This window comes from Leuresthes tenuis, unplaced genomic scaffold (assembly GCF_036924035.1).
Source record: "Leuresthes tenuis unplaced genomic scaffold, fLeuTen1.0.hap1 SCAF_12, whole genome shotgun sequence".
NCBI lineage: Eukaryota > Metazoa > Chordata > Actinopteri > Atheriniformes > Atherinopsidae > Leuresthes > Leuresthes tenuis.
The window spans coordinates 3,037,535-3,109,623 of record NW_027325366.1 but is presented as its reverse complement, the minus strand read 5'-3'; the positions used below and the strand labels follow the sequence as shown (position 1 = coordinate 3,109,623).

At 40.8% G+C, this 72,089-nt stretch overlaps 2 protein-coding genes across 2 annotated transcripts; both read left to right on the top strand.

The window, feature by feature from the left end:
• Nucleotides 1-28,019: 28,019 nt before the first annotated feature.
• On the top strand, nt 28,020-36,920 carry LOC140320065 (arginine and glutamate-rich protein 1-A-like). Its single transcript, XM_072397838.1, has 4 exons — nt 28,020-28,567; nt 31,698-31,923; nt 34,753-34,836; nt 35,431-36,920. The coding sequence occupies exons 1-4, from the start codon at nt 28,236-28,238 to the stop codon at nt 35,593-35,595; spliced, it is 807 nt and encodes a 268-aa protein (XP_072253939.1). The 5' UTR covers nt 28,020-28,235; the 3' UTR covers nt 35,596-36,920.
• Nucleotides 36,921-39,513: 2,593 nt separating this feature from the next.
• efnb2a (ephrin-B2a) lies at nt 39,514-63,028 on the top strand. The gene is made up of 5 exons (XM_072397826.1): nt 39,514-40,389; nt 48,926-49,209; nt 55,727-55,819; nt 57,098-57,205; nt 59,094-63,028. Exons 1-5 carry the CDS (start codon nt 40,277-40,279, stop codon nt 59,498-59,500), a joined length of 1,005 nt encoding a protein of 334 aa, XP_072253927.1. The 5' UTR covers nt 39,514-40,276; the 3' UTR covers nt 59,501-63,028.
• Nucleotides 63,029-72,089: the final 9,061 nt, after the last annotated feature.

Below are 72,089 nucleotides of genomic sequence, written 5' to 3'. Positions count from 1 at the left end.
AAGTTGGCAGTTTTAGCTGATATCCCATCAGCAACTGCACTAGTGACTACCCACTTTTTCTAATGGTGTATTGTGTATTAGAATAAGAATAAGAATACCTTTATTGGTCCCACAGTGGAGACATTTTCACGTTACAGCAGCAGCAAGAGATAAAGAGATAAAAAAACAACCCAAAATAGTGAAAAAAAAAAAAACTAAATAAACAATATAGAACATACATTCATATGTATATATATACAGTGTTTTAGCTTACAGCATTGCACATAGATGTAGTTATTGCACATAGTTAAACTGTTTCAGTCCTGGTGAGTGTGTGGTCTACTGGGAACAATGCTGGTTGTGAAGTCTGACAGCTGCAGGAAGGAAGGACCTGCGATAGCGCTCTTTCACACACTTCGGGTGAAGCAGTCTGTCGCTGAAGGAGCTCTCCAGAGCTGTTACAGTCTCCTGCATGGGGTGGTAGTCATTCTCCATCATGGATGACAGCTTAGCCATCCTCCTCCCTCCTACCACCTCCACTGAGTTGAGGGGGCGTCCCAGGACAGAGCTGCCATCACCTAAAATGACAACATCAGGAATGCCACGTGTAGCAAACATAGATATCAAAGCAATAGTTACACAGCTACTTGTTGTGTCTGACCCTCTGCAGTGAAAGAGATCAGTTCCTACTTTTCCCCACAGTCTAGTTCTCACAGGCTGCAAGAGTAATTGGTGGTGATGCTTCTGCTCTCTTGAATTTCCATTCCTGTTCTCGTCAAGAGACAGAATAAACCCCGGAATGGGTCAACACAGATGTAAATCTAAATGTTCAGAGATTTAGATTTTGTAGCTTGGCAAGAACGTCAGTGATGAGTACACACACAGTATTAGCAGGTCACACGGCTGAACTTTCTCAGCAGACAACACAGGCAGGATATCACAGAGTCAGATCCAGCCTTCTGAGCAGCTTTCACAACTGCTGCAGAGGCTGCTGTGCAGGGGAGATGCTTTCTTTTTTCAATGTGTGGATATTTATCAGTGCCTTTCAGCAGGAACACCCCCCTCTGGTTCCACTTACCAGGCACCCAGGTAGTGATGATCTCGTTCCATATCACAAAAGCATTGTATGAAGACACATCAGTGATAACATAACAAATGACCAGCGACCAGCAGGCAGTCCAAACTGGCCACGCCTCCTTTCTTGTGGTTGTCGTACGGGATGATGACTGACTTCATGTCCTTATGATCACTAATGTCAGGCGTTGTGTGGAGTATACTCATGAGCACCACATTCTTGTTATTCTTAGGAATATAAGAAATGAGGGTAGTGGTTAGGATGGAGGCAAACTCTGATGAGAGGGCTTTTCTCCCCTTTGATCCAAACATGTAGGTGGGAGCTCATAATTGTTCTTTCGAACTGTGCCAACAATGGTGATCTTCCTGTTCAACAGCTGCAGTCTGAGCTCATGACAGGTAAAGACATTGTCACATGTGATATTGTCCCCAGTAAGTTCATCCAGTAACATTGTAAGCAGCAGGAGAGCAGCAAGTTAATAACAGGCTCATGGGAGGTAAATAGTATTTTAGATTGAAAAAGTGTTGTCACATGACTTCAGATAATTCAAACTGAGACTAACTGGAGGCAACAGAAATTTGTTACTTTTTGAAGCAGAACAGCAGTGGAAGAAGTTGAATCAGTGGCTTCAAACAAACATAATTTGTTGAGTAGAGTGTATCAAACCGGTGTTTCCCGGGAGAGACAGAAGGTAAGTAATGATAAGCTTAAAAAAATCTTCCCTGAGCATGAAACAGATAACTGACCTGCTGTGTACTATGCAGGTAAAATGAAGAATTGGCAAAGAGCAGAGAGTAAACCATGCTAGGAGGATGATGAACAATAGGTGAGTCAAGTGACTATTAAGCACGCCACGCAACCAGCCTTACCAGGAGGAAACACAGATAGGAGAAAATAAACAGGAAACAACAGAAAAAATGGGGTAAGACACCAAGAATGGGACACACTGCTGGATCCCAGTTTTTGAAGACATTTCAGTTAAGTCTGTGCTTTCTCTTTTTGTACATCTAATGTAAGATGAGCTCATTTTCAAAGTTGTGTTTCTCTCATGAGTCGGACCTTTAAGCAGAAACGGTCACAAGAAGGTAAGTTTCAAGGATTCGTTTTCAATCAAACACAGGTAAATAAGTTTTAGACTATTTGAAACTATTTATAAGAATCCACAGGCACAATGGTATCTGGGAAAGAGCATCTGAAGGGAGCAGAAGAACAAAGTTACAAGACAAAGGCAAGGTTCTTCACTGAGCACAATGCAAAGGTAAACCCACTGAGTATAAAGGCAAACTTACAGACTGGCAGAGATTGAGGAGCAAAGCAGGGCTGATAAACAGTTAGAAGGTAATGAGCCACAGGTGGTCAAGTGAGCAATCACTGCTCAGCAGCTGGCAGTTTTCCAGGAGACAACAGGAAAAGGGTAAGAGACTAAAGGAAAGGGAGGCTACAGCCGGACCTTTACATGGAGCTGAGAAACTAAGCAGGAGTTTCCAATGTCCTCATGCAAAGCCAACCTTGATTATATTTATTGCCCATAACCCTTCACGCCACATTGAGGGAGACTGACACAGACATATGTGTTATCATGAATCCCCAATCAGTCAAAAGAGCTTTTTAATGGCAGCTGTGCCAAATAAGCACAAAACCCCCTCCTTGTTAAGCCGTTTTTGTTCCCCTTAGGTGATTCAACCAGGCCAAACCAAATGACTCAGCATTGCATCAGTGTGAGCAAAACACAACAAGTTGCTTTTGCTAAATCAGTTTTGTAACAACATTGGTAATTGCTGCGTGTTCCGCTGTGCCAGCATGCCTCTACCCACATACTCCAATTTGGCTGTGTGAGGACAACTTTTACTGGCTCAGATGCTTATCAGTGGCAACTCAACTTTTATCCCTCATGCTGCCTCTACTTACACGTCATCAGTGCTTAACAAAGGTGCATTGGTCCCTCCTTGAACATGCAGTGTTAAAAGGGCTAAACAATTGGAAGTATTTTGCTTCTTGGGGCAAATACAGGATGTCAATGAGCCTACATTAGAAGTTGGCTACAGTGATCTAGGTGTGTAAAACTCCATAGCTTTTATTAATTTCCAGTCTTGTAGTTCTCAGACCTAATCAAGGCGGTCTTTAAATACATGACAAAATTTGCTTGGGTTTTCTCTAAATATCAAATATGACCCATGTGATGTGTTGTGTATGCAGTGAAAACCTGTCTGTGATTATGTTTGAGTGTGTGTGTGTGTGTGACCATGCTGGTGGGAACCTCAGTGTGTGATGGTCTCCAAGGTCTTTTCTCCTCCTCATGACCTCACTCCTCTCAGCCACCAACCCCCAGAATATCACTTCCTCCTATCCAACAAAGGAGCTATTTTTGACAACAATGATCTTCCTTTGACAGTGACACAGACAGTCCGAAAAACACAAAGTACACAAGACAAAGTTCAATTATGTCAGGTTCTTGCTCCTCAAACCAACAGCCATCTTAGGCACTCATGTTGACACTCATGCAAAATAATTTCTGTTGACGTAGACATGCACAAAGATCAGACAATACGAGGTGGAATAAAAGACAAGAATAAAGGTGACTTGGAAAAAAAACGTATTTATATAGCTGCAGGTAATGTGCAGTGTGAAAGGACACAGAGCTGTCTATTCAAATCACAGCATAGTGTTAAAATGGAACATTAAGATTGATTTAGGTCTGTGTCCATCTGCTAAGGGTTAGTCAAGTTTTCACTCATATTAGTTCTATTTTGGCCTCTACCAAGCTGTTCAATACTTTATTACTTTGACTAACTGGTTACTAAATTGCTGTTTGGCAAATGATAAACTTGTTTAGGGCTTTTCTAGTCTAGCTGACCACTTAAAGTGCTTCTATTGCCACATTCACCCATTCACACACACTCATACAACACGTCTTAGTCTGTGCATAACTACGTGCTTCCTATCCATTCACCCACATTCACACACTGATGGATGCATCAGTAGATTATTTATGTCTATTGTAGGTTTTGTGGTTGTAAAGATGTTTTAAAGAAAAACTGCATTCAGTTGAACTTTGGTTTTTAAAACAGAATCCAAGAGGAATTCATTAAAAACTTCAAGATAAAATAGCACTTTGTTTTTTCTGTAGGTTAAACTATATGTTTATGATCCAAACATTAACTAGTAATGGTTTTAAGACTGGAATAGGTACTTGGCTGAAGCATTAGTGAGCTGCACACATATGTTTGTGTGTTAGCATCTTAGCATTGGATTCACTTTAACTCCATTATTTACATAGTTATAATTAGTATCAGTGAATGGCGGCATTCTTTTACACTGTGGTCGGGTTCTGACTCAGCAGACTGAAATGATGAGCCAACACTTCAAAGGGTTGAGCAAAGTGAGAGGATCATAATCTGCAGCCAAGAGGAGGGGCTGTATGTGCAGCAGTGCTGATGAAGATGAAGTTATCTGTCAGCGGAGCGAGCATAGATGGCAAAATTAGATTTGATGCTGCCGCAAATTAATATCTGATTATAAATCACATATTAGTATTGATTAGTGTCTGACTATCAATGTTGTTTGAGAACCAAAATATATATGATATTTTCATGCAAATCTCTGAATTTGCTTTGCTCTGACTTTATTATTGAACTTTGAATGTGTCTATCTTGTGGCTGCTGATCCTGCAGCTCACATCTGTCGAGGCACAGTCTTTTAGCTCCACCTGCGCCTTGATACTGAGGCAGAGGTCAAAGCCCACTGGGCCTGCTTGCTACCCTCCCAAATAGGCATAGCCTGCTACCAATGTACAATCTAACCATACCCCCCACCCCCCGTGTCATGCCTTCTCTCACTACTTACTCTCACACAATACTTGCAGGTCTTCGCTGGAGCAACTTTTTCCTCAATTCCACAGAGAGGTTTAATTGAAGTTTTAGGTAATGAGTAGTGAGCACTGCATGTGGACAAAGGCAGTAAATGTCTTGGTAGACCTTAATATACATACATACATACATGCATGTGCATACATATAGAAAAATACTTTATTCATCCCCCAGTGGGGGAAATTCAAAATTAGTCAAGTAGCTCATTTTTAAGGGTACAACCATAACCATAATTTAGTCAACTACTTGAGGAGTTCTTAGCCATTTCAACTGTTACATTTCAACTATGAGATACATTGACAACTTTAAGCTATTTTTTGTACTTTTAGCAATTCAATTTATATGAATCATCTGTTACAATAATGTTAAGTTCTGTCTGCAGGCCTAAGAATACACACTGTTACTATCAAAGTCCAATATGTTTTTTTGTGGGGGGGTCATTAAGCTACCAAATTGCTTAATGAAAACTTAACGGCTTCAGTGAAAAGGGAAATGCACATCCAGGTTTAACTGAAGGCCTGAAATATATATAAAGTATATATGTGACTAAATGTGCTGCTTTTTCTGTGTTAGAGAATTCTAATCAAAAGACAGATATTTGTTTCATTGCATTTTTATTTTTGTTTCATTGGTAGCATTTCTCATTAGCAATGAAACAAAAAGAAAAAGGGACCAGCATACGACAATAAATGACTGATTTGTCTAAATGATAGTGGGAGGGGTGTTCGGTCCTTCACTACGCAATTCTCTGCATAAGGGTCAGAGAACAGGAAACACAAGACTGGGTGTTGCTCCTTAGTTCAGGGATGGATGCAGCATTTGTATTCTTTCCCAGGGGCTGCTATATTTATGTCTATTGTTTTGGACTTGGAGCTCCCCACTGTCTACACACTGTCTATATGTGTCTGAGTGCTGTCTGTTGGACACAGCAACTGGCCAGCTGGCCAAAGTCCAGTAATCAAAATAACATCTTGACCAAAGAATGACTGCAGCGCTTGAAGATGACAACAATAACTTTCTTTCAGTATTTTGCTTTTTGCAAATAAAGCTGTGAATTTCTCGCTGTATCCCACTTCAGACCGTCATAAGCCGTCCTCACACATGCACTGGAGTCCTGAAATGTTCCCCAGATGTTCCAGCATGGCAACATGTGCAGAGATAAATGTCTGCAGCATTTACTTTAGACTTCTTGTGCACATTTTTCTCCCAGCCCTCTAATAATATATCTGCACCATCAGAGGGTGTGACAACATGCACCAGAGATGTTCAGGAAAACATGCAGGAAATGAGTTCTGGTCTTTTTTCACAGTTGCTGTTCACATGTTTCACAGCAGGAGGCTTTATGTTGCATGCTGCATTCTAATTTTCTCTGTGGGACATCATAGTACATGAAAATATCGCTAAAATCACCGCACACATGGTCTTGGTGCATCCTACAGCCTATTTTTCAGATGCTGTAACAGTTTTATATATTTTATCAGAACCAAATAGGAGTCTACATCATTCTTTATAATTTGCATAGTGGTTGGCAAAGAGCAATGGGGTTCAATTTCTACCATCAGGTGTTATGAAATGCAGATCATAAAAAAAAACTAAAAATGTTGGGACACTGGGAAGATGTAAATAAAAACATTGGATTGAAAAGATTTTAAAATCTCATCAACATTTAATTCACAATTGAACATATAAAACGTATCAAAGTGACCTTTATTAAGTTTTTATGAAAAACATTTATGAGCACATCTTGAGGAGTGAGGTTGTGCGTGACGTCTGGGAGGACCCAGATGCATCTGGGAGGACCCAGATACAAATTTTAAAGGAAAACTTGATTAATTAACACAAAAGAACATAAAGCCTGATCTCAATAAATCTAAACTGTGGAATAAACAAAACTATGCTTTGGCTTTGGAAAAAACAAGAGGCAAAACCTGACCAGACAAACCTGAAACACATGAATCACGTGGCATGAATGAAGGTAAGGTGAGGTGAGGATTTTGCCATGAACCTGGGAACTAAATACTGTGGTGAGGTGATTGGAGATGGTGTGCAGCTGTGAACAAAAACAGGTGACTTGAGTGAAACTAATGACGTGGCAAGACTGGGGAAAACGTAGCAAAAACTAGTGACTAAACAGAAACCTAAAACCTGAAAACATAACATAACTATAATCATAACAGAAAAAAATGAAAGCCCAAGACATGACAAAGCAATCAAAAACAAAACATGACATGACAGAGTCAAATGAAACAAACATCCATGCATGCTCACAGCTTGAAGAACATGTTGCAACTAATTAGGCTCATTTGTGAAAGTCCATTAATGTGAATGGATGTATAAAGAGCACCTTAGAGAAGCAGTGTCTCTCAAAGGTAAAGAAGAGAATGGGAAGAGATTTGGCAATCTGCCAAAAAAAGTCTACAAATTTCTAAACAATGCTTCTCAATGCAACATTCCAAAGACTGGATTTTCCATCATATACTGTGCTTAATTTCATTGAAAGATTCTGACAATCCGAAGAAATCTCTGTGTGCAAGGCCCTCATGTGGTACTACACCTAAAACAGCCAAGATTCTGTCATGGAAATCATTGCACGAGATCAGGCACACTTCCAGAAATCACTGTCTGTGTCTGTCTGTCGGGTCATTCTTAAAGGATTCCAGCTGATGTGAATGAACTACTTTATCAGACACCTAAGCAGCAAGGAGTGGTTTAGAATTGGGGTGAAACTGTTCGAAAAATTTCGAAACATGAAGGTGATGTTTCTGCTCGTTGGTCCTATATATTATGATTTTACTGTAAACTCTGAAGTCGCCCATACAAGTTCTGCACTTTATCTTGTGGTGTTCAGGCTGCATGAATATCTTCTGGAACATTTAAAATGGGAATCAAGGAGTCTTTGGATAAGCTAGAATGAGTACATATATCAACCCGAGAAGCAGGACACAAACTGAGGCAACATTTTTTGGTGTACACTACTGTTTGGGATTGAGTTGAGGGATTCATGAATCCTCAGATCTGATGTCATGTAAGGCTGTTTTGTACAAAGTCAGTAAATGATTATCTTCGTTGGTAAATTTTCCATCTACATAACACAAGACGCAGATGTTTTAGTGGTGGTGTTCCCCAATTAGTATGACCAGTCACACAAGTAGCCTCCACTTTTATTGATTAATGGAATTCTGACTCAATAGGACAGCAAGGTTGTGCTGAATTTGAGTCCCCTCTACTAAACCACAAAGCAACACATTTGAAACTTAATTGAGTTTGAAAGGGTTAATGTAAAGTTAAATTACAGTGCATCCGGAAAGTATTCACAGTGCTCCACTTTTTCCACAACATCCTATGTTACAGCCTTATTTCCAAAGATGAAATTCATCTTTCACCTCAAAATTCTTCACACAATACCTGATAATGACAAAGTGAAACAAGTTTGTTTGAAATTTTGTTAAAAATATTAAAAATCTATTACAAATAAAAACATTTACATTAGTATTCACAGTGTTTAGCATTAGTATGCACAGTTAACTACTGTTAATTCAAGGTAACACAAGTTAAAACTTACAAGACATTCCATAATAAGGTGATCTGCATCTCTCACAGGAAGGTGAAGAGGCTGTTCAGTTAAATTCAATTCAGTTTATTTATATAGTGCCTAATCACAACTAATGTCATCTCAAGGCACTTCAATGACACTGTCCAATTCAAGCCAATTAGAGTCCAATTCATTGTAATCATAATCCAATAAAATCCATTTAATTAAATTCAAAATTAGTCCAATTCATACATACAGAGCCAATTCAAAAACAATTTCCAAGTTAAGGAAACCAACAGATTGCACCAAAACTTCTCTTTGGTCCAATCTCCTGTACTGAGTATGCATGAGGCGACAGTGGAGAGAAACGACTCCCTTTATACAGTAAGAAACCTCTTAGGACCAGGAAGGACGGCCATCTGCCTCGACCAGCAGGGGTTTGAGAGGACAGAAAAGAGGGGGAAAAATACCATAACACCATTCAAAGGATACCTGCTGAGACAGAGAAACCCAAGTTAATGACCACAATAATGCCAAATGTACATAATGTTTAACTATGTCTAACTATAAGCTTTATCAAAAAGGAAAGTTTTAAGCCTAATCTTAAAGGTGGAGAGGGTGTCTGCTTCCTGAAGCCAAACTGGCAGCTGGTTCCACAGCTATTCTACTTTTAGAATATTAGGTCCAAAGAGAACAACTTCAGTTTATCTGACCAACCTATTGGTTTCATCTGGTTTCATAGATAAGAACAGCTGAGTATCATCAGCATAACAATGGAAATTTATGCCATGCTGTCTAATAATGTTACCTAATGGAAGCATGTACAAAGTAAAAAGAATCGGTCCAAGCACAGAACCCTGAAGAACTCCATGACTTACTCTGGTGTGTGAGGAAGATTCTTCATTTACAAGAACAAACTGGAATCTATCAGATAAATATGACTTAAACCAGCCTCATGCAGTTCCTTTAATCCCAATAACATGTTCAAGTCTCTGTAACAGAATGCTGTGATCGATCGTATCAAATGCAGCACTGAGATCCAACAGGACAAGCACAGAAACAAGTCCGTTATCAGAGGCTAAGAGGAGATCATTGGTAACTTTCACCAGTGCTGTTTCTGTGTTATGATGCACTCTGAATCCTGACTGAAACTCTTCAAACAGATTATTTCTGTGTAAATAATCGTAAAGTTGAGCTGTAACAATTTTTTCAAGAACTTAATAGAAAAAAGGGAGATATAGGTCGATAATTAGCCAACACTTCTGAATCAAGAAAAGGTTTAATTACAGCAACCTTGAAAGTCTGAGGTACATATCCTGTCAACAAACACAGATTGATCAAATCCAATATGTGTGATTAAGGGGAAAACCTCCTTGAATAGTCTGGTTTGGATTGACGTTGCTGTTGTTAGCTCGGAGAGATCAACTGGACAGAAACAATCTAAAAACCATCCACCTGTCACTCTGTTGTCCATCATGTCTGACTAAAGTGACAGAGATCACCACCACTGCTTGCCTGTCCACTCTCAGTCCAGCACTAACAGTCAGCCAGTCAGCCTGCTCACTCTCTGGTTGTCCTCAGTCAGTCAGCCCAGATCTGTTGTCAATTCCCACATGACTATAATAGCCAGTAATCAAGTAATCTTTTGGAATTGTGAATAAATCCCTTGAAGCAGCACTGATATTTGTGATTTTTTTCTAATTTTGTTATCCATCCATAGCAATAGCACATCTTTGATCATTTATATCGCAGCAACATAATTTCCCTCTGGGATTTATAAAGTATCATTGAACTGTGACATTAATGGGACATTTGGATTGTGTGGAGATGATCAGAAGTGTTTGTCTGCACTTTAGAACGTAACAGCTGGGGAAAAATGGGGAAACAAAGTTGCTGTGAGTGCTTGCTAGAATGCTTGGAGAATAGTGTCTTTGCATGTCTTTAGAGTGTTGACCCAAAACAATTGTTCATCATACAACAGGATAAGGTGTGAGAGGAAATTGGACCCCAAAATGCTACAAGGAAAGCTACAGACTGGGCCTCAGACTCTGGGGATTTAGTTGTAAAAGACGTAAAGAGCATATGTAGCAGGAGCACACAAGTCATCTACTTTACCACTTATCACACAGAATTTTGGATATTGTGGCTGCTCATCCAATTGTAAAGTGTAAATTACTGCATGTAGGGAGCAATGGCACTGTGAAGGAACAGTCTGAAATATCACAAAGTACTTTACTAATCCTCTTAAAACCGGTTGCACTGTGAAGTCTGAGGTATTTCTCAGTGGCCTTCTTCACCAGTCTGAAGAGCAGTTTAAAGATTCAGCAAACTCATGGCACAGGACCGATGGTACTCACCTGCCTGTACTGCTTTTTCATTACATTTTATTGACAATTTCTACTTTTTCTGGGACTGCAGACACCTTTTCAAGGCAAATGGAATTTGCCTGAACAAGATGGGAATAAAACTTTTCACCTCAAGCTGTTTTACTACCTACACCAATCATCTGCTTACTCAGACAAGACCCAGATAAAAGCTGATTTACAGCATGAGGCAGAGAAAACACAACGCAACAGAAACCTTAGAGAAGAGCTGTCCCAGCCTCAGCCTAAAACCATCCCCACCAAATGCCACCTTCCAGGATTCACATTCTTGTCCCCCCCAACTGCAACACAGGTCACAATTTCCCTCAGCCTCCTTCTCTCATTCCTCCCCTTTCATGGAGTTCAATGAAGAGATGAAAGAGTTTGTCACTGCTGGGACAAAACTGACCCCACGCCACTTTCCCTTTCCCTGCTCCCAGCAACCCCCCTCACCATGAACGTCCACCAACTGCATTAAGTCTGCAAAACAAGCTTCAAAGAAACATTGGCCTGCCTCCACCCCACCTCCACAACAATAGAAGCATCCTGCATTGCCCCAACTGGACAAAGGTCTAGTTCTTTCAGGGTCCTGTGTGCAAATTGCATTAATAGTTATTATCTAAAAACAAAACATTTTGCTTTATTCTTCATTGGTTATTTTATTCTCAAACACAATCCTGATTTATGATTTTATGTTTTAACAGTGCAGCTGTTTTTTATCAAACCAAACTTCAGTTTGATCAGAGAAACGTGTGTTCATGAGAAAAGAGGCAGAGTTACTGTTTTGCTTAAAGATGCAGTAAAAATACATTTTATGGAAACTTCACATCCATTGAATATGTGGTTCTACTGTTAAAACAATCCATCTTTCTTCATGAGTTTGCTGAGATTCTGGCAGTCTGTGAGTGTATATTTATTGTTGATGATTTTAACATTTATGTTGACAAGTCGTAAAAAAAGAACAACCAAAAAATGATATCTTAGGTATCTAAGTCAGCCCACAAAAGAGGCCACACCCTAAACTTGGTTATCTCTGAGGGCATAGACATCTCTAGGGTTGTAGTGAGTGATGTCGCTCTATCCCATCATTTCTGTGTATTTTTTGAGAGTGATACCAGTGTACACATTAATCTCCAAACAGATATAATTTCAAAATGCTTTGCTTGCTGTGTCTTTCACACCATCCTCCTTAATGGTTTCAATTATTGGGCTTGTAGAACTTCTAAATTCTAATCTAAATTTCTGGTAAGAAAAGATCTCCATGATGACACACCATGTCAGTCAGAATGGGAAAAGGAAAATCTTCCCATTCGACAAGCTGGAACACTGCATGTTCCTTGTTCGCCACTGTTGACAGATTAAGAAACCAACCTTGGCCAGAAGCCTCTGAATTTCTATCTACTAAAGCCTGCAATGATTTGAACCTTAGACAAGCAACCAATGCCTCTATTCCAGCTACTGGAAATACAAATGCAAGAGTCAGATTAGAATATAATGACGATCAAGCAATTTGATCTTGAAAACATTCAAGACACATTGAAGACATTGAAGACACTCAATTTGCTGTCTGAGCATTTTACCCAACAATCTTTTTCAAAAATGTTTCCAGTAGCCTGATGTCAGACCTCCTGAATGTTGTTAACACATCTCTTCTTTTCTTTCAGGTGTTTTCCTGCAGGTGCTAAAAACAGCAGTCATCAAGCCACTATTGGTAAAGAACAATTTGGACAACTCGCAAATGAATAATTACAGGACAATATCAAACAGTCCCCTTTAATGTAAAATCAAAGTTTTGACAATCTCTTGTCCAGGTTCTGACCACACTTCAAAAGCCATCCAATTGAACAATGGCAACATAGTGTTACTGGATCTCAGAGCTGTATTTGATCAGTCGACCACAACATATTGCTCACAGATAACTGGACTAAATCTATTTCTCTATTTCAGCTCCATAGAAAAACTCATAGGGGTGTGAATCATTTTGCAAGCAACTGTATAAGTAAAGCTGAAGAGAACTGAGACCCAAAACACAGCAAGAAGATTCCTGGTTTGAATCCCAGCTGGGGCCGTTCTTTGAGGCGTTTGCATGTTCTCCCCATGCATGCATGGGCTCCCTCTGGGTACTCTGGTGTCTTGCCAGCACCAAAAACATGCATGTTAGGTTAATTGGAGATCCTAAACTGACCTTAGAAGTGAGTGTGAGCATGCATGGTTGTTTGTCTCTGTGTGACCCTGGGATGAACTGGTGACCTGTCCAGAGTTGATCCCACCTCTCCTAATGACAGCTGTGATAGGCTCCAGCCTCCCTGAGACCCTGAATTGGATAGAGCGGTTTTAAAAGATGGATGAAACGTGAACAGACTCTTGTTGTCCACAGACAGTGGCTATTGATAGGAGCTTTTTAGAATGAAGACGACAACAATGAAGAGCAAAGATAGCCACAATATTAAGTAAAACGACCTCCTGCTCCTGAACAAGATTATCCCCTTCTAATAGGAGCATAAGAACTGAAAAAAGGACTCGATATCAATATGAATCCAGTTAAGTGAGATTAGATAATGCAGGACGAAGAGTTATGCTGATATGAATATTAATACTTTTAAAGACAGCATTGACACTGATATGCCATTAATAGTGCCAGGAAGAATATATGTGCAACTCAACGCTTTGTCAGTCAGACAACAAGTATGTTTTGATCTGAAGACATTCATGACCCAAGCTTGCTCTGCTTTGTATCCCGGAGAATGTTTCATGAACACTTCTTGAACAAGAAGTTGCAATAAAGTTAGTCAACACTGTGAATGATAAGCATGTTTCTAGACCAAGAACATGGAGCTGCAGTGGCAGCACTGGTCACAAAAAGGGTTCAAAACACACAAAATACACTATTCATGTGTCTATGGCCAAGGTAAAGATGCTTGAATGCTGTGAAAAGGATCATTGTATGAATGTTGTAGTTATTTATCCTGAGGTGAGCATGGTGGGGAATCATCATCTAAGCACCACAAAGCATTTCTAAGTGCACTAAGGTGCTCACTAAAGTACTTACATTTTCTTCGTGTCTTTGTGTGACTTCACAAATTTCTTTAGTAAATGGAATTCTTTTGAACACATGTACCAATCCGAATTTCTCATATAGTTTTATTTTACAGTGTGACCAAGCTTCATTTACAACTACAACATCTGCAATCATTTGTGAACGTTGATTTACAGACTGAAAATATTTCTGGGTGTAATTTGAGCCTAGAAAACAGCTTACACTCTATGTCCCTATAATCGTAGACAACATGCTAATCCCAAAATATATGCAATTTTTGTCCCTGAAAAAAAGTTGCAGTAAAGAAAAAGAGCATCTTTAAGAGCACATAGGATGGATTTGTTATGTTGGGTAGAATTATTTAATGTTTTGAAAAAGCTTTGGTCCTTTACAGTTTGATCAAGTGTGAGGGCCAAGAATAGGTGTTAAACTGTCCAGGAGATAAATGGATTTGGGACTTAGTAGCTCAAGGCAGGTCCATGCAAGGGTCAGCCCAGTGACAGTGGGGTGTCCTCAACAAGTTAACCAGACTGTGAACAGTCTTTCTCCTGCAGACAAGGCAACCATACATAGGGAGCAGGGCCTCCTACTGTTAGCTGAGGCCCCTCTAGGAGCTCTTGGGGAGGCTACTGTTTCTGCTACTGTCAGTGAGATGGATGATGGGGAAAACACAGGAAAAGGGGGAGTTAGCTTAGGCTTAGGGACATCTTATACTGTGTTGACACCTGAGCACAATATCAAACACCCCCCTTAACTTCACTTTCTCTCTCACAGTCAGTATGTGGCAACCCCAAACACCTGAACACATCTGTAAAAGAAATTAGTCTGCTGCTGAAGATGATGCACACAAAGCAGGATATGAGTATCCTCAGAGACAGAACCACATGTGTGTGTACAAAGGTTGAAATTCTGCAGAGAACAAAAAGATGAAACCATACTGTGCTACAGACAGGCATGGTGATGGATATGATGGATCAATCACCCTGTCTATTCAATTGAGGCATCAGTCACTGGACTTGATTTGATGATGATAAAGAGCTTGGTAGGGTGAGAATGACAATGTGAGAAATAGCTAGAGGCTCAGTAACTTCAGATGCTGTGTAAAATGTATATACAGAATGTCATTCTTCTAAAAGCTCATAAATATATATATTACTCACAAGAGAACACAGAAAACATTTAAAATATCAACAGCGAGACATTTTCAATTTCTGAAAATTTTTAGCTCTTCTTGAATTTGAAGGAGAAAACGTCTTGAAAAAGTTGGGACGGGGTAAAAAAGGCTCTAAAATTATATGGTTCCTAAACTAAACAGCTTGAAGAACAGGTATGAAAAGAGCACCTTAAAGAGGCAGACTCTCGGAAGTAAAGATGGAGAGAGGTTTAACAATCTACGAGAAGCTAAATTTCTGGAGACGGGCTGTACGGTGGTGTGGTGCTCAGCACCGTCGCCTCACAGCAGAGGGTTCCAGGTTCAACTCCCGGCTGGTTCTTTCTGTGTGGAGAACTGTCAAACTGTCCTGCACAAGTATTTATTGTCAAATAGTTCAACTCCCAGCTGAGGCATTTCTGTGTAGAGTCTGCATGTTCTCCCCATGTATGCGTGGGTTCTCTCCGGGTTCTCTGGCTTCTTCCCACTGTCCAAAAACATGCATCTTAGGTTAACTGGTGACTCTAAAATTGTCCTTAGAAGTGAGTGTGAGCGTTTGTCTCGTGTGTCCCTGTGATGGATTGGTGACCTGTCCAGAGTGTACCCCGCCTCTTGCCCGATGACCGCTGGGATAGGCTCCTGCCCCTGACTGATGGATTAAGCGGGTATCGAAGATGGATGGATGGCGAGTCTGGAGACATCTAAAGGACAGGACCTTGGATCAATATTTGAAGCTCTTGATCATCTTTTGATTCTATCATCAAAATCTATGGTCAGACAAATAAAAATTTGAAATTGTTCCTGGACACCACATCCTCAAGTTCACAATTCTCATTTCTGATGGTATGACATTGGTGCACATGGAATTGGCAACCTTCAGATCTGAAAAGACAATATCAATACCTATACAGGTTTTAGAGTAACACATGCCCCCATCCAGTTGATGTGTTTTTTAGGACTACATATATGACAACATTATGGCTTCATAATAGAAGAATCTGGGTCATGGACTGGTTTGCCTGAAGTCCAAACCTTTCACCACTTGAAAACATTTGGCTCATCAGCATATGCAAACGTAGTACAGCATTTCTCTCCCAGAGGAATCCTCAGTTCCCAGACATTACAGACTGTTCTGAATAGTAGAGCGGATGATATGCAGTAGTAAACATGGCCCTTGTCAAGATGTAAGGTAGAAGAGGACACAATTACAGGAACTCAGGAAGAGGTCGCCAAAGGTCAAAAAGTACACTTTAATGATGACTGAACAGGGGAAGCGAAGGGATGCTGTAGGAAAAAACTCAACAAAGTCTGTACACAAAACTGAAACCCAGAAATAAACAAGTAGGCCATACAAGAAAAAACAGGAACTTGGATGACACAATGAACACAATGAACTGGCAGAAAACTAAAAAAGCGTGCAGTTTATATACTGAGCTACAATGACCAATGAACAGGTGAAAGGACCCGACAACAGAGACCGGCAGTGACAAGGGCAGGAGTAAAACTAACTGAAGTGAACAAAAGATCAGGTGCAACAAAATAAAATGGGAAGTTTCAGAACCTGACCACACAGTGACGTGAAATTAAATAACTGTAAAACAAAAACGCAATGGTAATGCCCGAATATAACCTATGTAATCAAGAAGGTACGAACAAAACATGACATTAGAAACTAAGAAACCAAAAAACAAAGCTGAACCTGAACCGAAAAACCCACAAACCAAGACAGACCGATCTTAACTTTTTTAGATGTGTTGCTGCCGTCTCTTCTGGTCGTCCTTTGTTTGTTCTTCTTCTTACAGGCTCATTTCAGGGAGATGGGTGGAGCTGATGAACAGGTTATTTAGCTGGCTCCTCTTTCCCATTTTCTCTCTCTCTCTGACCACTTGCTGCCTGTTTGGTTTGTGGTTCTTTGTTTTATCATAATCACACCTCACTTAGGTACATCCTTGCATACATTACTGACTTTACAGATTACAGACTTCTTTATTTTGTTGTTTTGGATTGTACTTTTTAAAGTTACTTTAAAAGTGTGGGTTCTCCACATGAGCCGGGTCGTGACAGCGGTCGAGTTCAAGATAAGCCAATATTGTTTAGGAAATAGTAAAATGTATCACTTTGCACATTTTGTATATCTTCTATTTCCTATTGTGAAACATAAATATGTTTGTGTCGTCTGAAAATTCACTTAAACATTAGCTTCATTAGTAATTAAGCTGAAGCTAAACAATGGAGAATTCTGTTAAACTATTTTGCAAACTGGCAATAGAACCTGCAGAACCTAAAAATTCTCCTCATACAGGATGCTGTGATGCTTGTTGGACAGTTTGTCTGAACAACTTGAATGGTTGAACCATTCTGAAACTTTCTTTATTCATCTGTTAAACAAAGTGTCAGGAACTGTGGAAGGTAGGACCCAGATGCAGTTCTTTGGATTCACAAAACAAGGTTTATTCCAAAAAACAGGGAGCAAAAGGCAACAGAAAGTGCGGCAGAGCCGGATTCAAAAATACTTAACCGTTGACAAAAAACCAAGAAATACAAAACAAGACCATGATTAACTGGGACACGACTATGAATAAATAACTATGAACAGGACTAAGATAACAAGACTATGAGGCAGGAAACCAGCCTTATCTTCAGTGACTGAGGCATGAAGGGTTGGTGAGGATTCTGCAGTGAATGAAAGGAAACCAGGAGACTAAATACTGTGGAGGGAGTGATTAGTGAACGAGGTGCAGCTGTGAACAATGAAGCAGGTGACATGACCAGAACATAACCTGAAAACAAGACTATTAAGACATAAACTGTGACATGAACATAAACTGTGGCAGAGAAAACCTAAACTGTGGCACAAAGGCGACCGCATCAACAAGCTGCACTGTGATCACAAAAGAGTTTTGCATACAGTCATTTAAAAAGGAAAGCATACCCTGCTTCAATCCTAAGGTTGTAACTATCAGAACATCCATCCATTTTCATCCGCATATCCAAGGTCAGGTTGTGGAGGCAACAGGTCCAGGAGGGGAACCCAGACATTCCTCTTCCCAGCAACACTCCAATCTTTGTGGAATTGAATGATTTAGCTCAATACAACAGTTACACTACACTGACTGGAGAGGTTTGAATATATGACTCAGTGCATTAAGTATAACACATGTATAAGATGTATGTGTGTGTATGATTGTGTGTGTGATTGAGGTAATAAAGCAGTGCATAGCCTGTAAGACTGTATATAACAAGAAGTGAATGCTTGTGAATGGGTGAATGTGGCTTGTAGTACAAAGGTTTTGACTGGTCAGCTGGAGCAGAAATGTACCATATAGTAGCTGTGCATTAGCTTGTCATTGTTAATGGTATAGAGGTACAGCATCACTCTGATAAAATCCTGATTATATAACTGCAATATCATCAGACAAAGTCACCTTACATATAAGTTATTGCTGTGCTTTTGGCTGTATTCGCATGCAAAATGACCTTTCAGACAGAAATTAGAGACAAGAGAATATTTTGGATGTTTTTATACAAAGTCCACAGCCTCGTGGCACAGCACAAGGACAACACTGTGTATGTGCACACAGCTCAAAGGTACTGCTGCCTGAGCGAATTAGAAGCAGAGAGTAACGTTCTTGCAGCAAAGACGTTTGTCCTAAAAATCCTGTTTTGTCACAAGTTGCTTTTTTGAAGAAAACAAACAGCTGATAAAGTCTGAAACTCTTGCAAAACAATTGCAAAGTAGGCCAGATGATCATATGAACAATAAACTGTTTACAGAACAAATATGGGAAATAATAACTGCCATGAAATTTGTCTAAAAAATAACAGCAAATGCACAGAGGGTGATCGACAGATATGCCTTGAGTTGCACACATGTTTTCCTATCCACAAATACAAATATCCTATTTGTAACTTGTGTGTTGGTTTTTACAAATATATGTGTATTTGTAAATATATCATTTTATAATTGTAAAACTGAAAATTTTGTTCGTGAATCGTGACTCAGCATTTGTGGAACAGCAATCACACGTTCGTATTTTTGAGACATTCTTTACGCAAATCCACACAGATCCACAAACAAATAGCTCGGGATTCACAAAGCACCATCCAGTAGATGGCGATGTTGTTCACTGGCGTATCTATGGCTCTGCTTAAGAACAACGAAGAAAGAAGATTGCTGATTAGCAGTAACGACATGGATGCGTCAGTTGGATGCATCATATTTCTAGATCACCCTCTGTGCATTTGCAGTTATTTTTGAGACAAATTTAAGCCCATCTAACTGAAAGACATTTCCCTTCTTCTCTTGTGTAAAAGCAACACACGTAAAAGCAGCTTCTCTCGTGCCAAAGCAACTCATTTTGAAATCAAATACATTTGAATGAAAAAAAGTTTAATTTAATCAACCCAAAACATTGTTGCAGTATTTTCTCTGTCTCTGTGTGAAGCCTCACACAGAGACAGTGTTTGGTCCTTCTAAAATCTACAGTCATCTCTTCTGTTTGGCTTGTGTTCCAGCTGAGGGGATTGTTTCCACATCATGCCACGAGTGATTGACCATGTTCCATCTTATGATGGCATTACTCAGCCTATATAAACAGCTTTAAAACAAACCAAAAAACATCTTCTCTCACTATAGCACATGGAAAACATTAAATGATACCAATAAGATACTGTACACATCTGGAAAATGAGGAAGCCAGTTGCTACACATTTTGGAGAATAATGTTGTATCTGTCCTATCTCATACAGGATTCTATAGCTATCTATTCTGGCTATAGCACCTGGACTCTTCTACCACAAAGCTATGCTGTTTTAATAGATGCATATGGTTTGGCATTGTTTTGCAAAAATACGCAAGACCTTCTCTGGAAAGACGTCATCTGGAAGGGAGCAAATGTTGCCCTAAAGCCTATATACCTTTCAGCATTGATGGAGCCTTTCCAGATGTGCAGTTGCTAATAACACTACTATCAGAGTTGAGCGTGGATGGTCGTTTGTCTCTGTGTAGCCTTGTGATGGACTGGCGACCTGTCCAGGGTGTACCCTGCCTCTCGCCTAATGAGTACAGACAGTTTTTTGGTTGATTGCTGAACTTCTGTCCATCTTTACTGCTAAGACACATCACCTCGCCTATTACTTACCCGTTACTTGTTAACCTAATTCATTACACCATATTCTTCCAGCTGTTTCTTTCTAGTACCACAGACTGTCTGTGGTAACATTATGAGTTCCATTGTGAATAAAATATATCATTGCATTCTGTTCTTATTCATGTTTTGCATAGAGTTGGGGTTGTATATTTTTCTTGTTTACAAAGAAAAAATGACAGACTATAAGACAATAAATATACTTTATTTGCCAAATAATATGGTGAGCCAGAGATGTCAATCACACTTCCCTGAACTACCACTAATGAATCAGAGGCAATGGCTGTCTCATCATTTATGCTCACATTGTACCAATACGCTGCTATACCCAGATTCATTAAAAGCACCGGGTAAGCAGATGATGACATAGAGTTGTTGGCTTTTCGTGGCAGTGTGTGAGGTGCCAAGTTATTATGTCAGTCAGATTTTCCATCCCAGCACACTCTTCACCAAACCTAACAAATATAACGTGACATTAAGCAATACTGTACCACACAAAAGCACAATGAAGGCTAAAAAACCCATAATTTGTCACTTTAAAACACATAGACACTAAACTTGTCCTGGGAGCTGCACAGCTCAGTTCTTCCCTTGAGTCTTGAGAAAGGATTTCATGATTCTGCTAAGTATCTTCATCTTTGTCATCACAGAGTACAGAGTGGATATCTGCTGGTCAAGTGATGTTATATCAGGAATGAGTGCTTTATATGGGGATATAAATTAATTAGAAAAAAACAGAGCCACATTCAACTTTTCATCAGAAACAGCATTTTCAGTTCAAGGCATACTATGACAATGCATGACCACAAGCACAAAACAATCTGTCATAGAGTCAGTCTTGGATTATACAGAAAGACATCAAATACAGAGGCTGCTTTACATCACAGAAGATATATTGCAAATTCTGCAAGTTACTGGGGGCAACCTAACCTCTGAGATCCACTGAAATCTCTGTAGAAGTGTGATAAGGAGAACTGGCACTGTTTTAAAGGATCCCAAAAAATTTTTTCTCATTTAGGATTTCTTTTTTTACTGTAGTTCAATTCAATTCAGCTCAGTTTTATTCGTTTTGTGCCAAATCAAAACAAATGACATTTCCAGTCCAGTTGGCTGTAATACAATCTAATCCACTCAAATAAAAGGAATTCAATTAGAATTTGGTCCAATTCAAACAGAGCCAATTCAAGAAAACACTTCTCTTATCTTGTCAGAGTTGTAGACTGTGTTTCAGGTGGGGCGGAGCAGACAATGGAAAGTATCAGGTGGAGTCTGTGGAGCTCCTGCAGCACACCTCTTGCTCATCTGCCTTCATCAGTCACTGGCTATATAAGGACCGGCTGGAGCCACAGACGATGCTGGATTGTCTTACTACCTTCGTGTTTATTCCCCAGTGAGATCTTTGTTCCTGGAATCCTGTTGTATTAATACTCCATCGCCGATTCACTATTCAACTCTGGACCTGCTTCACATGCCTGTTCGCCCTGCCTGCGCCTCAGAACAGCTTCACAGCCATCTGCATCTCCTGGTACCCCTCCTGTGGCGAACCCCTTCTGGAAATAAGTAAACGTCTCTGTTTGCTTCACATTGCGGATTCTCCTTGGACTCAACTAACAAACACAAACAAACTTATTTTAGTGAACCACCGGACCAGAATCTCCTGGAACCTCCTTACCATCTAAATAAACTATTTCTCCGTCTTACTCTGTGTCAGTCTGCTCTTGGGTTCTACTCCGCTTGTGTGCGTGGCTACCAGCAGCCATGACAGATCTAATCCCCCGTCCTGAGTGTGCACGAGGTGACTGTGGAAAAAAAAGACTCACTTTTGACAGGAAGAATCCTCTGGCACAACCAGACTCAGCTGGGTGTTGAGAGAAAGAGGGGACAACAAATGCCACAACACCAGACCAGGGATTCCTGCTGAGAAAGAGAAACACAAATTGATAAACAATTGATGATAACAATAATGTCATATACACATGGCAAAGGGAATAGAGGCGCATCATGAGAGGTCCTCCAGCAGTTTAAGCCTATAGCAGCATAACTATAGGGTGTTTCAGGGTCACCTGAGCCATCCCTAACTATAAGCCTTTTTAAAGGTACAGAGGGTGTCTGCTTCCTGAACCCAAACTGGCAGCTGGTTCCACAGAGAGGGGCCTGATAACTGAAGGCTCTGCCTCCCGTTCTACTTTTAGTAACTCTGGGAACCACAAGGAGACCTGCAGTTTGAGAGCAAAGTGCTCTCTGACTGCAGGTTTATTATATACATAATTTGTTTCCTTGATGGGGAGTGGGATTCTTTTTTAAACACCACTGTCTCCGTCATGTACGCCGGTTTGCTGGTTGTCCTGGTTATATGTAAACACAACAATGATCATGTTAATCCGAAAGATTTAAAAAATATTATTTTCGAGATTAAAATACATTCTTTTTACAACTTGACCCTTCCTTCATGGATGGCATTTTTACATTTCACTTGCATTTGCTCTGTATAGCAGAACATATTTTCACACAGGCAGGGATTTCTTCTCTGATAGCGTATTCCAAGATGAAAGTGCAACAATAGAATGGGTCTGGGAGCACGAGACATAATTTCTAAACATGTTTTGGTCACTACAGAGTCAAGAGCTTTGGGATGTGCTGGATAGGACTTTATGCAGCGATCCCACTCCCTGATTATCAGAACTTTTGCATCCTTTCCAGTTTAATTTCACATAAAAATACTGTTACAATACATTATCAAATTTATCATGAAGTCACAAAATTTAATTTTGCATTTGATAATTAACTGTTAAATTCTGTTGATACCCTTTTAAAATTAGATACAATAATTGAGACACTGAACTCATCACCCAGAGAGCAAACACTGACCACAACCACCAACAAAAACAAAATAGGATAAACCAGAATCCACCAATCAGGAACTAAACCACGCCCACTACCCACTGCAAAGTTTCATAGGTAACACAAAAAATTTCAGAACGGCGAGTAAGCACAAAAGGCACATCAACTGAATGTTGAAATAATGTTCAAATGTTGGAAACTTAAGGGGTAACTGTTATCCTGACATTTTCTGCCTATTTTACATTAGAATATAAATTACATCTGTAATTGACAGGACCTTCATCAAGGCTATAAGTGAATTAAATTGAATACAATTAAATAAACTAAATTAGCAACATGAAAATCTCTTTAATTTCAAGCCTAATTTTCTGAATGCCAGCGTCACTTGACCACAGTCAGAGGTAATGTAATTGTTATCACATGTGTTAACAGCCTTCATTTAACAGTAAAAACACAAGATCCCATGTTAAAGGAATGGTATAAACTATGATCTTATTTTGAAAAATTGTTGTATTTTCAAGCCTTGTTTTTTTCCCATTAGTTTATAGTATTTTTCTGGTGCTCCAGCTGCTGGAATATTAGTATTTTTAAAGTTGTTTTTGTTGTTTTTTTTACAGTGTGCTGAGCTCCTCAAGCTGGTCAGTAACAACAAAATAAAAAGTCATATCTGAGAGCGAAAGTTGTTCCATAGATAAACATCTATGCTGCATATTTGTAATCTGATGGTTAAACTGAATCATGCTTTATGAGGAAGCATCAAACCAATCACCTGCATTTTCACTTGTCTCAGTCATGATGAGATTAACTGGATTACAGCTATAGTTGAGTTATGCTACTTATCTGAGGGTAATTATCCTTGGATATATGGCGGTGAATGAATGGAATCACTGGCACAAAGCATGTCATACCCCGGTACGATAGGTGGCGCTGTCCCCATTTCAGCTATCGCTAATAGAGCCACTTCCTGTTGACGTCTTCACCACCAACAACAACAAACTCAGGCATTCAGAAAGATGGTGAACGAAGACCAAGATAAAGCTACGTCCCTCTACATTTAGTTTGTGATGAGCATGATTATGGCACAAATGCGATGCACAACGGCGCAACAACAGTAATATCGTCTCCTTCGACTTCAGTACCTGGGTGTATGAATATGAAAGCAGAACTCTTGTCGTCTGCACTTCTCCAGAGAAAATCTTTGAGTGATGGTTGTATGCTGAGTAAGACCTTGGCTTCTTCCTATTTACCAGATCTTGAGCTTTCACACACTATTGACTCACTGCTCACAACATCGCTATGACCTTTGTCTTCAGGAAACAGCCATTGTTACAGTGGGGAATGGTGGCAAGCAAGGAGTGTGAATTGTGAACTGTTTGTTTGGTAGCCGGAGGAGGCAAGGAGGTGGGGACGGTTGTGATGAATGTGTCTTTCTTCCTGTTTGTAGTTTCTCAGGAGTGCTCTTTTCCCATGCTGTGAATTGCATACACAATCACTCATATGCACTTGCGCCATACTTTCACTGTGCACAATGTGGGAAAAAAGTGGGCACAAGAATAAAGAGTGGATTGAGATGAAAGAATTATAGGAGTAAGTCTCATTCCCCTCTGACCAGAAGATTTATCTAGTACATACTCAGGATGGCCAGAGAGCCTTTCAAGTCAAATTCTCTGTTCCCCTCCGCTTTGACATAAAACTACAGCCTCCACAATGGATGCTGTTCTTCTACACTCAGTGCAGCTCGTGTTCCTAACAATCTTTTGCCTTTTCATTCATCATTTCTATTGAGCAAAGGGGTACCTAACCATTTGGGTTCACTCAAAATTTAATTTGAACTGATATTTGGCCCAATAACTAGCCCTTGCTCATTTTGGTGCTTGATGACAAGGATGGGAGGGGATCTCTGAGGTGCTTCACTAGGATTAGAAAATAGCCAATTGCCCATTTCAGATGAAGATAGTGATGATAACAAGCAGATCAGATTCCCCACAGGCTAATACTTTAGACCTGACCCTTGATCTCTCTGTCTCACCTGTCAGAGTTTCCTTCTCTGTCTCCTCTTGTTCAGCCCCCGTGAGGAAGATGATCTACCGCAGTGACAACAGCTTGTCAAGTGTGTTGTGGTGACAGCAGAGTCTTTTGTTCAGAAATCATATTTAAAGCTCCTCTAAAAATGACCTTTTTCAGAAAAAGGTGATATACCTGTCACATTCAAAATGCACATGAAGTCCTCACCAACGCTGACACAAGTTTACTGTCCTAAGGAAGACATCAGGCATATGGTGTAAATAATGGACAGTTCTTTTCAGGGTTAATGAGTTTGGGTTGAGTCGAGTTACATCAGAATTGGTAGAAAAGTAGAGCTTATACTAAGTGTGTTTCTTGGTATGACTGGGCAGTCCAGAAAGGACTCTTGTAACTCTTTACTTCAATTATACCCCCTCCTCTCCTAAAATCTCTATCTCCATGATCTTACCCTTGTGTCTCCCTTTGCTCCTCACCTCTCCCATATTTGGCCTGGGGTGAGAGAACTGTTCTTATTGAAGGCTTAGGAGGGTGGAGGGGGTAGCTTGCTTTCAGGTTTCCCTTGTCAATGGCTCTTTATACCAGGACCCCTGGGCCATCAACATGACAATGTGACGATGCGGCAGGGATTTTCAAAAGACATCCTGTGTTTGTTAAGTGTTTTCCCCCCTGAAGTGCAACTGCAAGGGGCAGGGACAAGGGACCTGAAAGGCGCTTGTCAAAGAAGGGGCCAACTTTCACCACACAATATGAGAGATGGACTTTTTGATTAACTTAAGCTGGAAGAGCTGGGGTTCTTTTTCAGGTTGCACACAGCATAGTTAGTATATACTTAATGTTCTGTCTGAATAGGTACATACTCTTTTGCTTGCCTTGACAACCATTTATCTGATGATAATATTGCGGGAGATTTTGAGTTTTTGCTGAACATGTTGAGTTTAAAATATTTTGGTTGAGAGGGGAACTCATTTTTGGGGCTTCTTTGTGTTCTGTCATGCTTTCATGACAGATTCCCTTGCAGGTCTTGCTTATGAACCCATGTCATCGTTGCTGGCAGGCAAATACTGTTGGTGTCAGTTCCTATCTTGATTTACAATGTCACAGTTGATGTTTAAATCTTTTTAATTGGCTACCTTCCCCTTCTTTCAAAGGAATATATTTTATTTGGTATCTTCACCACATACATGTCTAAGGTGGGGTGTAATCAGTTGGTTGCAGTCTGCATTTTAGCCACCTGGTGTCAGAAAATCCTTTTTGATTATAAAGCAAATATGCCATCTTTGGGTCCAATATATGATCTTATTTTATAATTCCATGCTTCCAAAACATCAAACATGCCCATTTGTTCAAAGCTAGCACGAGGCCGAGCAAACAATGTTTACTTTTATTGAGGTGAACACATATATCAGCACAATTTTATTATATATTGCTAAGTAAAGTATTTTCTTAATTCAATGATTTATTTTGCATTAAAGTGTTGCAGCCCGGGGGATCTGTGGACTGCAATTTTAGCACTTATTTCTGATTTTAACATCTCAGACTGCTAAGATTTTCCCAAATAAAGTAATGGGGACACTATGAATAAGAGAAGTATTCTGTCACCAAGTCAGTTAATGTTTTGGATAAATGTTTTACTCTGAAAGGATAAATGGCACTCCTACGGCACATACATGTTTAAAACTACATGACTTTTTAGGATTGTTGGTGATATATTCAAATAGTCTCTCCTGATCTTACCTGTGCATCCCTGCAAATAGGAATCAAAACTGACCAACTGGCAAATTCTTTCACTGTCACTTCTATTGCCGCTCTACTTTGACCTTTTTTTCCCCCATTGGAGTTGCACTGGAATTCTTTTCCTTTCCTTTCCCACCTACAAGAGTCAACCTCGTTGCAGCATGTTTGTTTAGCTTTTCCCTTTTTAACTTCATTGTCTGTTTTATTTTATCTAATTTTTGTCACTATATTTACAAGCTCAGATAAAAACATTTGTTTAGCCCCTGACAGAGCATGACAACTACATTTAAAAAATGGACAAAGGCAAAGTTCAATGCAGGTCAACCGGAAACACAATTTGAAATTACTGTGATATAGAAAAGAATTTAATAATAGAATAGCAGTCTCTGTTTTTCCGTCATCGTGTAGATAAAATACAGTAAACTAACATCACTTGTAAATCCCTTTGGATAAAAGCATCCATTAAACTAAATGACTAAATGTAAATGTAATGAGGTTGATGCTGGCATACAGTTATCCTCTAGTGTGTTACTTTGGTAAGCATAACACTGTGTGCCATGTACTCCTTTGGCACATTTTTAAATATAAGGAGCGAAGAAACAAGATCCATTTTACATACTTCAGAGGATGCATGGGACAATTATTTAAAAAATGAAAAGTTCTATCTGTCAGTATCAGTACAAAATAGTAAATCAAGTGGATTAAACTGAAGCAAACTAATTTAAATCAAAGGTGTGCCTTCTAACAGACTAAGCTCAACATTACTGCTACCATAAGTTTAGCGTAGTGTAGCAACCCATGACTTTGCAAACAGGGAATTATGCTGCACAGTTTTATTATAAGTAGTTATGAAGTGTAGTTGAAATGTTTAGAAACACCTCAGTTAAAATCATTGTGAAAACTCAGGCTTACTCCCACAGTAACTGCAACTTTTGACTCCACACAGACACAAGTTTCTACAGTTTAAAAACCGAATGCAATTTTGGCTATATACATGACTTCATGACAGATTTCACGATCAATTTATGCCCATTAAAAAATAAATAAAAACAAACAAAAATTACTACAGTTAAATTGTGCTGTTGATGTACAAAACATGGAACTTTTAGCCGTGGCCGTAATTTGCGATCTGCAGACTTGAAATCTGCAAGATTTTAGCTAGAAAAGTATGAGGTCATTGACTCGTTATGTGAATCCGTTTAACCGACTGGACAATCTCCGAAGAATCCTGACGGAAAATGCCGAAAGCCGTGATGCATGTCGGGAAACAACAAACCCGACAGGTCGCCATCTTTCTTTGTAACGAGTTGGTAGGGCAAAAATAACAACCAATTTCGAATGTTTATTTTCTCTTAAAGGTGAGCTGTTCAAGTAAATCCTCTTGATTTATTGTGTAAATAGCAAGTTTAAAAAGGAGCAGTTGGGGCAGAGTCCCTGATATTGTACACATTACAGCCATAAGGTAGAGGAGTAGTAAGAAGTCAACATGGGCCGATCACGGAGTCGAAGCTCGTCCAGATCCAAACACTCAAAAAGCAGCAAGCATAGTAAGAAACGTAGCCGATCTCGGTCCCGATCTCGAGACAGGGAGAGGTCCAAGAAGCGGTCCAAGTCCCGGGAATCAAAAAGGAATCGGCGGAGAGAGTCACGCTCGCGTTCCCGGTCAACTACAGCATCGTCCCGCAGAGAGCGAGCAGCCTCACCGCCGGAGCGCATCGACATTTTTGGCAGAACACTGAGCAAGCGAAATGCTTTAGACGAGAAACAGAGAAAAGAAGAGGAGGAAAGAAAGGTGGAAATGGAGAGACAAAGGAAAATGTGAGTATAATTACTGAGAAACTGTGCGAATAAAGTTACATAATGTGGCTGTTTAAACTGCATGCATGCTAAACTTAGCGCAAGGCCAATCCATTCAGTTGAACGTGCTAAAAGCTCATGCTAACAAGATAGCCGCTAATGTGTGCTAATGTCTGCCCACAGGCTGCTCAGGGCCCTGACTGTAAGAGGAAGACTATACCTGTCAGTGCAAGTAGCTCCATCGCTGTGGGAAGGCCACTTTTTAGGCTTTTTTTTGTCACGATAAACATCGTGGCTTTTTATATAAGTGAAATATTTAATATATAATCTAATACTACATATCTAGTAATACGGTTATAGAGTTACAAGGTCGTGATATCATGAAATTGTTGTGCAGTATACGTACGGTTTGGTAGTGTCTTCGTATAATATTTTAATCTCAGTAAAGTCTGAATTATATTGTCTGCAAAAGGGAAAGATATGTGTGTGTGTATCTGTACAAATTGTGAAATTAACATCACATTGCTGTTCGTTTGGACACCATAGTGTATTCCTGCTTGCTCAGAAGCTGACTTTTGTCTGCACAGACCCTAAATTCTAGCTTCAAGACAGTCTTTCCATGCCCAAACTGTAGCATAAGCCTCTAATATCATATATCGCACATTTCTTATCCTCATCAACAAATGTTAAACATATTTGTCCACAGCAAGCAAGAAAAATCCCATTTTAGTTCAAAGATTAGATATTAAATATTCTCTATTATCAGTATAGTTACTCATAAATCTAATACACACAACTTCGTGTAATAGATTTATTTCTAAATCTATTTGGTTGTATTATAATTAGTTTAATTGAATAAATAAGCCAAAAATGGGGGTCAGGTTTAGCAAGGAATCAGATTACAGCACAATACTGGATGATCTAGCATTCAGTGGTGTGATTAATTAATCATTCCCAGTAAGGGCCATCTTCTTTCTCTCTTCTTCTTTATTTTTGTGTGCATCGGTAGAAAACAGTTGCTACTTAAAGGCCCTGGAAAACAAATGCGGCCCCTCGTTAGGGGTCAGGTTCATTCATTTTATCCACCAGTGATCTCACACTTTCCATCATGACCAGTGGAAGAAATATATTAAGCTTCCTCGTCCTTTTTGTCTGTTTTGCTCCTTCTCTGTGTCCACAGCATCTCCTCTTTGTCTAAAAATGGGCTCCTATACCAGGCATTACTTGGGCTGTGGAAAGCTAATTTTGCTACTCTTCAGTCAAATGTGTAGGGGCAGAGGCAGCATGGGGGGTGGAATTGATCTGCTGAGGCTATGCATCTGAACCAGTAGGGATGGTCTCAGCTGAACCAGCGGTGCTGTTGCTCCTCACAGATGGTTTAGTAAGTCTGATCTTGCTCACATTTGGTGTAGCCAGCCGCTGGGTGGTTTTACGCGTGATATTTGGCAGTGACTCGGTCATGTGTGAACTGCACTGCTCGTTCAGAGCCAGTGTTCAACTCAGAAGCAGCAGTGTAATCCCATCTTTGATGATTTAATATGTAATAATGATAATAATATTTCTGTGTGAATGGTCTCCAATGTGCTGCACAAACAGCCATTTAAAACTGTCCATTACATTTCTGAACATCTCATATCTAATAAGCCACGTTTGGACAAGAAGATCTTGGCTGTCGTCAGTTTGTTGCATCATTCAGACTTCAGTGTGTTTGTCTGGTGTTCAGGAGTTTTGAAGTCTTCATTTTTTCATGTCCCATGACAGATGTGTGACGGGGGTTCACATGCTACAAGCTTTTTCTTCTTTTTTTCTGTCAGACTTGGCCTCTGACTGGTCTGACTTGTCATTATTAATGAGACCCAGTTGTTATGCAGACACATTTCTCTCTCTGCGTAACACAGATAGCTTCTGGTGAGTCCCTCTGTTTTGCTCAGCTGGTTGCAGAATAGAACTGGCAGATCTTTGTGAGACATGGGAGATTTTGCCGATGTTTAACCAAATTTTGCTCGGCCTCCTGAGTGGGCTGCAGCTTCTCCGTCATGTTTGTTAATTTTCTTTTTCAGGATTCACTCTGCTGCGTTGTCCTGTCTTATTGGATGATATGGCTCATCAACGCTCCCTCCTCTTTAACTCCTTGAAAATATACAGTATTCTAGATATTTATTCAGGGACTCGGACATCTCTGTGAGCCAATAAATGATGGTTTTGTACTCCTCGCACCTCACAAGTGTCGACTTCTGATCGAACCACTGATTTACTGCTAATCTGATGCATTTGCCTCGGTGATGTGAAAATTGGGCTTAGTGTGGACGAGGCTTTTGACTCTGCTCAACACAGCATAAATAAACTCAGCTTTTAGAAAAGCTCAGTTCCTCGTCACGATCAGCTGAGGCTGTCTGACAGGTGTCACCATGAAACTTTCACAGTTTATTACTTACATTAAGGGCATTTTTTACAGCAAGACAGACATTTGATGTGAAAAATTGTCGTTATATAGCCTTAAATGTGCTAAATTGCACACGTTTCTTGTAAACTCTTCTCACTAAAAACAGGTTAAAACTCCTTTTTTCTTGACATATTAGAGTGAGTCTTGATGTCTATTTATCATTTCACAAATGAAAAACTAAGTTTCTCCATGTTTTCCTGATGTTGTTTTATAAATCAGATGAAGTCCTATAGACTATAGATGGGAATAAAACTGGAAAGTTTAGTTTGTCTGTGTGTACAAGAGTGGAGAAGTCAGCATATCACCACCACCCTTTATTAGATTCTGATATTATCCATGAGAAAAGAGCTGTCGACCTGTCACTCATGTTGTGTCTGTTGAGTTTTGACATGAAGCACAAAGTTCTCCTTTTGTGTGCCACCATCATTGCTTAACAAAATGTACATGTTCAGACAGTATTATCCTGTTTCCACACTGAAGAAAACACTCAGAATTCCCATGATTGGTAAATCAGAACAGATTTGTTTTAATCTTCCTATATGCACCAGGTTCTTTTATAGCACAAATAAACATCTGGAGTTCTTAGAGTTCCTCTTTTTGTTCATCACACGTTGGTGTGAATGGTTGAAGGTTCCATCGTCCTTATGGTGAATGAAGTAGCATTTCTTAAAGCCCCTCCCCTCTAACGTCTCCTCTCTGCCTCTGCAGTCGGCAGCAGGAGATTGAGGAGAAGCTGATCGAGGAGGAGACAGCTCGGCGAGTGGAGGAGCTGGTGGCCAAGCGGGTGGAGGAGGAGCTAGAGAAGCGCAAGGATGAAATTGAGCGTGAGGTTCTGCGGCGTGTTGAGGAAGCAAAGCGCATCATGGAGCGACAGCTGCTGGAGGAGCTTGAAAGACAACGGCAGGCCGAGCTTGCGGCGCAGAAAGCCAGAGAGGTAACGCTCGGTCGTTTGGAACGCAGTCCCTCTCTTTCCTGTACACCTCACCAACCCCTGGTACTAAGATATAAATAGCACATTTTCTATCAGCCGATTCCAGTTTTGCCACTGAGGAGCTAGACGCACAGACATGGGTCTGCAGAGGCCAAGTGGAAGTTTTTTTTCTGATGATGGCAGTTGAATAAACCTCCTAAATGTCTTTTTCCATCATTTCTTCTTGATCCATAGAAGTTTTGTAGGTTTATAACTGTAAGCATCTGTATTATATTCCAAAAAAGCACCACAGGTTTCTTTAGAAAACTGACATTTTTCAAATGTTCAGCGTGTTGCGTTAGACAGCTTTTGTTTCAGGTTCTGATCAGATATCCGGTCCCAATCATGACACGTTCAGATGGACCTAGGCTCCTAGGCTGTTCTTCCTGTGCTTTGTAAGAAATAAAGTTGAAAGCTGCAAACCTTTCGCCCACCTCCCCACACATCATTCAGGAAAGGTACCGTGATAATGTGAATGAGAAACTGCTAAAGTCAGGTGACTCTGAGGTGCACAGGGACCAGCCATTGGCTCCATGATAAAGAACAACACTGTACACCTTCTTCTGCTCTGTCGCTACCATGCCGCTCTTCCAAATCTCCTTTCTCAATCTTAGACATAGTTTGCAGTCTTATGACTGCTATAATTAGCAAATAATTACCAAAAAAAAAGATGGACAGTGGTCAAGGCTAATCAGGAGTCCAGCTTTTCTTTGGCAGGAGGTGCCCTGACGCTGCTGTTTGGAATTGTTAATCACATTTGTTTTATTCACAGTTTGTCCTGCTCAGGATTTATGCCCCTCTGTTAACAGTCCTTGCTGTGAGAATCTCCAGTTAGACGGTATCTGTTCTGGGATACATAAGAGCCCCATTTTGACCCGAGCGGTTCCAGCGCTGGTTCAGGGCTGGTGCTATAGCCAGTTCAAAGTTGGTTCTGGTTTGCTTTCCCACAGCCAGGGAGTCGGCACAGAGCTGTGTCATTACATTACATTTTGAGCATCCTACCCTGTAATTAATTATCTTGACATTCTGTAGAGAGTCGAGAAGGACGTTTTGTCCTCACTGGGCAGTGTTTGTCTCTTTTTCACTGCACACCAAAGTTTCTGTGTCACCTGACCAGTTTAGAACAAGTTAGTTTATGAACGGCTCCTCGATGCTAACTGCTGTTTCTAAACACTGAGCTGTACTTACGAAAGGATGCAAATGGGATTTCCACACTTTGTTCCTAGCAGGATTTGTAAACGCCAGCTGGCGTTTGTAAGTGTAGCTGCAGAGTCGGCGTCTAGCTTCAGCTGCAAACGGCAGGTGTGAATGCCGCTCTTTGTGGGTACGTTAAACAGCAGGAAAACACAGAGCTCATGTTCTTCCACGGCTGCTTCGACTTCACATCCATGCTGCAGCTCAGGTTTCCATTGTTTCTTTTGAATTGGGTTTCCTGTGCCGAGCGCCGCCCTGACAGAAGCTGTACTTTGCTCTGCCCCAGCGGTGCTACTGTAGCACCTGCAGGAAGCAGAAGTTAGAACCGAACCACGCTGGAACCGCTTTTGTGGAAAATCTCCCAGTGAACGACTACATTTCCTGTTAAAAAAAGGTTAACTACCTGTGGTCTAACCTTTTTCTGATGATTTCTATTTTTTAGCATTCTACACAGTTGAAAACTTTTTACCTTGACGAACAAATGTCCTGTCTTTGTGCTCCTAACTTGCTTTTCCTATAGGGCTGCTGCACTGTTGATGTAAACTCCTGTGTGTTTTTTTTACTGAAACACAACTCCCCGCCCTCTGAACTAGCTCTTGACCTGAGCTGGCCTGCAGCCTTTCAGCTCACCTGTGTCCTGTACTGTAAGTGTACCGTGGTTGGGTCCTCCTCGAGCTCACAGAGACCGCTCTGTATTGTCCTTTTCTTCACTATGCTGTTGTCTCAAAGGGGACTGACCTACTGTAAAGACAAGGAAAAACAAAACAAATGAATGCACGCTGCAGGCGCAGACTAAGCAGTGCAGAGATCAGAGTTATAAAGAGGAATGCCGTGGTCGTGGTATGGCAGAGCCCCCCATACCCACCTGCCTACCAACCCACCTACCCACCCACCCCAGGAGCGCCTCTCTGTCTCTGCAGGGGCCACACAGTCCGGACGAGACAGTAAATATTCAACCATTTAATGACGAATGCTTTCACCAGTTGTGTAGGTACACAGGCAAGGAAAATGCGTAGGTATACGTGCATTGGTGAGCCAAAACTATTACCTCCTTTTTTGCATTCTTTTTCTCTCTTGCATATAATGATGTTAAAAAGCAGAAATTGTATTTTTCTTAGACTGTACTGTCTGTCATGTATATCTTTCCTGTATTAGTGTGATGAGTGGGTTTCCCCCTTTTTGAATCCTCGTTTAAATCTTAATGTCTGTCACAATAATACAGTGAGTGCCCTAGGTGTGGCTTAGCCTTTCATTTTTCAAGGAAGTATTGCCAATAGTCGAGGGACGGGCCAAATTTAGCGGGTTTACTTCCCTGCACAGTTTTTTTTGCCCCTCATTTTGTATTCAGGGTGACTGCAGAGAGTGCTCATGTGCGAGAGGTTAAAGGAGCTTTTCTGTGGTGGATTGAGGTGCGTGTGTGTGTGTGTGTGTGTGTGCGTGCGTGTGTGTGCGTGTGTGTGTGCGCGCGCGCGCTTGCTGGTGGCAAATGTGTTTCTGCACGTGACAATGAAAAGTCAAACGTGTGTGTGTGTGTGTGTATACGTGCTTTGTGGCAGTAGGCTGTTCATGCACTAACATGGCACTGTGTCACCCATCTAGGAGGAAGAAAAATCGAAGCGGGAGGAACTGGAAAAAATCCTGGAGGAGAATAACCGCAAGATCGCTGATGCTCAGGCCAAGCTGGTACGCCCCGCCCCGCCCCGCCCGGCCCCGCCCCGCCCCGCCCCGCCCCGCCCCGCCCCGCGAGCAGCAACACTGCTGCTTTTCACCTCTCATCGCATGCTTTTCTCTCGTTGTTCTCACACTCCCAAACCTTGCCGTGGTCTCGTACTGAATGACGAGCACTACTCATTTTCTTTGATTGCATCCCATTCATACGTGATTTCACTTAGAAGTGTACGAATGTACTCCGCTGTGCACTTAACAAGCAAACGCATGTCTTGTTTATTCCACTTCTGCTTATTTAATCACAGTCTTTACTGATTGTTTCCCAGACTTTTACCGCACCACATAAGTTAATGGTGCCTGGGCAGGGAGCATGAAAAGGTGCTTATCAGCTGTGGTTCAGAATTCACTGTTTTGGTCTCATTTCTAAAACCGTGTTTATTGATGTAGGCTGAGATCGCACATGCTGCAGTTAACGTCTTTATGGTAGAAACGCACTCACAGTTGCTGCACTTTCCGACATGCTGAGGAATAGCCTTGCAGTTCGTGGTCCACGTCTTCAGGATACTGTTTTCTGTCCTTATCTGACCTTGTTTATCTGTTATCTGACAGGCTGAGGAGCAGTTGCGTATTGTTGAAGAGCAGAGAAAGATCCACGAGGAGCGCATGAAGCTTGAGCAGGACCGTCAGAGGCAGCAGAAGGAGGAGCAAAAAATCATCCTCGGAAAGGGCAAGTCCAGACCCAAGCTCTCCTTCTCCCTGAAGGCTACAGAATGACACTGCTCCCCCTTCATCCATATGTCACGCCCTGCCTTCATGCCCATTCAGCTCTTCTCATGATTTAGCCCCAGTCCTCGTCATCCTATGTGGAACGCTCGCTTCATTTTGGAAGTGCTAAAGGAAAGCTTAGGAAAGGGGCTCAACTCAAGATGTTAACTTACGTCCCTGTGAAGGCCCGTGTTGTCTTGAAAATGAGGCAGCTCTTGGCCGCTGAAGAACTTAACTGCTCCCTACAATCCCTCTTCACCTCAACTGCACAGATGACTGGTTTTGTTTTGGTTCTTGGTTTTATTTTCATTTTTAGGGAATTTAAAATTGATGTAGTTGTTATAATATGTTCCTTGCCCATAAGTCTTAACTCTGTAACATTGAGCAGCAGTGCACCTGTACTTCTTCTTTAGCATCTTCATAGTCAGCAGTCTGCAGCACGGTGCCAGTCCTGGTAGAGTTGAGTATCTGTGACTTTTACGTGTTCATTTCAGTGTAAAACTCGTGCAGCTTGGGAGTCGGCCCGTGGTTCTCCTGTTCTACATGTTTTAAAGTAAGACGGCTAAAATGGCTGACGCCATGGTAATCGCAGCACTGCCCTGATAAGCATAGTTAACTTCTGATTCAGCTGAAAGGTTTGTGTCCTCCACCTTCTTCACATTCTTTTGCCATATCCTATATTCACCATAACAATCTCCAGATTAATTTCTCACTGCTTTAGTTCCGTGTACCATGTGTATAAATATTTCCATCATGTTGTCCTTTGGAGAAACTCTGAGCATAGCTAATTGGAAGTCGCTGCATGACAGGTGAACTCGGCCAGACTCCCAGGCAGCATGTGATTGGCCCACATGGCTACAGTAGGATCTGTGATAAGGGGTGGGGTGGGTGACTGAATGCAGTTTCTGCAAAATGAAATGTTATTAGCCAAGCTGTGGTGTGCTGACTGTCACTCCTCCCAGTTAGGATTGTTCTAAAACTGATCCACAGTTAGATAAGAGCTCTCCACATTCTGCTCCTCGGTTATGTTGTGGTAAATTAACTTGGTAAAGGCCCCTCACTTGGTAAGTCTTGATTCATAAGAGGATGCACAAGTTCAGGTAAGATGAGGTTCGAGGTCAGTGTCAGCGCGTGTGTGTGCGTGTATGTGCTTGTGTGTGTGCGTGCGCGCGTGTGTGCGTGCGTGCGCGTGTGGCTGACTCAGACTGACCTCAGGTGGGTATACAAATTTTATTTTGTGGAATCTTGAATTTGTTGTGCAATTAGTTTTTTTTTTTCCCCTCCCTCCATTGTCAAGGGACTGAACAGATCAATAAATTCATTGAATGCCTAAACTGATGGTCTCCATCCTCTCATTTCGCTTTCTGTTGCACTAAAATCAACCGAGGAGAAAGTTGACTGGAAACCCGCTCACTGGGTTTAAACTAAAGATGCTTAACCACCAGAAATACGCTCTGTGGCCAGATAGAGGGCTCTTTTTAATGTGCCATTGTTACCGGCTCCATCTTTGGGTAAGAACTGCAAGTTGATCAAATGATTTTCATCATACCAAAAAGATGACGGGCGCAGTGAGCCTCCAGCAACTTCCGGTTTATTTACTGTCATTCAGACGCAACTACAGACTGAGGTGACGTCCAGCAGTTTTTTTTTCCATTCTCTGATGCACTGAATTGAGGGACAGCGTTTGCAAACACCAGGACTCATATTTGGAAAGTGCCGGACTCGGCTGTAAGTGGCAGTGAAGCTGTGATGGATCATTAAACTCCTGTAGGTCCAGTTAACTTGTCCGGTTTTTTATTTTTAAATTATTAATCAAAGCCATGTTAACTGTACCACTTTATCATAATAATACATTTTACGTACATTTAACGTAAAGAAGACAAGTAAAATCAAAGAACAGAGAAAAGCTAAAGCTGACGGATCCTTCTGTTTCCTCAGACCGAGCTTTTCTTCACCAAATTCGGACTCTCGTATCAGCAATTTTTAGAATCCATTTTTAAACGTAGATTTTTTTATCTGGGGCCAAACATCAACGTCCGTGAGATACCCCGTGAAGAGAAGCTGAAAGCGGGGGGACACACTCCACCGACCCCGGCCGTGCCTGTGGCCCGCCCCGTTGCGCTCCGCCGCGGCCATTGTGCTCCCCGCTCCGCGGCCTGGCTCCGCTCAGCGGGCACCGAAGCGGACTCGCGTCACTGCTTTCACTTTAACACGCAGCTGAAAACCTCTTCCGTCACTCTTTGAAAACAACTAGATACATTACTTTAATGACATATTTTAAACAAGTCTACTTTGTCTTTGAATAGTGATCGATACATCCATGACAAAACTCTAAATGCGGGCCTCGCCCGTGCACGTCTACTGGCTCCGTGGCCCGACGGCTTAATGACCCGCTGTAGCCACAGGCAAGACGGACACTATGGCTTCTACAGAAAAAGAAGAAATGAGACAACAAAAGTTATGAAATGGTCAAATCGAGTCAAACACAGTCACTCAGAGGCTTCGTGCGTGAAATGCTGTGCATGAAAATGTAGGCTAAAAAATAATAGAAATGTTTATGGATATTTTTCTGGTAGCTTTCAGACATGTGGCCACGTGTTACGCGCCTCCTAATCATATTAGATGGCCTTTCATTTACCTGGATTTCAATTAATGAATGCAGGTGAATACGGGCTGCAATAAGCATTCACTGAGCCGATCTGTCGGTGTTACATCAGGGTGATAATCAGCTAAACTAACAGCTAACACACTCTCTCACACACACACACACACCGCAGCCGGCGCCTGAAACACAGAAAAGAAAATAAGACGTGCCAGTTAAGTGATAGAGCAACCCGATCAAATTAAGTCTAGGAAATGTGTCAGAAGTTCACACACTTCACTCAGACAGCTGGAATCAACAGTTGTGTATGCGCGCGCTCATTAAATTAGAGACTATTTACTTAGTGTTTTCACAAGGTGTGAATATGTGCTTTTTCAATGAAAAAGCTAGATTAACAGACAATAATGTTAATTTATTAAAAATAATCAATGCATGGTCTGATAATCTTTGTAAATGAGTCAGTGACTTTATTCATTAAAGAGAAATAATCACATAGCTCATAAAAGAAATCATCTGAACCTCTAAAATGTCCAAAAACGTCTGAAAATCCGTTTAAATTCAGCGACTCGACCATGCTTCATGTGCTGCAATGCCCGACATCATTCTACTTTTAATTCACACAAACTGTTTTGAGACTTTGCGTTTTTTCTACTGTGAGCAGACATAAAAGTGAGGAATTCCTTCCTCTCCTCTGCTGTACGTCCCGCTCGCTCTCCGCTGGTGGGCGCTCTTGCCTTTCGGAAAAGCTGTGCCGCGTCCTGGCGCCCGGCGCCCGGCTCACTGGGATCCTTCTGGGAGCGCATACTTTCTCCTTGTTGTCATTACGGGGCTTCAGTTACTGGTGTTTGACAGCTGGAATTCTTTTGATGAGAGTGGTTTAATTTACCTTAAATCTGCTCAGTTAAAAATGGCTGTGCTGTCAGGGGTAACAGGAAGAGTGTTACTGATAGGGATTATTTTTCATTTGTCGTGGACAGAACCCTTGTTTTTCGGTTGTCGGTTCAGTAATTGCAACCCTGTGCTTGTAGGTCTGATGTTGCTTAGAAATGTGGCAATTTTACATAAGAAATTGACAAAACTAACATTAAAAAGAATTTAAAGACAAACTGATCCAACCGCCTGTTGAAATCAGAGGAATTTAACAGTAATTTCTCCTCCAATAGTCACCCCGTTGAACCAGTTGTCCTCCTTGACTGACAGCAGAACTTCTATTGACTTCCCCGCTGAGCGACCAATCAGCTGCGCCGTGGGGCGGGGCCTGGGCTAAACCAGCTCCACCAAATATTCCCAGTCGCTGTCCCTTGCAGTTACTTCCCATCCAGGTTTCGGAGCAGCCGTTAAACCTACAGCCTCCCTGCGTCTGTCTGCGGGCTGTTTCTTCGGGGGACGGAGCCGCAGGATTGAGCCGCAGCAATTCGGCCGTTTTTTGGAGGGAACCTCTAGTATGAGAACTTCCATTTCAGCTCTTTTGATTTCTTGCATTCACACATTTGATCATTTTCTTAATTTCTTTCATCCGACCTCATTGTTTCGCTCTGCTCATTTTTCTGCTGCTGTCACCCACAGTTTGTTGCTCATCACCAGCTCCAGCTGAAAGGGGACTACATCACCATTCCACCACCAGTCATTACTCTGCTTTGCTCTGCTGTTGTGGCTCAGGATTTTGGCTTGAGCCCCTTGACAATAACGCAGAGGGATTTGTATTTGTAGCAATTTCCGTCTGCCAGCCGGTCCACCAGCGGACACTACCACCACTTTTCTCTCTGAGGAATGTATTTCACTGGGTTGAAGTCTTGCCTTTTGAATGCAGGAGAATATTAACGCACTGTCCACTGAATGAACTGTTGTCGTGCGCCTTTGGTTTTCGGAGCAGGTCTTTCATCTGGAGATGCTTAAATCGGGACTTGTGCTCCGTATGCAACCCCACAGGATCGGGAAATAAGCTGAAGACATTTTGGTCAGCCCTCTCGGTGCGCTTGTCTCCTGATTTCTTCGTTTTATTCTTTCTTTTTTGTGTGTTTGTGGACATACACGTTTGTTTATTTTGAAACGGACTGTGAACCCATTTTGGAGGCGCGCGAGCTCACCATGGGGGACTCGATGTGGAGATATTATATTGGAGTTTTGTTTATTGCCTTCAAAGTGGACTTGTGTCGGGCGCTCATCTTGGAGTCCATCTACTGGAACACAACGAACACCAGGTAAGCGCCATATGTTCCCCGGTGCTGAAGGAATTTATGTCATACTCGGCAAAAAAAAAAAACGATCTTACTTTCCTTCCCCTTCCAGTAAACATGCTGAAAATAACCTGAAAATAACTTGCAGCGGTGGGCTAAAATAAAGCCGGGGGACCAGAACAAAGAGCTCCCAGATTAGCGGGATGTGAACGTGTGAATTGGCCCTCGCCTGACGGCCACTTTGTCACGGCTGTTGTCGTGAAAAAATGTTTTGGTTTTTGTCCTGTTCTGACACAATAAACGCAATTATCTTATTTATCACTCTACGTATGAAATCTTGAATATTCCTAAAATTGAATCCCTCCACACGCACACCGTTCTGCAGCCAACCTCTGTGGAAGAGTTCGGATATTTTTCAAACAGAGAATCATTTAAGACGAGTTCTTATCACGATCATTTTATCACACAAAAAGATATGTGAAGTGGATTGAGAACATATTTATCTGCGGAGCTGATAGATTTACTGCCTGTGTCGTCTCGCCGTGAGAAAATAATTACGCACGGTGAGGGCCGTGCGCGTCAACACGAAGTTACTGAAGATGGAATCGGCTCAGCAGTGCAATGTACTGTGCGCTTTTTGGGGATATTTCTGTGGCCTCTGTGGAACTGTGTCCTGGACGTCAAATCACTTTTTGCTGCCAGTATCTGTTTTTTGGGGTCACCTCAAACTTCGGCCATACGTGTTTGGTCCTGTTACAGATGGCAGAGCTCTGAGGCCGCGCAGGGCTGATTGTAAGGCCCGTTTATACTCCTGCTGTTGAGATTGGAAATGGTGAAAAAAAAAGCGTTCGGCTCTTTTTTTTTTATATCCTTAATAGAAAAAGACATCGTTAATGAGATGTAGCGAGGAGAATCATGCTCAACCCGACGGGGCGGAAACTTTGTGCCTCCACTGTGCCTCAAATGCTCTGTTGTAGTTGGTGTGTTGAAGCATTTTTTTGAACAATGAACCGGATTTTAGAGTTATTTGAGCTGGAAATATGGTCGGTGAGATAAAGCTGTGACAGGGCTCTACAGCAGTTTACAGTGCTGCCATCAGACTTCAGGCTAGGAGCTGTTACCAGTTGCAGATGTAAGGTGACCAAACAGACCCTGGAGGACCTAAATTCTCGGTTTCATATCCTTGCTCTCACGTCCGGCAGTCAAAGCAACTCAAGTCTCTAGCCTTAACTCCTGGCCAAGAAAAGCGGTTAAACTCTTTTGCTGCTGCCAAATAATGCGTCTTTCTCCCCCTCCAACCCCCCTGGTCTCTGCCCGACGGGCTACTCGCGTCTTTGTGACCGTGTCGTATAGGACCAAACTTCCAACTCGTCCCAAAGCTCAGCTTTAGGTTCCTGTGCGGCCGCATTTTCTTTCACCTCTTTTCTCTCAGTGAAATGGATCAAGTGGAGACGCTGAGGTTATTAAACAGGTGTCCATCGTCGCACACCATGCAGCCTCCTGCAATTGCTGGAAATTAACGTTAACATTTAACATGGTGCAGCCGTGCGTACCCTGGTCCTGTTCACTTCCAGTATACCATGACATTAATGGGATTTGCCGTGTTGCATAAGGGACTGAGTTTCGGCCACTTTTGAGCGACATCCTCGGCCTTCTGGTCTCTCACTGTTAGAGTCACTCCGCGTCTGTGTCTAAACGGTGGCGCGCTAGATTACCCAATTAAAAAAAGTGTTTGTTCAGGTTCCCATTCACATTGCACTTAAGACACCTACAAGGTATACCTTATAGAGCTGTCTCACAATTAAAGTGGTGAGCTCAAAGTGACGATCAGCTTTTTAGGTTTCATAGTTCCATTTGGCTGTGAAGTTATGCAGTTATATGCTGTGTGTGCTTATAGTTATATGTGTGTTTACACACACACACACACACACATATATATATATATATATATATATATATACGCACATATGCATATATGTATGGTCTCATGTCTTTTTTATATATATATATATACCACATCTTCATTTTCTCTGAGTTCAGCCAGCAGGCAACTTATTCAGTGTGTGTAATTTCTTCTCCTTTCCATTTTGTATAGCCTTTAAATTAAAAAGGGTTAGGGTGCAAATACATAGTGTAGGCACCACCCAGGCTGTCAGAAAAACAGTGGGCTTTCTTGCAAATTAATTTGTGCATTTCTTGTTCCCAGTTCTTGTTGAAAGTTTCGAGGTAAAGGGCTAAAGAGTGATATGACAGATCACCGTCGACCTTTTTCAGTTTCTGTGTGAAAGCAGAAACAGTTACAGGAGTGTCTGTGGCTGTAATAAATCTGAAGTCCACCAAAAAAGTATTTTACTTTTGCTCTTAATTTGCCTATGAAAAAGAGAATGTGTTCATTAAGTAGAACAGGCGCGTTTGTAGAATAGTCTCATTTTTGCCACTGACAATTCACTTTCTCTGTGAGTGTGATCAGAATAAGAGTCAACCAATCTTCTTCCCCTCTTTTGCAGCTTGTTGAGTCCTCGTGCCTGCTTTTCTGTAACAGAGAGCAGCCAAATCTGAATTCTTTCTGTAGCAGGTTAGCATGTTCAACAGACCAAGTTTTCTCTCTCTTCATCTAGCTATCTTTTAGTTAGTGTTGGCCTTCCTCTAGCTATTCAAGGGAGGATAAATGTTAGAAATGCAAAAGCTCCAGGGTAGTCTAATCTTTGTGTGAGTGTTGTGTGTGCGTGCGTTTGGCTGGGGAGAGGATAAAGAAACGGCTAGCTCTCTCTTAACTGTGTGTGCATCTTTCAGCAGGAGAAAAAAAGAATCCCTCCACGGGGCCCAAGGGTGTGTCGATTAAACCTCATTGTTGTTTGCGCTTTACTTCTTTACTGCCCCTTTGCATGAGCCTTTTTAGAAAAAATAAGGGAGAATGACCCCACAACCAACTCCTCCCACTCCTTACTCCAGTGTCCCCCACCACACATAGACACATCACATCACACCACACACACCTCCTTCATCTGGTAATCCATTTTGTAGTCGGGAGGGAGAAACAAAGGAGACCCCTGCTTTACATGGTTTATGTAAAAGAAGTGCTCTCTCTCCTCCACTGCAGTTCATTAAGAGATTACATAGAAGCCCCAAAGGTCCATTGTGACCGGGCATTGACGGGGCACCTCTTTAGGTCCTTTTGTGTATGTGGAAGGAAAGAGGGAGCAGGAGGCATGAAAATGCAAGTCCATCATAAACGATTGATGGGGCCAAATGTCTGAATGTCGTAATAACTCTCTTCCCCTTCATCACTGTGCCTCTGCTTTTTAAAATACCCTTTGTTATGGTGGAAAGTATATTTTGCACTGTAAATTTGGCATACAAATGTTTTTCAAAATTCAGATTATTACTGATGGAAAAAGTTAAATCCATGATGGAACTATCATTGATTAGGTTATCCAGATGATAACTTTAGCTTTGGTTACTGCCAAGAGAAATGAGAAAATGTGACGATTAACACTGTGTAATAAAAGACAATAGAACATTTTTAAAAATGAAAAAAAAAGGGAAAGAATGAGAGCACTGTGGTCTCATGGGCTAAGGAGGGTAATTATGTGTAGGTCTGGATTACAGGATGGAAGGTAGGGGCCACAGGCATGTAGTGTAGGCAGAACCAGTGAGGGGCCAAAGTGAACTGGGGTTGTAGGGTGTTGCCATAAAGACCTCTGTCCCTTTAGCCGACAGAGGGCCAAAGCCGGAGCTCTGCAGAGGACTGTGGATTAACCCTTGCTTCACCCTTGGCGTAGCCTCTTTGTTTGCCGTCTCGATGAATTCTTGCTTCACATTTGTGATTCAGTCATGAGCAGTTGCTCTCGATCTGCTGTAAATAGCTACTTTCCACTTTGTTTTCTTTTAAATTTAGGGCCACAGGATGAGAACAGAGGAGGGAGAGGCACGGATTACATCAGGGTGGCCAGCCCAGCTCTGTTTGGTCATATATAGATCCAACAATGTATAAATAGAAAGTTGTTCAAGAGAGAGACAGTAAGGGAGAGGAAGGAATTGGGTCGAAAATAGGTTAAAAAAGACAACATTAGATTGACAAGACATCTAACTTTTTTTTCTACCACAGACAGATGCACCTCAGAAAGTAGGTGTACACTCCTCCAACGTTATTTCTAACTTTTGCTTTAAACGATTCCTTTCTCCTCCATTAGAAAATCGGTTAGAAGAACAGATGTTGCAGAGCAGATTTCTCTGACAACCCATCTTTGTGTGGAAGATTTCATGCTTGTTCATTCTACCAGCTTGTAAACGGTGCCCTTATTGCGAGGAAGGATAAATAACACATGCTATCTTAGAAGAAAATAGAAAAGGCATTTTCACAGAGAAAAGTTACAAATCCTCATTTGAGAATGTCGAACTATTTTTAAAAGGCTGTTTTTATTCTTTTGCTTCGAGTCAGTGTTTCCTTCAATTTAAAATGCAGTTACATGTAATATAGATACAGCAACAGTTTATCTGATCGAGCTGATTATAAACAACAAAAATTCTCTCTTTTCGTAATAGTTTAAGCTTTTTTAGTGAATGAATTTAGGATAATTAAAATGTTTTTTTGTTGTTTACAACAATTTGAAAATTTGAAAGATGATTTAATGTCCAGTGGGACTATTTGTGAAAAATGTATCGTTTAAAATGGAAATGAGTTTGGTTAAAACATATTTGACAACTAATTAAGATGGGTGGAGGCCCTGACGTTATCCAGAATGAAATGACAGAGATGCAATGTGGACCTCTGTGACCAAAGAGAAAATAGTAGTTAAATATTTATATTCATCATATATTCACTTTCCGCAGCAGAGGCAGCAGTCTGTCCCCACTCGGTTAGTGTTCTACAGCCTGAGCAGTGGGTGGTAGAAGTGTTTAATTAAAATGATTCGAACAATATCATGAATGTGTTCCATATGGCTTCCACACTGACTTAGGTTGTCTTGTTTTTTCACATCAGTCATCACTTCACATTTTAACGTAAATGCCTTTCAAGCTTTCAAGGCTTAAATTGCCTTAGGTTCTTTGGTCAAGGAATATATACCAGAGTGTGATGGAGGGAGTGTCTCACTGATAAGGGTGTTTTAGGAAGAGTTGAGGAGGGAGGGGAAACGGGGGGTGAAGGGCCAAGTACGCCTTAAAGCAGAGTGGTGAGCAGGTAGGGAATGTAGGGTGGGTGGGGGTCGAATACATTTACAATCATGAGATGGAGGACATGCTTTTAAGTTGCTTGCTGCCTCTTCATTCTAATCTCTGTCCCTGTATTCATCCATTGAGTTAGCAGTAGCTCTGTCAGCCTGCTGAGCTTGTCTGTGCGACCTTGCTTTGCTCACGTGGTGCTTTGTTCGATTATCTGATAGAGGGCCAGGTCTCTGGTACCTGACACATACCTACTCGTTACATCCACTTTGTTCATATCTTTTCCACTGCTATCTTTTCTCGGTCCGTTTTTTGTTTTCTTTGATGAAATATATCAGAATAGCTCATATTTGCCCTTAATTAGCTCCATGACCACTTATATTTAAACGTAAGTTCCAGCTGTTTTCTCCTTTTTATCAGCAGTTATTAATGCTTTCATTATATAGCACTTTGATGTCAATCAGTTGACTTGAAAAATAAAAACAAAAAGCCATGAGAGATAATTTTTCTATTATCTTACACATTATGCATGGAAGAACACACACCCCGTGTGTGTGTGTGTGTGTGTGTGTGTGTGTGACAGCTGTAATTACAGATAGCAGTGTTCTTATATATTGTATGTGATTTGTGTGTATATTTAGTGTTCATGTTGGCATATCACACATGCAGTTTGATTCATGCACTCTCTACAGTAAGTGCTTGAGTGCTTGACCTGCTTTGAGTTCAGCTGTGGTCCGCATGCAAACATTACAATACACAGTTTTTCTCATCTTAGTCTCTTACATTGGTGGAAATATGCTATGCAAACACAGCATTTGTAGGTAGGAAGTTTTAACAGCAGTTGATGCAGCTTTGTTGAGTTGCTAGCGCCAGCAAGTTTCTGCCACAAATTCTGTGCAAATAAGATAACAAGGAACAACACATGTTGCTGGTATTTTTTTGGTAATTTATTTTTTATTTCAGATAGACCTGAGATAAGCATGCCTTCAGACCTCACTTTACCTGCACACCCCCATGTGCCTTTCCCCCCCCCATAAACTTAAGGCTAAGAGGGATCGGCTCCTGTTGCTGCAAAAAGCATTCATGAGCTTAATCTCTAGTTTTACTTATTTTATAACAGAGCATAATGTTCATAACTACTGCTTCCAATTGACCTCGATGGTGATAGCCAAATGGCTGAATGGGTGGCAACAATAAACTTGTTCTTTTTTTCTTTCAATTGTGAGCCTTTTTCAAGGCTATATGCAGCAATGCTTGTCAGTGCTGTTTCTGTCATTATCCTGTCATGATATTTTCCCATTTGATTTGTCTGTAAGATATGAAAATGAACTGTAATAGATATTTGATGAGATAAGGAACACAATCAATCCTGCTTTTCGATTTCTTGAGAGGGATTTATCAGGAATATTGACAGACTGCTGAAGCTTTTATTTTTTCAAATGTAAAGATTGATAAGTCAAAACTGTATTTCTGGAATTCAGAGCCCCATCTTTCCAGCCTCGTCAGCACAGACCATGTGCACATGCAGACAGACCAAGCATGACACAGACATGGAGTTGTAGGACGGTAGTTTGCTTCTAACTTCCTTGTCATCATGTGAGGGGAGTGTTGGAGCTCATCTCGGTCAGCCTCTGTACATAAACCTCGTGCGCATTACACACATGCAAACATGACGATGTTGGAAAAATCAATGCTTTCCCACTGTATAAAGACATTCACACACTTTATGATTAAATATGTCTCCAGTCACACACACACACACACAGACTTAAGTCATACACACAGCTCCAGAAGAAGTTAAGCTTTTGAGGCCTTTCCAAGGACCTTGTTTTCTCTGTTTCCCACTCTGTTCTTCACTTCTTCCCTCTGACACTCGCAGAGGATGACGTCAGATGGTGCTGCACAGCATAGACGTACAGTACATGTCCTTTGCCTCTCCGTGTCTCTGTCTGCCACTGGACACACTGTACCACCACTGAGAATATCCCTGGGGATGGTGCTGGGGCAGTGAGAGGAATAAAAAACATTGCCATGGCCTAGTTAGCTGCTGCAATGTGTGCACATGTGTTTTTGTGTGTACCTCTGTGTGTTTGTATCTAACCCACACTTGAGAGGCAAAGAGGCAATATATTTGTTTGCATCTGTCTGTTTAAAAGGCAAAGACTGTGTGTGAGCCAGAGATGGGGAGACAAGAAAAGAAAGTGAGAGGAAAAATTGATTCCATGCTCTGTTTATGTATATACTGTGCTCAATTTTTCCTTCCACCATGTCATTGAAATCTCTCTTTTATTCATTAATCATCTGGGCTTTGGCTCTGCCCCCCCATGCAAAGGCTCCCTTGCCACCCTGTGGTGGTTGTCTTTATGATCAGAGAAAAAAGACTGCAAAATCAAAACAGCACCGGAACTATTTCTACAGGAGCTCGTGGTACGGTGGACTTGCTGCAGTCATCATCCTGAACAGGAACTGTTACTGCTGACACTGTGGCCTTCTACACTGCAGGAACACGTCTAGGAGAAGTTTGGAGTTCTCTACACAGTTACAGCTTCTCTGTTTTACTTTTAAGAATTTATGTTTATGATTTTGTAAAACAATTGTTCAGATGCCTGTAGAGACAGACCTGCTTACACACTCCTCCCTGCAGCTGTTCCTGTCTTTCAAACGCACCACATGTTATAAAAATCAGGAGTTGCTCTGCCGGCCGAAACGACACCAAGGTGCGGCAGCTATCACAACGTCAGCATTTGTGAAACTGAACTCCAGGCTTCTCATTCAGACAGATGGGTCAAAGTTCCTTTTTATCTATGCTTCCATCTATACATATATATTGAGCATACTTACGTGTAACACTCTTTAAGCCTCTTCAAAAATGTATAGATACAGATTTGAGAGGGAAAGACATGAAATATTATAAAAAAAAACAACTATTATTAGTTGATACTTAATTTTCCAGTCTCATTAGTCTGGATTTGCATTGCATTCATGTCAGTCTATTTTTGCTACTACAAACCTTCTGACCATGCATTTCTAACACTAAAATATATTCAAGGGGAGCAAATTCATTTAGCAGTTAAATCCAACTCTAATTCATCTCTAAGCCAGTTCCAACTGAAAATGTGCATAAGTGTGAAATTACAGGAATGCTGTAAGGGCTCTCAGTACTAAATCCCAAACTACATTTTATTTTTGGAGGGATTTTGGGATATTCAACTTAATTCCAGTTAAAAGATTCCTTGTAGGACCTTTTTCCACTGCTGTCTCTATAGTTTGTCTCTCGCATTTGTCGGGCCGAGCTGGATTTTTATTTTGTCTTGTGTTATTTTATGTATTGAGATGCTGAAGCTATTTCTCTTGCACGTGTGCTTCTTGTTCCCTAAATTCTTTCATTTCTTTTCAGATTCGTGCCAGGCCAAGGTGTGGTATTATATCCCCAGATTGGGGATAAATTGGACATTGTGTGTCCCCGAGTGGATGGCGGGGTGGCCGATGGTGTGGAGTATTATAAGGTGTACATGGTGCCCAAAGAGCAGCTGGAGAGCTGCACCATCACTAAAGCTGACACGCCGCTGCTCAACTGCGTCAAGCCTGACCAGGATGTGAAGTTCACCCTCAAGTTTCAGGAGTTTAGCCCTAATCTGTGGGGGCTGGAGTTCTTTAAGGGAAAAGATTATTACATCATCTGTAAGTAAAATGAACATTTCAGACTTCAATTCAATTCACTTCAGTTTTATTTATATATTACAACAAATGTAATCTAAAGGCACTTAAAGACTTGAGATGACTTTAGTATGTGTAAACCTTTGGGATTTGTTAAATAATGAGACAGTACTAAAAAAAACTATCTACACTAATTATCGTTATTACCAAAGAATTCAGCTTTCTCACTTTTAAAGGCCCTTACCCTGTATATGCTTCAGAATCATCCTCAGTTGATTTTATGATTTGCCATGTATTCCCATGGTGCAGTTGTGGGTACTCGTTACTGCACGTTACTGATTGTCTGTGATGTATTAAAGCCTTCCTGGGAGCAAGCTCTGATGGAGTTTTGCGACGGCCCCCTGGTTTGAAACATGGGAGGTGGACTGAACCATCTGTGTGGCGCCGATGGGGGGGGGGGGTGTGCTGCAGATAGGACCATCTGCGAGGCTCTGCCACAGCCATCTGTGAGCTGTCACAGTGGGGAAGGCCATATATCTGACTGGATAGAAGGAAAGAAAAGAAGGGAGAGTGAGGAGAAGATTAAAGAATAGCAGGAAATGCTGCTTCCTATCCAAATGTGGCATTGTGATAGAGTATGGTGAATTATGCTGAAATATTCAGGCATCAACTGATAATCACAACTACACAGCCAAATCCTACACAACTTGTTTTAAGCTTCTTTGTATTCAAAAGTCCCACAAAGACTCAATAAGCTGCACGACATCCACACAAATACTAAATACTTCTTCTGTTCTATCAGAGTTACATGGTTGCACTTATTCTAATGTGTCATACCTGCAGGCTATGAGCCTGACAGTGTAGGTGTGTGCCCCAGGACTACAAAGGGTACCGACTCAAGAGGTGCATAGGTCGTCACCCGACCCTCCAGCACCCCAAATGCTGCACTTTATTATTGATAAGCCCAAACCTCTTGCTAAAATTTGTGGTGGACCAGAATTTAAGAAACAGGCTCTAGATGTTCCATTGCAACAGCCCTCAGCAGTTTATATGTTTCTTTTCATTTAATTTCTGTAAAAACTGTCCTCTTCATTCACCTGCTGAATCAACAAATTGGAACAGAAGGATTGGTGGGAAACTTTGATTTATATCTTAATTCTTGCAAATTCCCCCACATTGACATCCTCACTCCTTCATCTTTGCAGCTGCCATTTCACCTCAAGTCTAAAGAGAGATCAAGCAGTTTCTTTTTTGAAGTGTGACAGCTTTTGCAATGAATTGCCTCTACCCTGTGACCTCTGATCCCAGTTCTGCAGCTTTAATAACCTACTACTTTGCACAAAGAGCGTGAGTAAAGCACATGCACATAAAAAGCCAAAAGAGAGAAAAGAAAATTGCTAAGGCAAGTCTGGGTGGAGTTTTTGTTGCATTTACTTTGCAGCGTTCCAGAAAGCCATTGGGTTTGACTTACAGGGTGTACCTCTGTATGAAGGATTCACCACCTTGTTGTCTTGGTATGTGTGTATGTTTCCTTAGACATCCCCCGTCCACTCCCATTAGTGCAGGAAAAGCTTCATCTGCGTGTGACACTGTCTCAGAAAAGTTCAGTGAGAGGATTTCATTAGTCTTTTAGAGTGAGCACTCAATACGTAATTAATTAACCAGCGTTTAATCCCCAATTTCTTCTCACAATTGCCCAGGCTCTCACATCAATGCTACGGATCTGAGTCTCAACCAATTGGATTAGTGTAGCTTTGTGTTGAGTATTGTGCCAAGGCTAGACTTAGATTAGATGAGTATGTTAGCCCCCCCACCCTCCCCTTTGCATCAAAGTAACTCTGACATCATGCCTCAATATTGGATGTCTCATAATGTGCTTTCCTGCGATGCACACTGACTTTCAGTCAGACATGTTTCGAGTGCACCAACCACAAATAGGCAATGTGGGTGTCGGGTTAATTAATGACCAGTCCAGGGTGTGCCTCCCCAGCACCCCCAGCACCTTATTTGTACATGTTGGGTGTGCACTTGTGTTTTTGCAAACTATCCTCTATTTGCTTTCGTGGTTAGTTGCTGTGTACCTGCAGATTTGTCACCAAGCTTTTGTGTGTGTGTGTGTGTGTGTGTGTGTGTTTGTTTGCCTTGTTTAAAGTGCCCGTGCACAATGCTGCTCCAGTTAAGAGCAGATGAGTCTGATGTGATTGTTTGCGGCAGCATGGCCTACAGCCGAAAACCTAGTGAGCTAGATGATTACATGAGCTGAAGAGCAGGGAAGAGAGATGAATGAGAGAGGAAAGGAGCCAGAAGAGTGACGAAAGAGAGCTAACGAGGGAGACAGGGGAGGGAGAAATGGTGGCATGGGGGGTTGAGGAGGAGGAAAAAAGGAAAGAGAGCTAAAGAAGCAAGGAGGAAGTGTGGCACTACGGGGATGCAAACCAATAGATACAATAAGAGAGATAAACCAGTCAACTAAACAATGAAGGTGCACAGTGAGGACAGCAGGGCAAGGCTGCATTTGCAGTCAGAGCAGATATGCACAGGGAAATATAATAAAGGTTTTAATCATGTTTTACTCCAGTCCCACAAGAATATAGTCCAATCATTTCTCTGCTACACTGAGTGTTGCAAATCTAGCGTGAGCTGTGATGGGGAAATTCCTCTTTTTCTAATTTGATGTGAATTCAAAATGTGCTTTTTGGTTTTTATCAGACTTGTGTGATTAGTGTGATATTAGTCCTGAATCATCCCAGTACACCGAGGTTCAGATAATTAGATTGTTTTCGGTATTATTACTGCATTACTAAACGACTGGCCTGATAAATCTGCTTTAGTCAATGCTAAGATGTGTCTACAAAGGAAATATTTAATAGGCTAGAGCAAGAGGATTTTTTGCTTTAGCTCGCTGTTGATTTGGGTATGTTTAGCTCCTATAATGAAATAAACCACCTCTCACTGCTGCACTAATTGAATGTTAAATTTACAGCTTAAGTGGATACAAACAGTAGATTTAAAATGTTTATGAGTTTTATGTGAGAGCGCAGCGTCGATTAGCATTGCTGGTGACCCAGCTTTGCTTTGCCCTGTTTCAAAGGGTCACTGGGGTCCCATAAGGGACTGAAGGCGCCTCCTGTCATGGGGGATTAGGGCACACAGCTTTGATGGGCATTAACCAGCCTGTAACCCCTGCATGCTCCACAGCAACCCCACGGATGACAATTACGCTCATCGTTTAGATCATAGCTGTCTTTGCCTCTCTAATTCTTTTGCCTCTGTTTATCTTTCCTGAATACATCCTCATTCTGTCTATCAGGCCATTCCCTCTGTCTGTGCAATACATGCTCTCTCCCATCTGATCTGTCTGTCAGAGAGGCCTCTTAAATCTCTTTTTGCCTTGCATTTGCTCTGTGCCAGTATTTATGAGCAGCCCTCCAATGTCTTTAGGCAATGCATTGTGTATTAATTATGGAGGACATTTGGCAGTGCTTGCAAAGCAACATTCAACGAGTAGTTTTTCCAGCTAAACAATGCTCCATAAACTCGGCTAACGATAGGTCAGCTTTTATACGACAACTTTTTATTAAATCTATGTTCCAAAAAGTAAATTGATAATCATTAAGTGCCATAAGTACAACTCTAAAACAACAGTTTACACAAAATGAATGTTTAAAAAAAAAAAAAAAAGGCCAGCTCAGCAATCAGTGACACCTGAGATTCTTCTGCTTATATGCTCTTTATCTCTTTGTCAGTATTGCAGTTCACAACTGATTGTCTTGTTAACCACAGGGTGATTTTCTACTCTCTTTATTTGATAAACAGGAGAAAATGAAATTAAAGACAGTGAAGACAGATGGGGGAGTGTGTGTGTGTGTGTCTATGCAGATTACTGTTTAAGCACTGGGTGTTGTTGCATGCTAGCTCTAATTTAATAGGTGGCTTTAACAAAGGCAGGGTGATTCTCAAAGTGAGAAGGGTGTTTATTGAAACACACCCTCTGTTTGTTTGAGACTACATGAGAGGTGTGTGTTTGAAGGTATGTGTGTACTAGCACATTTTTACAGATCCACTCAACATGTCACTTGGCCTCAGGCAGTACTTTGATTGCCTTCTCTCCCTGCCTTTATGTTCAGGACCTTTTTTCCCCCTACATCCTTCACTGCTCCACCTCTGCACCTTTTTTGGGTGCTGAACTTCCAGCAGTAGCTGGGAAATAAATCCATTTGTGAGGGTCTCGTATTGGACCCCTTTCCTACAAAATGTGTTCCCACCTCCTGTCCCAAATCATATGGATTAGCTAGTTAACTCTATCAGCTAGTCTGTCAGCCAGTTCAGCTTGGCCTTCTTCTGAGTGGGCCAAGGAGGGCCCAGTCATTCATTCAGCCTTAGCCGATTCAACAATCACATTCTGTTTAAATCCAAGTCAGGCTTGCTTGGACTGCAGCCATGGCGCAGAGAGAATGTGTTTTACTCTGGATTTAAAGTGAAAGGAGAATTTAAAGTAAAAAATGACAAAAGGTTGGATTTTTCCTCCAGAATATAATTGTATTGAGAGGCTTGATAAAACAGAAGCTTCTCTTTTGTCATACCCTAGTTTACATAGGTGCCAGTGTGTTAAATAGTTATTTCAGGCAAAGAGGAGAGCATGTGAAATGAGACCTAAATACGCCTTCTGAGTAGAAAAGCGTCCTTCCCACCATGAGAACCTGATTTGTCAGTAACACGTGGTTTTGAGAAGCTAACCAGCTAACCCATCTACCAAATGCAACATGCTCTCACTGTGCTGAATATTTAGTAGAATAAATGGCATTAAGACATTGGCATCTGAGTGGCATTCTGCAGCATTGTAGCATTCAATGCGTTGTGCTAACAGGTTTATGAAATTAACACATGCACACACGTGTGCACACACATAAACACACAGCAGAACAGGAGCACAAGTCTCTAAGCAGCTTTGTCTGTAATGTGCTTTTCTGTCTCCACTGAAAAGCCATAGGTCAGCTAGAGAAGGAGACAGGGGGAGAGAGCAAGAGAGGAGCGGGGCAGGAAGGAGGGAGTCCTTGTTAACATGCTCTTTGTGTCCGCTCCCATCACCGTCTTATTGAAGCAAGAGGATTCAGATCAAAATGATTGGTAGCTGGGAGGGAGCGAGAGGAAGGGGAAAAAGTGAAAAAAGTAAAAAGGAGGAGGAGAAGGTGGAGGACTATGCAGTGCATTATATTATTTCACCGTAATTTAATCAGAATATTGTAGAAGCGCCTGCGTTCAAAGTTCCCTGCAGCTGATGGAAACGCTGTAAGTAGATGACATGTGAGGGGAGAACATTTGGGAATGTGTAGAAGGTGAAAGTTGCAACGTAGCAGGCCTAAAGAGGAAGAAACTGGGTGATGGGGTTTTGTTCAAGTGAAAAGAAAGAAGAGAAGAGGCAGGCAGCAGAGCGGAGTTTTGGGTGAGGGGGGGTGTTTGGCTGATATGAATGCGGGCCACTGAGCACTGGCGCGAAGCCAAGCCGCTAAGCCCTGGCAGCTCGTTAGCCTCTGTGTTACTGACCTGATAGACCACAAGTCCTACTGCCCCCACCCCCGCCCTTCACCTCACCCCTTTTCGTCCCTGCATGCCTGTTCCCAGTCCCACATTTTATGTAATTTCCATGCACTTCTGTCCATTCGCCACTAGAGGCAGCAAAGATAAAGCTAGAGCAGTGGTTAATGGGCTGCTGTCTGATTGAGTGTCAGCAGTTTGCTCTGTTCATTGCATATCTGTGTTTGGCGGAAAGTCAGTTTTTATTTTGTAAAAGTTGCTTAAAGTATCTGCTTTTAAGGTCTGTTTTGTACCTCCTGTCACACGTGGAACATTTTGCACCACCACTCCCTCTACTGTTGTCCAGTGTTTAGCAGTGTACTTTTGTCTTCTTCTATATTTCAGTGCTTTTTAAGAATATATGATTTAGAATCTTTTTGACTCAGGACCATTATCATCCCTCTCTTTTAACTTTGATCTTACCACATCTTTTGATCTTCTTTAATCTAGTTTAGTTTCCAGTTTGTTTTGGCAACTAGTTTGATTTTCATACCAGGGCTTTTTAAGGCTTTTGAAATCCTAAAATGTGCCTTTAAAAACAGACTACAACTCTCTTGAGTGTCATTAGTGTTAAGGCATAATTAACCGGTGAATTTGCCAAAATTGTCACTGTCATTAGTCTTTACCTCACCCCTCACCTCCCTTGACTGTCTCTTCCACGAGTCCCATCAGCACACTTAGAGATATTACAGTAACAATTACTCAAGCTAATTTACTTCAGGGATTCTAAATATTTAGCCAGAGAGGAGCATATGTGGTGATGAACAGGCCAATGGGGCTTTTATTAGGGGAGATGAGTCATATCCTTCCTCAGTAGAAGGCACCCGGTAGTTCTATTGTCTTTTGGAATTTTCTGATTTTTTTAAAGCTCGTCTTAAGCTATATTTAGCAACACATCTGTGTACTTCCACGTACTCACTGTGACAGCTAATCCTGACCTTGTGTTTCTCTTTCTTGCCATCTGTAGCCACATCTAATGGCACCATGGAGGGCATTGACAACCAGGAGGGAGGAGTGTGCAAGACCAAGTCAATGAAGATAACCATGAAAGTGGGACAAAGTGAGTGTCATATCATTGAATTACAGTTGTGAGCATTGACCGACAGGCAGTCAACAATGCTGCAAATACAAAATTGTGTGCTGTGTTCCAAAAAAGGTGCAGCGTACATCTCTATCATTTCCATGACACCAGGGCCTGCAAGAGGGCAGGAAATGAAAGCTAGCAAAAGCCAAATTTGTGCGTGACATTTCAGCGTGCAATGGTTGCTTCTGCTGTCATACACTCTTTCAGCTTGTTTGCTTTATACGTATGCAAATCTGATTTTAAGGAATGATTCTCATGATCCATGACCCAACGTGTGCAACACCTTTGTGAGCATTTTGTTTCTGTCTGTGATGGATGCACACCCAGCCCTACAAACCCTGTTGGATCCTAATTTTAATTACTGCTGTAATGTTTTATGACAGTTGCCTGGCACCTATCTGTCGTAATTTTTTTAGGGTCGTTACACTTGTCAACAGAAGCCTCAGCTGTACTTAGAATCACAGAAAGTCAGCTGACTGAAAATCAAAGCCTGTGCTCTCTGAGGAAGAAGTGAACCGAAGCTGAACTTGCCTGGAAATTGGTTCTCATGATAATAAAAATAGGCTGTTGTGGTGAGACAAGCGGATTTAATTCATTAAAAGAGATTAAAAGTATATTCTGTTTAATGTGATAATACAGCAATTATAATAGCAGATGCGCAGTAAATTGATTGACCATTCAACCTTTTACTCTGGTCTGTATTTAAAACTACAACCCTCACACAAACACATCATTTAAAACCATATTAATCTGTTTAACAACCAAACACACAGTTCTTGTGAATGATTGCAGTCATATCTGCTTTAGCTTCTCCAGTTTATCTCTAAAACCTGTTTCTGCTTTTATTAAGAACCCATAAAATCATTTAAGGAACATTTTTCTACCGTCTGGTAGCTAGTGTATCGCTTCGGAGCACTGTGAATTTAAATATTTTTTTAAAGAAGTGATAACCTTCTATTTTGTTGTTTCTGTATGTAAACTTAAATCACCTGAAGCCACTCTAACAGTCAAGGAGTAAAGAAAATTCTTCCAAAGATGTTCTTTCACGTGGCGTTTTGATGATCGTGGGAGAAAAAAAAGACAAATAATTCACATCATAATTATACTCACCAAACTCTCATTAGGATCAGAGGTTCAGCGCGATCAATCTGCACAACTTTTTATATTTCTTGTTTTCTTGTAAATAGATTTGAGCCATCTTTGTTAAAAAAGCATTCTTTGTTAATCACTGTACATTTTATCTGTACATTTCAGGTCCCTCTGACCCTATTTCACCCAAAAACTACCCCACCAGAGTACCTTACCCTCCCAAGCACCCAGATGGCAAAGACACTCGTAACCCGAATGAAGTGGGAAAATCAGGTAAGATCAACTTCTTACAGAATCCTGGGAAAATGGTTGATTTATTCAAACATTTTAGCATTTGGGCAGATAGTAGGAGACAATGTGAAGCAGTACGTGTTTGTGAAAGGCACCAAGGTGTGTGTGTGTGTGTGTGTGTGTGCATCTGCATGTTTTGTCTGTAAAAGGAAGACAGGCTAGCGAATCCTCAGCCAGTAATTGAATGTTGCCCATAAAAGAGATTGGCATCTCTGGCTCCTCAAGGACTTCTGTGGTATCTCCAGGCTAGTCACATTTCAGCCTTAACCTGCCGCTTAAGTGATATTTTCAAGAATTGATCCGATCGCTGACTGCCATCTCTTGAGCGATCAGTTCCCAATACAGAAACACACTTATTTCTCTGCCAAATCACAATTTAGACAAATATGCAGGTACTTTGTTCTGCATTTATCTGCATTTATGCCTGCTAATATTTTGCAGTTAAAAAATCTTTCTAAAACAAATTCAAGACCAATTATTTCCACAGAGAGTTAGGTTAAAAAAAAACAACAACTTTATTTATCCCAACAGGAAATTATATTATTATAAATGAGAAGAGTCCAACAACCAAAACAAGCTGACGCACATAAACAGCCCTCCAATCTTTTCTATGTATCCTGGTTCATCAAGGTCATGACCTTACCTTATACTTTTGTTTTCACTTCCAAATTTGCCCAACATAGAGCCCAGATATTAGTGTGTCATGCTTTTTCATGTCTCATTCCTTCATCCTGACTGCGAACAAAACATATGGACTTCAAGGTGCAGTGGGCAGAGCACCTGAGGCAGCATAATCCCCTTGTAAAACAATGGAAGAGTCCTTGCTTTGGGCAGCCTGCCATTCTATATTCACCCCTCCTACTACCACAGTGAAAGCACTTTTAGACCCTCAAGGAAGCAGCGACAGAGAGGGGGACACAGTAATCCTGCCTGCTCAGGGAATACATTGTTGTCATAGGAAGAGAAGAACACACCCACCCTTAAGTGTTGGATTTAAACCAGTGTTCATCACTGGCAGCCAGAGCACCGCTTGGCTTCCATAATTGATGCATCATGGTGACATCAATTTTTTTTGGGGGGGGGGGGGGGGGGGGGGGGGGGGGGGCTGCAGGAAAATGAAGTTACTTTTAATGTCTTTCTAAATGTAATTTATCTAAGTGCTATTTGCCTCCATCTCTCTCAGCCATTGTATCTTCTATCAGGCAGTGCTTGCCCTAGTTTCAGGTCTGTAATGCTCACTGGCTGAGTTTGAATAGCCACAGATCAAAATGCATTGTTATTACCAAGACATTCTGTGAACAGGTCTCACTCCAAGAAACTGTGCTGCTGTCCTGGTTTGTTTTCCATGATTTTGACAAGTAACAACAAAAAGAAAATGAAAGACAAATGCAGGGAAAGGCTGAGACAAGAAGCTTAATTTTAAACACTGCATATCCACCCTTTTATTAGCTTAAATAGTGTCAACGCAATGTGAATACAAAAGTTACCAATCTAAGGCACTATGCTACTCGACTGTTTTCTATGCTTTTAATCAGTAAAAACCAAAGACAACTATACAAAATCAGAATCGAGGGTTGGAATCCAATTATTTCTGATAAGCTGATCATAAGGCCCTCTCTACAAAATGATTGCTCTGGTATCTGCAGATGTGACAGCAACAGTGGCTTATAATTTTGTAGATATGTGCACCACAATAAATGTAATTTAGAAAAGACTGAATGCATTTCAGCGTACTGTTTTGCCCCTCCCTGTTACAGCTTTGAAAAATTACCCCTAAAATTACCCCTTTGATATGTGTTTGAAAATTAAGCTGTAAGTCAAATGCTTCAACTCTGTCTTTACTCACTTTTCTTTGTCTGTGTTTCTCAAGATGCTTCTAGAGAGAGCAACGAAAACAGCGGAAATGGTGGAAAGTCCTCTAGTGTCATTGGCTCTGAGGTGGCTATCTTTGTCGGCATTGCCTCAGGCAGCGTTATCTTCATCATCATCATCATCATGCTGGTTCTACTGCTGCTAAAGTATCGAAGACGGCATCGCAAGCACTCGCCACAGCATGCAACCACATTGTCTCTAAGTACCCTGGCCACACCCAAACGGAGCGGAGGTGGTGGCAACAATAATGGCTCAGAGCCCAGCGACATCATCATCCCGCTCAGGACTGCTGACAGCGTCTTCTGCCCGCATTATGAGAAGGTCAGCGGTGACTACGGACACCCTGTCTATATAGTTCAGGAGATGCCACCTCAGAGCCCAGCCAACATCTATTACAAAGTTTGAGATGGAATTATAAAATGCCGAAACTGGATCAATCCAGGGGCAGAGCAGAGCTTTGTTTGGGCAGGTGCCCCCCGTACGCCCACAAAGGAACTCTCTTGCTCTTACACTCTGTCTTGCTCTGTTATCTCCTCCTTTCCTCTGATGTTGTGTCACTATTTTTTTTACCCGTTCTCAAAGTTTTGCTGATACCTTGTTGCTCTGGTTTTGTCACAGTCCATGCAGATGAGACGAGCACAGGGCCGGGTAGAAGGCCGTTGCTGTCATTGCTGCTGCTCTCTGGGAAGTAGAGAGGACGTCTCTTCTTTCCCAAGTGTTGCTCCCTGATTAGTTTGTGCACTGCAGCCAGCATTCTAGGATAAATTGAGTGTTAATGGGACAGATGCACAGATGTGGGATTTTTTTTCTTCTTTGGAATGGACAGACAGATATATGGATGTGATTGCTTTTAAGGGGGCAAGAGCAGCAAAGATTTTGGTTGGCATCACCTGAAGAGAGACTACTGCTTGAAAATGAGAATGGACAGAGACACAGAAGGAGTTGATGAGGCAAATCAAAGCAGGATATGGGCTAAACATGAACTCACAAAATGGCAGCCCTCCACTAATGCAGAGAGACTTTGTGGATTTACCAGCTAAATGCGGAAGAGGCAGCGAAATTCTTACATCGATCCTCTCTGGGACTTTTCCTGAGTGACTGACAGAGATCACCACTGACATTGCCACCCACATGCTAACCATCACATATACACACATTCACCCATGCACACAGAGGCAGTCTTATGGGACAAAGTTGTTGGGTTTAAAAGTGGATCGCGCCATTTGTCCACATTTTCAGATCTATACATTCTCAAATCACTTGACTCAAAAGTTTCTAAGAAAACAGTTTATTTCACTTTTTGTTAGCATCTCCTGGTCAGGTTTTTGAGCATATCATTTAAAAAAAAAATTATTTTCTGGTATAGGTCATGTGAGAGTTGAGGTTTTCCTTTCCTATAGTGTAATAGTTAAATGTTTCTTCCAGACAGAAGTGACACTCATGGTGGCTAGAAGTGGCAGGATTGTGAAAACCCTATCCCCATAGCATTAGGGTGCATAAAAGATAGAAATGCCCCAGTGTGTTTTAGAGAACGGAGGACCTCTATCTTACAGTACACAGCGCGGCACTTTTAATCCCCATTGTTCATTTGGTACCTCCACGCAGTGATATCCATAGATAGGAGAGCAGCTCTATCCCGTCAGAGTAGCAAAGGCTTGACTCCAGGACCTGGGTTTTTCGACACAGGAAAGCATTAGGATCCATAATAAATCTAGTTCAACTTATTGCTGTTTTATACACATCTGTTGTATAAGAGGGCCAAGATCTGGTCTGAGGCCAGTGTAACTGGCTGTAACTGCTCTAGGTACTGTAATGTTTATCCTTAGGGGTCCAGTGATGATTAAGGGTACCCTAAGGGCCCAAAATCAGCGCGGTCGGTGCTCTCCTATTCTTTTTTTGTTGTTGTTGTTTTAGTCTGGTTATATTATCATGGTCTCAGATTCTCCATTAGCATTTCCTTCTTTGTGTGTCTTTGCTTTATTTGTAGATACACATTTTAAAAAGACTTTAACTATAAAAAAAAAAGATAAAAAATGAGATGACAAGCTAAATTTATTTATAATAGACACGTAGAGTACAGGTATTGTCAGGCGGTATGGAGAAGAAGAATAGAAGAATATGTAATATTAATATATGATGGTATAATTGCACATTATGCAATGTATGTTTCTGATTATTTGATATTTTCGACCCTCTGAGTCTGGTATTTTCACGAGCTCTTACTTACAGTTGCAGAGCTTAGTCCCAGGAAGGAGGACCAGATTGAGCTGGAGTAGAGTTCTCTGACTCAAGATAGTTTGCATTAGTGTCAACAAGGGTAGACTAGTTGGTTCTCCCACACTCACTCAGCACAGCATCTCCCAAAGGAAAATTCACATGAAAACCCAGTGCACTAATTCTCCTCATACACACCCTTCATGTTCTCTGTGGAACTGTGTTTTTGTGCATGTTTGTATGTGAGCATTTAAGTGACTACACTTACATTGACACCATTGGCTTCGAATCTTATTTGTGACTTATGCCTCACCAGAAGCATATTTTAGCCCATTGCTGACATCACTGTTGATGTAATCATAGATTCATTCATCAATTTTCACCGAAAAGCCAAGCCTTGTCTGATCTGAGGTTTGTGCCTCTGAGAGGCAACAAAATCTGCAAATATGCAATTCTTATTTATTTTTTTAATCAATTGCGAGAAAAAAAAAACTCCTCTGGAAAGTGTTCTTAACCACTGAAAGATGTAACAACAAACAACACAAAACTAGTATATCACACAAGTCTGCTGTTAGCTTTTTTCCTGCATTATCTGTATTTGAACCTTTTTTCTTTTGACGATGTGCCGTAGTAAAAAGGTAAACTGTGAAAAACACTAAAAAGCATATGTAACACAACTTTACAGGTATTTAAAGTGATAAAAGATACAACAGACAAATGGCTATGTAGTTGCTGTCTAACTGCGGCAGAATATGACAATCTTAGTTTTTTTTAATCTGGCGTCCTTTTCTTAGCTGCTGCTCAACTAAAGCTCTCCCAACATTTACCAGGTTTGCTCCTACCTGTTCAGAAATGTTGTAGCGATGATGTGAGAGTCTTAGCACACAGGCTAGGAGAAGCACCTCAGGCTACTGTAAAATGCCTTGCTCATATGGTCAGCCCTCAGTAATTTTGCACCGTATTTCTGTAGGTAAGAAACTGTAAATACATTCATGTTTGTATTGTATATGGATCCTGGGTTGTCACAATAGCCTTATTCATCTTTGTAGGAAAGTAAATGAAAAAAAAAAGACCAAACTAAAAAAAAAAAAAAGAAAAAGAAAAATAGAAATGAAAAGAAAAATACTTGCATATAAAATGGAACACACTTCAGTAAAGCAGAGCATACTACTTTTTTGGAAAATAGATTATGTAAATATGGCCTGGAACCCAATAAAAAACATTTTTTTTATAAATTCTTAAAGTAAGATGTTTTGTATAAAATTTGAATTTTTTTGCTATGTATTTTAGCTAGCGCTCAATGGGAAGTCCACGTCCTCCCCATTCCATCCCGTTTTGCACTGTTTCCATGGTAATTTGGTTTAAAAAAAAGTTGCCAAACCAACTGCTGCATATTTGTGCCATAAGTGTGTACCATGAATATTTATTTAATTAGTTTTTTCTTTCTTTTATGGTCTGTTAATGATTTTATTTCAGTCCAGTTTGTAAGTAACAGTATTATATTTACATTGTTAGTTTGTCATCCCCTGGTTTTCTTTAGTCATGCCATCTTTACCGGGCAGCTGTAGCCCTCTTTTCCCAATTCCTTGCAGTATGAAATGGCCAGGGTGTGAAAAAAGGTTTCAAAATTCAAAGATTTAAATTAAGTTAAATGACACACATTCCACCAGTCTGTTACGAACTGAAAATGTTTTTCAATAAAATGTTTTTCCTATGGACTTTCTGTCTGTCAGTGCACCTTTATGTTTCTGCTGTCTTATTGCACAAATAAATAAGGTCTCTTTTTTACAGTTTCATACAGCATTACAGTGAGTTTATTAAAATCTTTGATACTTATTCAAAATCTTAGTATAATCACAGAATCACTCTTGGGGACAATTTACATCTGACTGTGATCACATAGTAATTGACAGGTTTTAGATTTAAATAGGTATTTTAAAGCACATTCACAAGTTGGGAAAAATAACTTTGGTAATTTCCTGAAGAAGATTTCTTTAAACGATTACGTATCACTGCAGATACTTGCTTCTATGTAGCCATGTAGGCTCATATTTGGTGTTAGAGTTCACCCCTAAGGTGTTGGATAGGGCTGAAATTGTGGTTCTGTACAGAACAAACAAATTATGGAAAAAAAGAAAAGAAATATATATATATATATATATATATATATATTCATCCTTTGTGCCATAAAATATTTCCCCCCTAATAAAACATAATCATCTTGAGTCAATAAGAAATTTACAAATCTGACGTTGCAAGTCTCCTTGTCCCCTAAGTGTTAATAGTCTCTTCATATGAGTCATCTAAAATTGGTGGCAAGTTTCAATAAAAGAAATATGACCTGGGTGAGATGAACGTTGTGACAAATGATCACTAAACCAATGGAGTTTTTTCTTTTCTTTTTTTAGCCGCAACCTCTATTCCCAGCCAGCATAAAACAGCCTTGCTGCCTGTTAGTCAGGAGGACAGCATACAAAAACATAGCCAGAACAGTGCGACACAACAGAGCAAACAGGTATCCCTTCCACTACTGCAGGCTAACAATGAACAGCCAGCAAAATAGCCCACAAGCTAATTATAAAAACTTTCTGTTCAGCCAAAGAGTCTATAAGCCAGGTTGTCAAGTTACAGGCAAGATTATAGCTCTGACAGCCAAGCATCCAACTAGCCAGCATTTTTTTTGCCAAGTCTGGTTAGGATGGTCAGATTCTTGGCTTTATGTTAGTATTAACACTTGACCAAAGAGTCTACATTTGCTTATAAAAGTTGAAGAGGTAATGGATTTAAGAATGAAACCCTGCAAAATGTTTGGAGATGTTAAAAAAAAAAATCAAAAACATTTTTTGTGGAAAGGGAGTTTAATTTCTTTAGTTTAAACCTGGGGTGGCTTTGGCTGTTGCTGTTTGATCCCTAATGACTCGATGTGTGTAAGTGTACTTATACACTTACTTACTTACCCATATTACCTCCAATATCATCAGTGTGTGATTGTGTAAATGGGTGAATGAGAAACACAAAGCACTTAAAATGATGTGATATAAATGAGGGCTATCAACTATCAATACACAGAACTTATGCAAAGCAGCACTGTGTAACTACTGTAAGTCCTTCATTTACTTTTTTTCTTTATACGCCACTGCAGTTTTAAGTAAAACGTGTTGTTCTAATCTTATTTGCTATCTTTAGGTCTTATATTTAGATTTATTCTATATACTGTATCTGAAAAGTAAATCACGAGGTAAGGTTTTTGGCATGATTAATATTTAAGATCAGTGTCAGGAATTAATGCATTAAAATAAGCTCATCCATGAGCTGCATTTCTATGTTTCTGGGAATTATTAACTGGAAACAGATTGTAAGTGACAAATTGTAAGTGAAGTAAGCGTAGCTCTCTCTCATGACTAAAAGAACGAGGTCTGCAGATCAGTGAAGGATGCAACAGATTAATTTGCATGGCAGAAAGCTAGAGAAGAGAATCTTTTAAGCTAGTTGAACTTTTGTTTTGGCTTTGTCACAGACAGCTGCTGCAGTACCCTTTCCTCATCTGTGTCATGCCCTTCAACAACTATCACTTTATCTGATGTTGTGCTCTCAAACCTGATTTTGTCACACAGCTGGTGGTCTGTTTTTTTTTATTCTTCTAACTGTTTAACATTTTGCATTTTGTTGCCTTTCTTTTCACTTGCAGCTGAAGTTTCTGAAGTACGATGTCAATTGTTAGATTAGGGCATTTGTCAGTGGGTGCCAATTTGGTTTCATCAGTGTTCTTAAGCTTGACAGCTTTCCTCACTGCTGGCCTCCACCAGCAGGTCCTCCAGTTCCCAGCACATACAGCCCTCTAACCACAGCTACTGCCGCTAGTTGGTACTGCTCTCACACTAACTCAGGCTCTTTCCCAGCCAGCAGCATTACCTTCCACATCTCAAGAGCCAGTTTGCAATGGGGATCAGCACGGCAGGCTCCTCAGACTGCACCTGACCTTGAATTTATTTTATACATTTACATTGTATTTAAAAGCTCAAGGTTGAATTGTATAGGGCCATGAACTCTGTTTATGATGAACTCTGCCCCTTGCTCCCGATTCTGTTTGTGATGTTCATGAACAGGATTTCAAGGTATAGTCAGGGAGAGGAGAGTGTTTTCTTTAGGAGCCTCTGCTTGAATGTCTGCTTTTGGAAGATGATGTTCACCCATTTTCTATACACACTTAATCCAATTCAGGGTCGCTGGAGCCTATCCTAGCTGCCACTGGGCAAGAAACAGGGTACATCCGAGACAGGTCAACAGTTCATCCAGAGAAAAAAAGAGAGACAAACAACATGCACGCTCACACTCATTTAGAATCACCTGTTAGGTTATGGCATGCATATTTTTGGATGGTTGGAGGAGGCCAGAGTACCGAGAGAGACCCAAACACAGGGAGAACATGCAAACTCCACACAGACAGGCCCCAGTGTGGATTTGATCCATCTTGCTGTGAGGTGACAGAGCTAACCACCATGCAGCCCTGCAAGTAATATTAAAAGAAATATCAAAGTAACTTTAGTAGTTTTTTTCAATACAGGGAGACAATTTGAGGTGTACATGTAAATTTGCAGTACAAAAAGCTAAGAAAAAAGAATTAAGAGATGTACATCCATTGTTGGGATTAGATTATGAAATAATGCATAAATGCATAAATCTACAAATGTGTAGTTTATTTTTAGTTTACAAAGGAATGATTTGTGTTGCTTTGTTTTTATCATGAGTGAGGAGCTTTACTGTATGATAGGATACTTTTTTGTTCAAATCCTCCAGCTCTAGGAAGATGTTTTGAAAAGTTCCATGGCATAGATTAGGCCCGTCAGGTAGGCACAAGCATGCTCAACATCAGGCATCAGGAATACAATAAAGAACCTCTGCTCCCCCGATGGTTATTCCAGCTTGCTTATTGAGACCCTTATCCCTGGATTTGCTGACCACAAAGATGTTAAGGACAAATGCAGTAAGAGTCTCTTGTTTAGCTGCAGCGTCATCATTGTCAAAAACCTGTGAAATAGAATAAGAAAGAACTCTACAAACAGCAAAGCATGTACAGCAGACTTAAATGACACTTTTCCTATCCACTACGGCAAAGCACTGCCCTGAGCATACCTTTGAATTGTGGGAGGAAAGCAGAGCCCCCAGAGTAAGCCCCGGCAGCATGGGGAGAACATCTAAACTCCACACAGATAGAGACACAGGTGGACTTGACCTGCGTTCAAAGCTGTGTTAAATCTTAGACCCTCTTGCTGTGAGGAAGAATTCTCTCTTCAGGGCCTGGTAGTCAGATTTATCACGGGCTCCAATCAGCTTAGTTCATTTGGGTAAACTTTCCTCTTTGGCTATCTGCTGTTGTTAACTTATACCTTTCTTTATTGCATATATTGATATCACAAAACATATAATTCCTTTTCAGCAGTTTTAAACCCACGGTTTTGAAATATGACTTTAAGATGATAATACATTCATCTAAATCCACTCATCCATCCAGAACCCCATTAGTTTCTGCAATGTTATTGATAGAAAACACACCATAAATGAAAATTAAATCAATAAATCAAAATAGATAGACATAAAAAACAAAAATCATAAAAATAACATTCTCATTTTGTGTTTGATGAATTAAGAGGAGAGCAGTCAGTCTAAAATGTTTAAGTGTTTAATAGTGATGAGAGCCAGTGACTGAAGGCCATATTAATATGATTCATATAATTTGCATTCTAATCCAACTATTCAATGGCCCCTCATGTCTGGTATCAGAGACATCTTCAGTTGCTGTGTTTTGCTACTTACTCATTTATTTAGCATTTAACTCAAAGTTGTCAGCCATCTGTAGATTTCTCTTCTTCTTTACAGAGAGGGCTTTGAATCAGAAAAAAACACAGACGTACGTTTTATTTACCTGGTAGCCCTTAATCAGATCCTTCATTGTTTTTCCAAGGTAGACAATGAGGCATCTGATCACAGCTTCCGTTCTTAATTTGATGCTGTTCTCCTATAAAAATATGAGATTGTGTTAAGTGTAGGCATCAAAATAACTGCTTTACTCTTACATGCATGGTACATACCTCATTTAACATGTCAAGGGATGCAGCAAGTTTTTTCCCAGTGGGCTCTCCCTTCCTCTTGTACAGGTGGTACAGTTTGGGCGTGTACTGGTCCAGATAACCCACAAATGTTGACTGCAGTGGTTTCGGTGTGATCCTGTGGAACTCCTCCTCAATCTGAAACACAGGCCAAGAGCAAGATGCAAAAACACAGTAAGATATAGCTAGAAAAATATAACAGACAAAACTGAACATCACCTCAAAAAACAAAACAAAAGAGCCAATAATGATTAAAAGGAATTCAGTTCATACCTTTACCATTAATATCCCCCGTTGGGTAGGACAAGATTAAAATGTTCAACATACCTGGGCATGCTAAAACAGGGCAGGCCATTGAGCTCTGAAGTCAATCACAGCGAGTTTCTTGAAGATCACGTCATTTTGATGCAGTGAAAAGGATTTAGCCATCTTCTCATTAATGACTTTGTTGTTGTACTCATAGAGAAGCTCCACTCTCTCCTTATCAAGGGTTGCCTCGAGACTCGGTAATTCATTTTTGTGCACTGTAGTACACCTTTAGTTTTTGCTTATATCTCTCATACTACACATGCCACTCTGCTAAGTCCTGATGCTTCTTAGAGAGGAAAATTATGTCACGTGTGTGGGGGTGTGGCCTTACCAAATTTCCTTTTCCTGTCTTTTCAAAATGGCTGCCATCTCGACAAGCACATTTTATCAAAGAAAAATGTTATTTATTTTTAAAATGTTTTCCAAAATGAACATCTAATAAGTCATTTGAGTGAGTTTTCAGATCTTAGTTTGTTTAGTTTCACAGGGCAAATTAGTAATTTATCAATGTCTACTGTATCTATTTAATTTTTTTCTTGTAAACAGCTTTCTGACAGAGGCAGAGAGAATTCTTAACAGAATCATTGAGGGAGATTCAGACATAGATCTTTCAGAAGATGAGATTCATGTGAGCCAAGAAGGGAAGGGTGAGAACCCAGAAAGACACAGAGCCAGCTCATGTGTGCCTTCGTCCAAAGCCAAAACCAACATGTAGGGATCTAGGATTTTTGAAAAAATGTGGTTCAGCACATTTATTTAACTCACTACTTACTACTTCTTAATATAGTGTAAGTGAACTATCCCAGAAAGTGTTGCCCTGTGTACGATATACAATCAATAATCCCAAAAAAGGCCAAATATATGATAATTTAATAATAATAATTTGCTGCTACCGTGACCCGGCTTCAGATAAGCAGAGGGTAATGGAATAATAGATGGATATATCATACTGTATATGGTGCTTGTCACAAATGGTGTAGAAAGAGGACCCAGATGCAGAACTTCAAACAAAAACTAGATTTATTTAACAAAAACAAGAACAAAAAGCGTGGCTGAGCCGGATAATAAGAACTAAACTGTGGAAAACAACAAAACAAGACAATACTATGACTGTGGCAACTAAGGCAAAACCTGACCTGACCTGACCTGACCTGACCTGACCTGACCTGACCTGACCTGACCTGACCAAACCTGAAGACCTTGAACTTGTTGCATGAAGTGAGGGAAACCTGGAAACTAAATACTGTGGGGAGGTGATTGGTGACGGGGTGCAGCTGTGAAACAAGGACAGGTTACTTGAGTGAACCTAATGTGACAAGAAATAAACCTAAAACCTGAAAACAAGACAAAAACAAAACTCAAAACATGACAGTGCTGAATTTGTCACAAATACAATGATTAGCACATTGACAGTGTACAAACAATACTAGGACCATATCATTTAGTTCATTTTTATTTATATAGCACCAATTCCCAACAAAAGTGATGTTAAAAAATACTTAAAAGACCCAGATAAATCCAATTCCATCCAATTGTAATCCAGTTGCATCCAATTAATTGTAATCCAATTAAACCAGCAGATGACAATGAATCTTCTCTTCGATTCAATCATTTGTATTTACAATGGAGAGGAAAACACAGAGCCAGGGATACCTGCTGAAAAAGATAAAAAGAGACACAGAAGTCCAGGGTCTTCTGAAATGCATTTTACTATTGTCACGTCTGTTAGTTTTGTTATGTTAAGTTCCTGGTTAGTCTTTAGTTTTTGGCATGTTTTCCTTAGTTTCTCTTGCCCAGGTTCACTCACATCACCTGTGCTTTTCCCCTCAGCTGCTCTCTATCACCAGTCACCCTCCTCAGTATTTAGTTTCCAGGTTTTCTCATGCACATTACCAGATCCTCACCGTCATTCTTGCCAAGACACCGTCACTGAGCCCATGTCAAGTCAGGTTTTTGTTTTATTCAAGTGTCAAGTTTTTCCATTGTTAGTTTTTTTTCTTGTTGTTGAGTTCCGGCTCAGCCGTGCTTTTTGTTGTTTGTTGGAAATAAATCAAGAATTTTTATAAAGAATAAAAAGCTTATCAAAGCTTATCAAAAATAAGTTTTAAGCCTAACTTTAAAAGTAGAGAAAGTGTCTGCCTCCTGAACCCATAATGGCAGCTACTTACACAACCTGATAATTGAAGGCTGTGCCTCCCATTCTCTCATACTTTACCTTTAGAAACTCTCAGAGCTACAATTCACCGTATGCAGTATGAGAGTTTAACACTCTATTGGGAGAATACTAAACTATGAGATCTTTGAAATATGATGGAGCTTGGTAATTAAGCTGTTTACAAGTGGGAATAAAAATGTTATCTTTTCTTCTGGATTTAACAAGGAGCCAAACAAGAAAAGTTAAAATTGTAGGAAAATGATCTGTTCTGCTAATTTTCATCAGATGAGTAGAGACAAATATAGAATCACCATCACAAACTAAGAGAAAACCTTTTCTGCAAAGTTAAGGATGTCAGCCTGGGGCAAAGTTTTATTTTTCAAGAAAACAATTGCCTAAAGCATATCAGCAAGAGGGACAGGTGGGGCTTTGAGAAAACTATTCAATTAATGGCTCGACACAACCAGATTCCAACTTGAATCCAAGAGAGAATCTCTGGAGATAACTGGCTACGTACTCACAGTCCTGATCCAGCCTTTTTAGCTTGAACAGTTTTGCAGAACAGAGAGGACCATCGGCTGCCAGAGGTGTGTTAAACAATTTCTACCTGAGGTTTATAAATATTTCTATAAGATAAATATTATAGTCTGTCATTTTTAATACATTTATGTAAACACTCTAAAAACTGCTTTATTGTCAGGAAGTACTGTGTACAGACTGATGAAAAAATGAACTAAAATCTGGAAAACCTTTTAATTCTTTATGCATTATATGGCTCACTATAAAGTGTAGATATAACACTGTTTCAGTGTCAGACTAAAGTGCTCAACCAAGAAACAAACACACAGTTCCAACACATTAACCTTTGGTTGTTGCCATAGCAGACATGCCTCGGAGATACGTGAATACAGCCAACACCTTCTGCTAATTAGAGAGTAGCCTGACCACACATGTACATGTTTGTTTGACTTCCTGCATAGAGAGCCTCACATACCTGCTTCTGTGCTCTGGCATTGTAACGCTCCTAAATCCCATTAATATAATATGTGGCTGTAGCTCAGGAGGAAGAGCAGTCGTCTGCCAATCGGAAGGTCATGGTTTGATCCCGGTTTCCCTGAACCACATGTTGAAGTGTTCCTGGGCAAGACACTGAACACCAAGATACTTACCGATGTGTCCATTGCCGTATGAATGTGCGTGACAGAGAAAAAAAATCTATCTTTGAAAATCTGCCACCCCCCTCAAAAAAAAGTCTCCTTGTTTCTTGATTCATCGATGTGCTGACTGTCGACAACTTGGACAGTCAAACTGTGGAAGACGCATATTTATCCTATACACTATCTGAATTTCTGCCTTTTACACAGGCCATTACAGAGAGTTTTTGGCCTATTTTCATATGGCGAAATTCAAAGTGGTGACAGACAGCACTCCCCTTACCTTTGTATTGACATCTGCAAAAATTCAAGGCAGCAGGGCATCATTGGCTGGCAGCCTTTTCCTGTTTTGACCTCAGATGTCCGGTATAGCACTGGGAGGAGAACCACGACGAAGATGATCTCTCGAGGTGTCTGTCTGCATCATAACACATGTCATAGCAGGAAGACAGCGAGGTGGTTAAACTTACTGTGAGTGAGTGCAACATCATAGTAAGCTTAATTTAGTAAAGTATACAAAACAATACACAGATTACAAAGATTAGATTACATAGCAATACAAAGATTTCAAAGTAAAGGAAAGTGACCAGGCTTTCAGACAGGTAATAAGAAAAGAACTGGATGTAGTATTAATGAAAGACGTAAGGGCTGACAATCTTTCCTTTAGTCACACCTCTGTTAACAGTAATAGAGGAAGAAGATGTATGTGAAGGATATGATTATGTGTGGAAACGGTATACAATAGGTACTTCCTGAAGAAATGAGTTTTTAGGCTTTGATGGAAGAATGGGGTTAACTCTGGTATAGTATCTGAAATACGAAGGTCAATCCATCTTTAGAGATGAGGGGAAGAAGGGGCCAATGAAAGAAGGTAAGTGAGAGCTGAGTAGTCAGGCTGCTACTTGAATAAGATTCCTTTTTTCATGCTGGGGGATGACTATCTACACTTCTCTCTGAGGTGATGGTGATTCATTTTGGAATAGCAACTCAAATTCTCTATGCTGCAAACCAATTTTTCTCCTACTAATTTTTCTTCAACTCTTTGGTATCACTCA

Bases quoted from the DNA above. Each gene is read 5' to 3' on its own strand.
- efnb2a (XM_072397826.1), top strand. From the start codon at position 40,277: ATGGGGGACTCGATGTGGAGATATTATATTGGAGTTTTGTTTATTGCC. The intron at 49,210-55,726 runs GTAAGTAAAATG...TGCCATCTGTAG, and splicing joins AAAAGATTATTACATCATCT to CCACATCTAATGGCACCATG. The intron at 55,820-57,097 runs GTGAGTGTCATA...TGTACATTTCAG, and splicing joins AACCATGAAAGTGGGACAAA to GTCCCTCTGACCCTATTTCA.
- LOC140320065 (XM_072397838.1), top strand. From the start codon at position 28,236: ATGGGCCGATCACGGAGTCGAAGCTCGTCCAGATCCAAACACTCAAAA. The intron at 31,924-34,752 runs GTAACGCTCGGT...TCACCCATCTAG, and splicing joins CGGCGCAGAAAGCCAGAGAG to GAGGAAGAAAAATCGAAGCG. The intron at 34,837-35,430 runs GTACGCCCCGCC...GTTATCTGACAG, and splicing joins CTGATGCTCAGGCCAAGCTG to GCTGAGGAGCAGTTGCGTAT.